This window comes from Bos taurus, chromosome 23 (assembly GCF_002263795.3).
Source record: "Bos taurus isolate L1 Dominette 01449 registration number 42190680 breed Hereford chromosome 23, ARS-UCD2.0, whole genome shotgun sequence".
In the NCBI taxonomy this organism is placed as follows: domain Eukaryota; kingdom Metazoa; phylum Chordata; class Mammalia; order Artiodactyla; family Bovidae; genus Bos; species Bos taurus.
In genome coordinates, this window is record NC_037350.1 from 22,927,333 (window position 1) to 22,999,421 (window position 72,089).

General features: G+C 38.4%; 1 non-coding gene across 1 annotated transcript; it reads right to left on the minus strand.

Annotated features, from left to right (window-relative positions):
- Nucleotides 1-26,331: 26,331 nt before the first annotated feature.
- On the minus strand, nt 26,332-26,404 carry TRNAG-UCC (transfer RNA glycine (anticodon UCC)). Its single transcript has one exon. It is a non-coding gene; the product is annotated as a tRNA-Gly (tRNA).
- Between the last annotated feature and the right edge of the window lie 45,685 nt (nt 26,405-72,089).

Here is a 72,089-nt window from a genome sequence, read left to right on the forward strand (position 1 = left end):
AAAAATCTTAACACTTTGTCATTTCCCAAAGTCTTTTCCTCAGGAAACCAGTAATGGCATTTAAGACCGACCTAAGCAAAAGAGCCTGTTCACTGACTATGCTAAAGCCTTTGACTGTGTAGATCACAACAAACTGTGGAAAATTCATAAAGAGAAGGAAGTACTAGACCACCTTACATGTCTCCTGAGAAGCCTGTACGCAGGTTAGGGAGCAATAATTAGGATCTTACATGGAACAACTGAATAGTTCAAAATTGGGAAAGGAGTACAACAAGGTGGTACATTATCACCCTGCTTATTTAACTTATACTCAGAGTACCTCATGTGAAATGTCAGGCCAGATGAATCACAAGAAGGAATCAAGATTGCTGGGAGAAATATCAACAACCTCAGATATCCAGATGACACCACTGTAATGGTAAAAAGTGAAAAGGAACTAAAGGGCCTCTTAATGAAGGTGAAAGAGAAGAGTGAAAGAGCTGGCTTAAAACTCAACATTCAAAAAGCTAAGTTCGTGGCATCTGGTCCCATCACTTCATGGCACATAGAAGGGGAAAAGATGGAAGTAGTGACAGATTTTACTTTCTTGGGCTCCAAAATCACTGTGAACAGTGACTGTAGCAATGAAATTAAAAGACACTTGTTCCTTGGAAGGAAAGGTATGAGAAACCTAGATGGCATATTAAAAAACAGAGACATCACTTTGTTGACAAAGGTCTGCATAGTCAAAGCTATGTTTTTGTACGATGTGAGAGTTGGGAGATAAAGAAAGCTAAGCCCCAAATAATTGATGCTTTTGAATTGTGGTGCTGGAGAAGACTCTTCAGAGTCCCTTTGACTGCAAGATCAAACCAGTCAATCCTAAAGGAGGTGAGTGCTCAGTCATGTCCAATTCTTTGCAATCCTATGGACTGTAGCCCACCAGGGTCCTCTGTCCATGGGATTGGACATAGCAAGAATACTGGAGTGGGTTACCACTTCCTCCTCCAGGGGACCTTCCTGACCCAGGGATCAAACCCATGTCTTCTGCATTACAGGTGGATTCTTTACTGCTAAGCCACCAGGGAAGACCCAATCCTAAAGGAAATCAATCCTGAATATTCACTGAAAGGATTGATGCTGTAGCTGAAGCTCCAATACTTTGGATATCTGATGTGAAGAACCGACTGATTGGAAAAGACACTGATGCCGGGAAAGATCGAAGGCCATAGGCACAGAAGAGGAGATGGTTAGATAGCATCATCGACTCAACAGACATGAATTTGAGCAAACTCTGGGAGAGGACGGAGGAGCCTCGTGTGCTACAGCTCATGGAATCGAAAGAGTTGGACACGACTTAGCAACTGAACAACAGCAACAAAAAGCAAAAGAGAGTTAATATGGTATTGAAAGATAACAGAAAAAATTATTCTTGCTTCATGAGTACCAAAGGTTTCATCCTGAGAAACCCAGCTGGTGACAGCATCCATTTAGGGAAGTAAAGAAGCCAAGAATTTGTATGGAGCTAAAGTAAAGCAATGGTAACCGGAAATGTAAGTTTCTTTGCAATATGTAATGGCCATTACATATCCATTAAAAGTCAAATATCTCCCCAGATCAAGTTTTGCTCAAATTGCAAGCATACATTGGGCATTTTTAAAATAACCCTCATTATGAGGTATTAGGAAATGATCAATAAACATCTATTGTTCTTCAGAGATCTGAATGTGTGTGTTGAAATGACTCAGTCTTAGCCCACAATTTGTGCAGATAAAAATGACTCCTTTTATAACAATATTCAACATTGTAACTGTCACTAGCGGAAAAAAGATAAAAGTTGACACATCATGTTGTAAAACTCCTCTCATGGTAATGCTCCCCTTGCAGGTACCTTCCCCAGAAACCAAGCTCTTTCATTTGGTATCGAAAAGTAGTTGATTTCTGGTCACATTCTTAGCCTCCTGATTTTTCATGCTGATTTTTAACATTTTTTGAAATTACAGTGACAAAATAATTTTGAAAGTTTTCAAGGTTTTCTTCTACCCTCAGGCTTCAGAAAATATTATTTTTTTTCAATTATCATAAAAAACAAAAAACTTAAAAATATAACAACGTAAAACGGAAAGAGTGCTTGATGTCATAAAGTACAGCTAGTCTTATCCTCAAATCCCATTCTTCTCACATCTGCTCATCCTTTTGCTATCTGGTTAGCAATCATTTTGGAGAACCTAGCTTCCCACTGAAGATAATTTCACCTTTAAAAAATTCTTGAAATAAAATTTGTTTTTCTGAAACTTTTCAACACTTTTTTTATCTTTGAAAGTATATATAAGATGAACTTACATATTTAATGTTAACAATCACATTTTCATTGCATCTTCATTTAGCCATTCCCTTCTCCAGGGGATCGAACCTGGGTCTCCTGCATTGCAGACAGATTCTTTACAATCTAAGTCACCAGGGAAGCCCACTCATTTATCCAAGCTAGATATCTGCAATTCTTTCAATTAATATATATTTTTAAGTCTTGTATGAATCTGGTCAATCTACTTATCATGGGCTGCATGTTTCGGTATTAATCTTAACGTTCAGCACTTAGAAACAAAGGCAAATTTTCTATATGTGGACTGGCCACCATTAATTGGAGAGAAATTCTTATTTTCTTAATTGAATTAACTTGCCTCAGTGTAGCCTGAGTTTGTAAGCTTTGTTGTTGTTCACTTGTTCAGTTGTGTCTGACTCTTTGCGACCCCATGGACTACAGTCTGCCAGTCTTTGAGACCCCATGGACTGTCCTTCACCATTTCCTGGAGCTTGCTCAAACTCATGTCCATTGAGTCAGAGATGCCATCCAACCATCTCATCCTCTGTTGTCCCCTTCTTCTCCTGCCTTCAATCTTTCCCAACATCAGGGAAATGAATGAATAGATTTTTAATGACTCAGCTCTTCACATCAGGTGGTCAAAGTATTGGAGCTTCAGCTTCAGTATCGATCCTTCTAATGAATATTCAGGATTGATTTCCTTTAGGATTGACTGATTTGATCTCCTTGTAGTCCAATGGACTCTTAAGAGTCTTCTCCAATACTGCAGCTCAAAGCCATCAGTTCTTTGGTGTTCAGCCTTCTTTATGGTCCAACTCTCACATCCATACATTTGATAACACAATATCAATTGTATAAATGAAGATAATTGCCTTCCAAAATGCCTAAGCCTGTCTTTAAAATATTCTTGTCCTCACCTGTTGAATGCTTTTTTTGTTGTTGCTTGCATAGATGTAGATGCTACCAGTAAATTTTCTATTGCTATGTAGCCAATACTCAAGTCTTTCAAAATATTTTTTTATTCACAATCTACCTTCCATTCATTCTGTCAACTATTCTCCCTAGTTTTATGTATTCCTAGGTGTGATGCAATGGCACCCCACTCCAGTACTCTTGCCTGGAAAATCCCATGGACGGAGGAGCCTGGTGGGCTGCAGTCCATAGGGTCACTAAGAGTCGGACATGACTGAGTGACTTCACTTTCACTTTTCACTTTCATGCATTGGAGAAGGAAATGGCAACCCACTCCAGTGTTCTTGCCTGGAGAATCCCAGGGACGGGGGAGCCTATGGGGTCGCACAGAATTGGACACAACTGAAGCGACTTAGCAGCAGCAGCAGGTGTGATGCATATCCCTTCTCTATCTGGGCATGACTGAAAGATTGAGTAGGAATTTAAATAGGCTTTCAGCAATGATCTTGAGAGAGTCAATTCCTAGGTAGGTTGATAAGAAGTCCAGGGTGCCCAAAGAGGATAGAGGGGTCTGGGGTTCTTGAGGAGGAGATACAGGTCTGGAATTCTCAAGGAGGAGAAAAGGACAAACTTTTTTTGTTGTTTTTGTTTTTCTCTACATTCCTTAGTCTTGGTCACATAAAACGGTTTTTTTTCTGAAGTCTAAAGCTGATGATTACACAACAAACAACTCAGTTTAAACTCTGTACTAGGGATTATGTAACAACAATGTATCCTGCTTGAGGACAGTTTCTTCTTCCTGAAAACCTTCTGACTAATCCTGGTATCTTAAAATGTAATTATGGGAGTGGGTCTAGTAGGATCTTTCTATTAAATTCTAATCTGGCTATGCTAAAATGTAAATTGTGGGAGTGGATCCAGTAAAAATTTTTACAACCTTGAGACATTCTTTTGATTTATTGTAATAACTAATTAAAAAGTACATAACTCCCTTGCTAACACTAGCGAGGGGGGCACTCTCTGTCCCTCTTCTGATGTCTGTGTCAGAAGCTTTCTCTGTCCCTTTTTATACTTTAATAAAACTCTGCTACAAAAGCTCCTGAGTGATCAAGCCTCGTCCCTGGTCCTTCACTCTAACCTATCAATCTCTGATCTTATATACTTCTCTGATAAACTAAGGCATTAATATTTTTGTTCATTTAATTTTTTCAACTATTTGTGTGAGATGAACATCATTATTTCAATTTTACAGAAGAGAAAATTCAGAGCAATGATACATTTGTTCAAGGCAGTAGTAATGTGATGAAGCCAATTCCTACCAAGTTGGGAGAGCCCACTGTCCACTCTTCTCTTCTACTCTACATTCAGGACATCCTGTTACTAACTTGAAACTGGACATGGTAGGACTATATACACCAAGGAAATCACACTTCAAGCTTTCTTTTCCCCTGTAAAGTCTGTTGTTAGACATTTAAATAGCAAACCACTGGTCCAAGGACACACAATCAGTAAGAGGCAGAATCACACCTTAAACTAAAGCCTTACATCATATTCCAGTTTTCAAAGTCTTTCTAACAGACTGTATTTCTGAAATCATATTTTCACAATGAGTGAAATACAGAGAATGAATTTTATGGGAAGTTGGATTTGTTGTAGTACTACTAAATGAGGAAACTTTTAAGTTATAGAGATACTGGGAGCCACTGAATAGATAAGTAAAAGTGTTAGTTGTTCAGTCATGTCTGACTTTTGCAACCCCATTGGGTGTAGCCTGCCAGGCTCCTTTGTCCATGGAATTATCCAGGCAAGAATACTGGAGTGGGCAGACATTCCCTCTTGCAATGCAGGGAGATTCTTTACTGGCCTTACTTATTTTGTATATTTTTCTTTTGTTCTATGAAACTACTATATTCATAGTCATTTTTCATTTTTTATCAGCTATTCATCCTGAAAGATGTTTCTCTGTATTTTATTTCTGTAATTTTTATTTTCTGTATTTTATTTTATTTCTCTGTATTTTATTGGTATGCCCTTAAACATATTACCAGGCACTTGTACCCACCAAATTTCCATTTATTTTGTAGAACCAATCCCCACTCCATATAGTTCTCTGTTTTGTTTTGGTGTTTTTTTTTTTTGTATATTTCAGAATTAAATTACATTTGTCATCCTCCAAAAAAGTAGCAAAGATTTGCCCAGTGGAAAATAAAATAGAAAGTTCCTAGAATCAATTGGCCTGGTAGGAAAAGCATTGATACTGACTCTTTTGGACAAGGTGTTCTCCATGGTATGTCTTACAGAAGCGAAATAGTGGCGTGAGACACTACAAAGAGGTGTTTTACATGCTGAGAAGAAATTCTGACAAGTAAAACTTTTTAAAGGTAATCATAGCTCTAATTTTCCAACTTGACAACAGAGCATCTAGGTTTTGTAAAGCCTGGGGGGAGAGGGACTGAAAAATAAAGTGCTTTCTTCTTGTTGTTTAAAAAAATGTGTATCTTCCAGGGAAAAAAGGTGGTTCTCACCTTTGAATGCCTATTTTTCTCCTGCTCCTGCTCTTCTCTCCTGTGCTGTGGAGCTGTTCTCCATTTGACAGACATCAGCCAGATGACAATACTGTTTTTTTATAGCAATATACAATCTCTGTTTCCAGTGGAAAGGCCCAGTAGGCACGATTTTGGACTTGTTATTAAAGGCAAACTAATGTCCCCCAAAGATTTTCAAAACACTTCATGCCAGAATGTGGTATTTTAAAGCATTCCCATTTCCCATAATTGAATGCATGTCGCATAGCAAGAGGAAGAACATTTCAGCAAATACAAGAATTAATCAGAGTACAAGAATTAATACAGTTTATTCTTGAGAGTCTCATAGGATATGTATGGATTTTATGCATAATTCTATAAAAGATAAGGTTGTACAAACTATTTAGAACTCAGCTTAAAGACCACTGACCCAAGAAAAAGAGTAAAATAGGGAAGGCATTTGAAAGGGAACAAAGCATCCTATTAATATTCATCTTGTATTTAAATTGAGTGCAATTTTCATCATTGGGAATATGTGCCCTATTGTTAGAGTTTCTTGGGATGCTTGATCAAGTCATTAGTAAAACTCTGTTGGATTTCTGCATAAAGTAGAAACAACTCTCTTTTCAAAATAAGTTCTCAAATATCGAATGCACATTGCAGATATACTATCAACAGTGCATGAGTTCTGTAAATGATTATAAGAATGATAATCTCATAAAAATATCAAGAGATAGGACCCGATTATATTATCATGCTAATTATACAGAAAGTCACTCCCTCTAGTCATTTAAGTTTGAATTTATCACAAAGCAACATTTTAGAGTTTTTTAAACTGAAAGGCAGTAAACATCCAACCGTGACATCAATATTAACATACAGATTCACATGACTGGACTTTGGATGGTCCAGTGGTTGACTCCATGCTTTAACTGCAAAGAGCACAGGTTTGATCCCTGGTCAGGGAAGTGCCACATGCCATGCCATACTTGCGGGGGGGCGGGGGGTGGGCAGGGATTCACATGACTCACTATTTAAAATAGGATTTATATTTAAAAGAATCTTTCTTTAAAATTGTCCTTCTCAACCCTCTGAATCAAAAGTGCTAGTTTCTGTGTCCTCAAAAACAGACTAAAATCAGTACTGGTCTTTATAGGAAGGTTTTGGGTTAATGTTTGTTCACACACCAACCACATGTCACAAAGCTAAGAATAAAGAAAACAATCATAGCATTTTAGAGCTGACAAAAAATTTTATGTGATGTGCAACTTTATATCAAAATAATGTTTGATTTGCTTTTTAAATCTCATTTCGTCTTTTCATATGAACATGCAACCTATTATGGTTATGAGAACTTCTTTAGGATTGAGGCTAGGAGACTATGAACCAAATTTTTCAACTTAGGGCTCTGCTAAAAAGAAATACTATGAACCACATGTTTCTGAGGGTGGTGGAATGTAGGTAAAAATGATACTAACAATTCTCTTTCTACCCTTTATACCAAGTAGCCTTTCCTCTCCTTGGTTGCAAAAGGAACCCGCTATATAGCACAAGAAACTCTCCTTAATGCTCTGTGATGACCTAAATGAGAAGGAAATGCAAAAAGAGGGGTTATGTGTATACGTAGGGCTGATTCATTTTGCTATACATCAGAAAATAACCCAATATTGTAAAGCAACTATAATGTAATAACATTTTTTAAAAAAGAAAAAAATATATGACAGAGGACTCTATATCAGTAGGTTGCTAAAGCCCTTACCAGTCCAAAATGGTTTTTCTTTGTGAGCAACACTTAAAAGTAAAAAAAGAGAGAACTGAATCCGGTTAATAATGTTTATTTTTAAAAACTGAGCTTCCCTGGTGGCCCAGATGGTAAAGCGTTTGCCGGCAGTGCGGGAGACCTGGGATCGATCCCTGGGTTGGGAAGATCTCCTGAAGAAGGAAATGGCAACCCACTCCAGTATTCTTGCCTGGAGAATCCCACGGACGGAGGAGCATAGTAGGCTACAGTCCATGGGGTTGCAAAGAGTCGGACACGACTGAGTGACTTCACTTTCACTTAAAAACTGAAACAAAACAAAAACACTGACCAGCAGGAAAGTTTAAAAATCTATAGGATCCCACAAGTTGTAAAACACACAAGTTTAAAAATCAAGTATTTTTAAAAAACAAAATCCTGTCCTTTAATCTTATTGCAGTTGTCCCCCCACCTCCCATCAAACTACCCCATCCTGTAGGTCTGCAGCGCTGCCTACTTCAGAGACTAAAGTGTCTTCAGTGAACCACTTCCTTAAAAAACCTGGAATTTATGACATGTGACATGACCTGGAGTCCTTCCTGGACTACCCTGCTTATTGTGAGATACTTTACTCTCAGTTACTTAGGTACATCTTGCAAATGTTATTTTGCTTCTGTACAAAATTTGAAACATTTCACATGTTCATTTTTCATTGTATGTTTTTCTTCCAGTTTTATTGAAATATAATTGACATACGGCACTGTGTAATTTAAGGTGGACAGAACCATCACTTACATACACCTGAATACCTTGCTTGCCCTTGACTCACCTTCATTGTTGTGCTACAATATTCATATGCTGAGGATCAGAACCCCAAGAAGAAGCAGTCCAAGGATAAAATTTATCTAGTCTTTAGGTAACAGTCATTCCAATTGATAATAGCAAATGTCTTAATGTAAAATGAATGATGAATTCATCATAGTGCAGAATTAAGAAATGCCAGTGGCTCAGATGGTAGAGAATCTGACTGCAATTCAGGAGACCCAGGTTCAATCCCTGGGTCAGGAAGATCCCCTGGAAAAGACAATGGCAACCCACTCCAGTATTCTTGCCTGGAAAATGCCATGGACAGAGGAATCTGGCAGGCTACAGTCTGTGGGGTTGCAAAGAGTAGGACACAGCTGAGAAATTAACACACTTTCCACATTGCATCTCTTGTAATAAGGTGTTTAAAAGAGGAGCACATGGGATACCAGCCATGGCAGATATTACTGGTATAAAAGGCAGTTTTCAAGCAAAGATCAAGAAACAGTTTCATGAACAAATATCCTAGTATAAAAAGCAGCTCATAGGCAAAAAATTAGAAGACATTTCAAAAAACAGGTAGGATTTCCTTTAACCTTCACTTGTAAAGTGGAAATAATAATATCCATGCCATACACTTGCTTTGAGTATGAAATGAGATAATGCATATAAATATTTAACCACAGTGTCTGGCACAAAGTAAGTCCCCAGTTAGTGTGGTAGCCATGAAAACGTCCCATCCAGATTTTGTCTTGCAGGATGTGTAATTGACTGACAGCCAAGCTATTAACTTCCGGATCCATTGAGTCTGCACCAATGTCCAGACATCCAGAAAGCTGCTCCAATGACTGAACACAGCAAGGATACTAACAAAAGCCATTCCCATGAAAAAGGCGGGGGTGGGGGGGGGTGCTTTGCTGGATGTATTTGACTTCAGTACTAACAGCCTAGCTGAAAATTCCCTGTAACTGTACTGCAGTCTGAGATTCCTGCTGTTTTTCCCTTTTCTCCCTCACAGGTCTGACCTGCATTGTGATCTGAAGGCTCTCATCTTTACTCCCTCCTCTTTACCTTCACAGGTATTTCTCCCAGTAAATAACTTGCACATTGCATCCTATCTTGACAACAGCTTCTCCCAGAAACTAACCTGGCTCTACTAGCTATTGTATTACTTTCCCTTTTCATCATATTTTGATTCTGCATGGTTTCATTTTGGAAAAGATGTTTTCTCTAAATCAACATGTTCGAATTTTTTTTTCTTCTTCCCCATATGAGTGAACATTAGGAAACCTTGGTTCCAGTGTCAGTTTTCCCATTAAATTGTTTGATCTTGAGAAAATCACTTACTCACTATAAGCTTCAGTTTCCTCAAGTGCCAAAGAAGATCATATGATTTCTAAAGTCTTTGCATGTACTAGTTGCTGAGACTATGTAAAGAAATGTCAAACGCTGCTCATAGGTCCCAAAAGCCCACCATCTATCAGGGGAGTTGTGTCTGACGTACATAAATAAGTAGAACATCTTTTTATTGTGGAACTTCAAATATGAGTGGTCCCCCAGAGCCATGGCTAGCTCTTCAGCTTATGCTGTTGCTTATTTTTTGCCCTTTTGAAAAGCATGGAGAAGATCTGTGGAAAATGGCAAATGTACTACTTCTCTAAGGGACAAATAGATAAACATTTGCTGTCACTATGGTTAGTCATTGGTCATTTTGTTGGAAAAATACAAGGTGTGTTGTCTGGGAGTGGATGAAAAATGAGAGAAGCTTCTTGCAACATTTTGGAGAAAAGGACTCTATTGTAACATAGGAAACTCTGAATGTGCAGTCACTTTCCTAAAGGATTTAATCTTCTGGGTAAGTTAATGACTCTCAGCTTCTGCCTGTGTAAATATAAGCAGGAGGGAGAAATCATGAGAAATTTGACTTCATATTTTTCAAATCAGCTGCTTCTATTAACTGCATCATGATTAAAAAAGTAAAAGAGACTAAAATGAAGTCTGGAAAACAAACATATAAAAAATAAAACCAGTTCAGTTCAGTCACTCAGTCATGTCCAACTCTTTGTGACTGCATGGACTGCAGCATGCCAGGCCTCCCTGTCCATCACCAACTCCCTGAGTCTACCTAAACTCGTGTCAATTGAGTCAGTGATGTCAATTAAGTCAATTAAGTCAATTAAGTCGGTAATGCCATCCAACCATCTCATCCTCTGTCGTCCCCTTCTCCTGCCTTCAATCTTTCCCAGCATCAGGGGCTTTTCAAATGAGTCAGCTCTTCGCGTGAGGAGGCCAAAGTATTAGAGGTTCAGCCTCAACATCAGTCCTTCCAATGAACACCCAGGACTGATCTCCTTTAGGATGGACTGGTTGAATCTCCTTGCAGTCCAAGGGACTCTCAAGAGTCTTCTCCAACACCACAGTTTAAAAGCATCAATTTTTCAGCACTCAGCTTTCTTTATAGTCCAACTGTCACATCCATACATGACTACTGGAAAAACCATAGCCTTGGCTAGATGGACCTTTGTTGGCAAAGTAACGTCTCTGCTTTTTAATATGCTGTCTAGGTTGGTCATAACTGTCCTTCCAAAGAGTAAGCGTCTTTTAATTTCATGGCTGCAATCACCATCTGCAGTGATTTTGGAGCCCCCCCCAAATGTTCCCTTAATCACAATGTCATCAAAATGTGTGTAATAGTTGCATAATATTATACTTTATGAGTATAGTATATGTGCCAATATCCCTGTTTGGGGATAAGTACATTATTTCCCATTTGGGCTTTTCCCAGCAATTACTGCATTTGGGATAGGAATAGGTTTTCCTCCAAGTACCAGGCAAACTCACAACCCATTCAATAGAAACAAAACTACGCGGCCCTCTCTGGAAATCAGGCCTGGTTGGAATAGTACTGGGCTTCCCAGGTGGTGCAGTGGTAAAGAATCCGCCTGCCAATGCAGGAGACACAAGAGATCCAAGTTCTGGGTCAGGAAGATCCCCTGGGGTAGGAAATGACATCCCACTCCAGTATTTTTGCCTGGGAAATCCCATGAACGGAGGAGTGTCCTCGTGAATGCAGATACCAAAATATCAAGAGAAAACAACAAGCAGTATCTAAGAGCAGCAGTCATGAGGCAGTGAGAAAATAAAGATTCAGACCAGAGTCAGAACCAGCATTAAACAGACAGAGCAACTTAACTAAAGTGAATTGGATGGGACAAGATGATGCTGTTAGAGGAATGTCAACATATCATGAAGGGCTCCCCTCCTCCTTCACTCTAAATCCTATACAGGTCACTCTCAGGTAGTCTGGCTAGGCAAGACTTTCTGTTTTCCTTGCTGACCCTTGTTAGTTTCCTTGCAACTCTTTCTGTTTTCCTTGCTAACCCTTGCAGCTTTACAACAAACCCATAAGACCTGGGGCTAACCCTGCATCTCTTTCTTCCTTATAAAGTAAAAGAGCTTACGTTCTATACACCATGAACATAAAACTTGAGTAATCCCTTTGCCACACCTGTGATTATATCCTTAGGATGATTATGTCCTTAGGATGATTCTGGAAATAGAAGCTGTTAGTCAAAGTACAAGAATATGCTTGAGGCTTTTGCATAATGCCAAATGGCTCTCCAGAAATTATTTACTCATGTGTACAGCCTCCAACAGTGTATGAAGAAAGGATTTCAGCCTCCTCCCATCATCATGACATATAATTTTTAAAATATTTGTCAATTTAAAAGTCTAAAATAGTGTATTGTAATATTAATATAAGTTCCTTTGATCATCAGAGAGGCTAAACCTTTTTCATGTTTATTGGCTATTTGCATTTCTTTGGCTGTGAAATATTATTTGCAATGGATCCAGACTCAATTATTACTTATTCTTAACTACTGATAAGATTCTTTCCCTGTGACAGAATCAACCAGATCATATTTGAAATTTAAAGTGTTTGTTCTTAAAGATTGTCATATATGTGATAGATTTGTTTTCCCCCTTTGCTTTCATCTATATAGTTTTGGGGATAGAGAAAAGCATGAATAAGTCTGTTATCATGGATTTGATCCCCAAGTGAACTAATTAGTGTCTTTATGTTCTATGGCCACTTAATGCACTTATTTTCAGGTCAGTTCATTATAACAGTACCAGGGGAGGGAGTGAGGATGGTTTAATGCAAATCCTCCTTCACAGATAAAAGAGAAGAAGCAAAGCATCGCTAGTTGGTGTAAAGGTGAGAGTCCTGGAGCCCTTCCTTCTTGGTCTCCACTTCTCTTCCTTCCTTATTTCACTCTATGGTATCTTTGAGCACAATATGAAAATCCAGATGGAATTACAAGATTTATAGAGAATATAGTTGTTTTATATATAGTGATATCTGAGGCTCAGAAATGTAAGGTTAGGTTGGAAAAACCTCTTCATTCCCACTATATTGTTGTTACTTTAACCAGATAGAATAATATGGAAGAAAGTTTTTTTGTAAACTAAACAGGAGAACCACATATACAAAGGATGCTTAGGTTGGAAAAAGTAATACTTTCAGTGATTCCCTTACTCTGGTACAGTTTGGGTAAGAAGAAGAAAGAAATGGTAACAACCATCATCTCAACAGCCTAATATATGAAACAGCCAACTTTCAGGTTTGACTGTGTTCACTCATTCTGTGCTCTTTTATATCATAGGAAATAAGATCAAGCATTCTCAAAAGACTACCAATTTTATGTCACTAAAACACAACTTTATTGACTAAGTAATTTATTTGGACTGATAGAATAGCTATCTATCTGTACCCAATAAGCAAAATGACTTCCATCCTTCAGAGATCATGGATTTTTGAATAGGATGTGATAAATGACTCTTTTTAGTAAGCAGGCCAGCCCTAGGCAAAATGACAAAATGTTGTCTATTCAACAACTCCCTATTCCCTTTTGTTTCTATCTGTCCTCTCTTCAAGCCCCTCCCCATTTTCTTCCTCTTAGGTTTTTGAGCCCCTGCTCTGTTATACAAATAGGCTCACATTCAAGGGGTAAGATGTCAATGTGCAGACCTCTCCTAACCTCCCACACGTCTAAAATAATTTTTTGTGTGACTCTTTCTCTTGGGAATATAGGAAATAAATGTAAAACTCATTATCTAATAAAGACCTTTATAAAAATCACTGTGTCATCTCATCAAGATATGCTTTTATTCATCCATTCAATGAACATTTATTGACTGTCTTTCATGTTCTGGTTGCTACTGAAGTGATGGTTATCAAGACAATATAGTCTCTGCCCAGCCCCACTCAGGCCTCCAGAACACGAAGTTGAATGGCGGATGCAGAGAAGTAAGCACATGGTTTAAATATGGAAGGACGAGTTTAATTTGGGGGAACAGTAGGTGTTATGGAAACATATTTAACAAAAGAGAATAACACAGAGTTTCAGTATTAACAAAATCATTCCAGAATAACTGATAACTGAGAAGTTATCATGCAGCATCAGGACTAAAGCCAGACCACTTGAGTTCAAATTAGACTTGCCACCTATTAGTTATGAAACCTCCAACAAGTGACTCAGCGTCTTTGATCTTCATTTCCTCTCTGTAAAATGAAGATAATGACAGTAGCACTAAAATCATAAAATTGTTTTGAAGATTAAATGAAACATTGCACAAATGCTAACAAGTAACTGGCATATAGATAGTTCTCAATAAATGTAAGCTATTATTATTAAATTAGACCATAAGAATTAGTGAGAGTTAGGTGAGCTAAGGAAAATGAGATGAGAGAAAGGAACAAAGAACAGTGTGTCTCGATCTTAGAAATAGGAAAAAAAGATTTGCTAACAAACTAAAGTAGTTCAGAGTGGTGACTTTTGCTTCCAGCCATAATGAAGTAATAAGGACTTTATGAAAGAGTAGAAAATACACAAAACAATAATTTTTAGTTCTTAGGAAATAAACAGCACTGAACAGTGACCCCAAGAGAAAGGAAACAAGTGAGATGGTGTCAGCCCTACGAGTGACCCAACTTGTCACTGCCTGGAGAGACTTGTCACATTACGCACCTAGTAGGGCAAGCCAAGTTGATCACATGAGTCTCCTTGAGTTGAGGAATCAAAATAGACTTCTGGAATATGCAGCTAGAAGTTGTGAAACAGAGTACTGCAGAGCAGGAAGTTGCACAGACAAACAGAATACTGGAGAACTTCTTTGGGTCCCCTGAGTATTTAATTGTACATATGAATGAGTAAGGGCTTCCCTGGTGGCTCAGATGGCAAAGAATCTGCCTGAAATGCAGAGGGTTCAATTCCTGGGTTGGGAAGATACCCTGGAGACGAGAATGGCTACCCACTCCAGTATTCTTGCCTAGAGAATCCCATGAACAGAGGGGTCTGGAAGGCTACAGTCCATGGGATCTCAAAGAGTCAGACACGACTGAGAAACCAAGCACACACACATGTATGAGCAAACTACTGAGACTAGAGACAGAATCACCAGACAGAAGTAAGTGATATAGTCACTGGAGTTCACACAGAGGAGGGAATTCATATATTCACCAGCAGAGTGATGAGACTTCCTCACACAGGGCATCATGTACAGTCCTCAGAAGGGGACTGCCTCAGCAGCAAGGTTAAAGAAACTCTTGACTACAGGCATTTTTGTCCTTCCTAGCAAACCCAACAAAAGGATCAAACTTAGTTACATCCGAGAACAAAGTCCTAGGCAATAAAGTTATTAAAAAAACACCACCCAACAATGTAAATTTCACAATGTCCTGGCAACCGATCAGAAATTAATAAGTATGCCAAAATTTATGACCCATAAACAGAGACAACCAGGTAATAGAAATACAAGAGAAATAACACAGATTATAAAATTAAACAAAGACTTTGAAAGAGCTATTATAAATGTGTACCATATGTTCTAGAAGGTGGTGGACAATCTAACTAGGATGAGGGGAGAAATAAAAGATTTTTTTTAAATGAATTCCTAGAGATGAAAAATACACTACTTAGATTAAAAAAAATAATCAGTGTATGAGAACAACCACAGATTAGACACTACAGAAAAAAAGGATGAACTTGAAGACCTAGCAATAGAAACTATCCAAAATGAAACACACAGAGAAAAAAGAGTAGTAGAAAGTAGTTTAGTGCAACTATAGCAGAGGCAGAAGTGGCAATAGAGGAGAGCTGAGGAAGGGGTAGAAACCAGTTCATATAGGAACAAATAAGCCCCATTTATGAATTTGCAGTTAATGCATTGTGCTAAAAGACATATTTCAGTAAGGAATGTCAGTCAGGATGAAGAGTTATGAGGAAAAGTATATTTGGGCAGCAGAGTTCCTTTATGGTTCCTCAAATATTAGCATTTCAAGAGTAAGTGAATTGTAGCACATGCACATAATGGAATACCGCAATATTAAGTGAAAAAAATCCACACCTACATGCAGCAAAATGGATGAACAGACCAACACAAAGATGAACAAAAGAAGCCAGGTACAAAAGAGCACAGAATATGTGATTCTATATTAAACCAAAAAGGCAGGATTAATCGATGGTGTTAAAACTGAGGCTAGGGGTACCCTTGGTGGTAGTGACAGGTAGAAGGTACAGGGAGAACGATGGAGTTCTGGTAAAGTCGTGTTGCTTGATCTGAATCACAGTTATAAGAGGAGAATTCAGTTCATGAACATTCATTGACCTACACTTCTATGGTATTTGACTCTTTTCTGTCTATATTACTTTGCAGCAACCCTGTTTTTGAAGTATACCACTAAGAAGGTTGATTATGAGTTGGGCCCAATTAGGAGCAGCCAGAAGAGGGACAGGAACACATTCAAAGATCACAGAGTGTTTAGAAAGACACGTCAGTGGTAGTAGTGGCGGCTATTTGTTTTTTTTTCCCCCCCCAATCAGAATCTATAGATTCCAGAAGCACAAGCTGTAGAAATTGCACTAGACCTTCTCAATCAGCCCCTAATGCCCCAGGTCAGGCAGTTCCCCGAGGCATGTTCTCCAGGGCTCCAGTGGGCTCTGTTTTCACTCACTCTGTTGATAAAATTCTCAGAGCCCAGGACACAAAGGAGCTTCAAGTGAATGATAACTTTAGCAAATGCTTCATCTCTTATTCCTTCTTTTCCCATTTTGCTTACAGCTGGGCATATCCTAAAGGTATGTGAACTCTCTTTTACAGAGCATTTACTGTGTGTCATAGAGCACAGTCCCTTGATATGAGGAAAGAATAACTAACTTATTTATTAGCATTTGAAGGAAACTTTTGACAGTTATTTGAAACCTGATTGTAAATGCCATTGAATTACGACTATTTTTCCTTCTCTTTTTAGCATCAAGCTTCATGCTACTGATACTTATTTTTTGTTGTTGTTAGGTAGTAGTAATGTAACAACTGAAATATCTCCTCTAACGACAAGGATACATGATTTTTTTTTTCTTGACATTCTGTCTCTTTGGTGTACTGTCCTCTCAGGATGCACTTATAATTTTTATAATCACCCACTATCACTAATAGCCAAAAGCATAACCATATATATAAATATTAGACATGGGTAAGAAGCTGATTGTTAAGTACTTAATAGATGATATAGATAAATAGATGATGATGATAGATACCTTTGATTTATTACCAGGTAAATGGGCACAGGCAGCAACTCTTTGGCAGAGAAAAGAATAGTAGATTTATTTTTCTTTAGAAGAAATATTCTAAAAGTCTTTTAAAATAAAACCCAAAACCAAATGCTTAATTAAAAAAAAAAAACTTGGTCACAAAATTATATAACATTTTATAGTATGTTAACACTACCTCACTTTTAGGCTTGTGTGTAAGTTAATCACTCAGTCATATCAGAATCTTTGAGATCCCATGTAGCCCGCCAGGCTCCTCTGTCCATGGAATTCTCCAGGCAAGAATACTGGAGTGGGTAGCCATTCCCTTCTCCAAGGGATCTTCCTGATCCAGTGATACAACCCAGGTCTCCTGCCTTGCAAGCAGATTCTAGTAATTTGGGCCTCTCCTTAATGTTCCCCATACTTTATCACATAATACTCCCTTTTCATTGGAAAAGTCCCGATGCTGGTAAAGACTGAGGGCAGAAGAAGAGGGCATCAGAGGATGAGATGGCTGGATGGCATTACTGATGCAATGGACATGAACTTGGGCAAACTTCAGGAGCTGGTGAGGGACAAAGAGGCCTGGCATGCTGCAGTCTATGGGATTGCAAAGAGTTGGACACGACTGGGTGACTGAACAACAACAACCCCCTTTTTAATAGCAAAGTTGCTATGAGAATCCTCCCTGCCACAACAGCTAAATATTTATTTGCATTGCCCAGAAATTGTCCTGCAAGGAAAGACAGCCAGTTGTTCCATAATCCTCAATTTTTTGGTTGACCAGTACACCATTTACATTAAAAAAAAAAAAAAAAAAGCTTAACAAGGTACTGTGAACTTTGTCTCCTTACTTGCAGTTTAGACTTTCAAGACAAGGGTATGTGGGAGACAGTAAAACAACATGCAACAGGATTCCAATTTCTTTCTTTCAAAAATCAAAACAATAGCAAGTTAAAAGGCTATTTTTCTAAAATTCAAATCTTCTAAAAGAGTGTGAGGTTAAAAAGAACACTCTCTCTTTGCCCCTGGGCAAGTGAAATGTGTGTTTGTTGGCACAGGGATACCTTCCAGACTCTTTACCCAGGACATTTGATAATCTGTGCATAGTCAGAGGCCGAGCATTCATTCCTGTCCCCAGGAAGAGGGAGGTTGAACTTCCAGCTGTATTTTGGGGAACTTCACAGGTCTAGAGGGACAAAATTGTACACTTAAGGGGCCTTGGCCATCCAGTTGGTTTATCTAGTAAGATATCTCCCAAATAGTAAAGTTGTGCATTGTATGATAATAAAGAATTAAGACAAAATTCTCTCAAAAGCAGGGAAAAAGTTCCAGAAGATCTCTGTTGAGAACCCTTGACAATACACCATATAAATCTGAATGAACCAGTAGCTAAATTTTACTAGCCTGTAATACAGCCTCAAGCCAGCCCAGTTTGATCTCACTGCCTAGTACAAGAAAGGAAAAACCATCTTGCTTGAAAAATAACATTATCTCAGTTCAGTTCAGTCGTTCAGTCGTGTCCGACTCTTTGCGACTCCATGAATCGCAGCACGCCAGGCCTCCCTGTCCATCACCAAGTCGTGGACTTCACTCAGACTCACGTGAGTCCATCGAGTCGGTGATGCCATCCAGCCATCTCATCCTCTGGCGTCCCCTTCTCCTCCTGCCCCCAATCCCTCCCAGCATCATAATCTTTTCCAATGAGTCAACTCTTCAAATGAGGTGGCCAAAGTGCTGGAGTTTCAGCTTTAGCATCATTCCTTCCAAAGAACACCCAGGACTGATGTCCTTTAGAATGGACTGGTTGGATCTCCTTGCAGTCCAAGGGACTCTCAAGAGTCTTCTCCAACACCACAGTTCAAAAGCATCAATTCTTCAGCACTCAGCTTTCTTCACTGTTCAACTCTCACATCCATACATGACCACTGGAAAAACCATAGCCTTGGCCAGACGGACCTTGTTGGCAAAGTAATGTCTCTGCTTTTGAATATGCTATCTAGGTAGGTCATAACTTTCCTTCCAAGGAGTAAGCGTCTTTTAATTTCATGGCTGCAATCACCATCTGCAGTGATCTTGGAGCCCCCCAAAATAAAAACTGACATTGTTTCCACCGTTTCCCCATCATTTCCCATGAAGTAATGGGACCGGATGCCATGATTGTCATTTTCTGAATGTTGAACTCTAAGCCAACCTTTTCACTCTCCTCTTTCACTTTCATCAAGAGGCTTTTTAGTTCCTCTTCACTTTCTGCCATAAGGGTGGTGTCATCTACATATCTGAGGTTACTGATATTTCTCCTGGCAATCCTGATTCCAGCTTGTGCTTCTTCCAGCCCAGCGTTTCTCATGATGTACCCTGCATATAAGTTAAATAAGCAGGGTGACAATATACAGCCTTGACGTACCTCTTTTCCTATTTGGAACCAGTCTGTTGTTCCATGTCCAGTTCTAACTGTTGCTTCCTGACCTGCATACAAATTTCTCAAGAGGCAGATCAGGTGGTCTGGTATTCCCATCTCTTTCAGAATTTTCCACAGTTTATTGTGATCCACACAGTTAAAGGCTTTGACATAGTCAATAAGCAGAAACAGAAGTTTTTCTGGAACTCTCTTGCTTTTTCCATGATCCAGCAGATGTTGGCAATTTGATCTCTGGTTCCTCTGCCTTTTCTAAAACCAGCTTGAACATCTGGAAGTTCACAGTTCACGTACTGCTGAAGCCTGGCTTGGAGAATTTTGAGCATTACTTTACTAGCGTGTGAGATGAGTGCAATTGTGTGGTAGTTTGAGCATCCTTTAGCATTGCCTTTCTTTGGGATTGGAATGAAAACTGACCTTTTCCAGTCCTGTGGCCACTGCTGAGTTTTCCAAATTTGCTGGCATATTGAGTGCAGCACTTTCACAGCATCATCTTTCAGGATTTGAAATAGCTCAACTGGAATTCCATCACCTCCACTAGCTTTGTTCGTAGTGATGCTTTCTAAGGCCCACTTGCCTTCACATTCCAGGATGTCTGGCTCTAGGTGAGTGATCACACCATCATGATTATCTGGGTCGTGAAGCTCTTTTTTGTACCATTCTTCTGTGTATTCTTGACACCTCTTCTTAATATCTTCTGCTTCTGTTAGGTCCATACCATTTCTGTCCTTTATCGAGCCCATCTTTGCATGAAATGTTCCCTTGGTATCTCTAATTTTCTTGAAGAGATCTCTAGTCTTTCCCATTCTGTTGTTTTCCTCTATTTCTTTGCACTGACCACTGAGGAAGGCTTCCTTTTCTCTCCTTGCTATTCTTTGGAATTCTGCATTCAGATCCTTATATCTTTCCTTTTCTCCTTTGCTTTTCACTTCTCTTCTTTTCACAGCTATTTGTAAGGCCTCCCCAGACAGCCATTTTGTTTTTTTGCATTTCTTTTCCATGGGGATGGTGTTGATCCCTGTCTCCTCTACAATGTCACAAACCTCAGTCCATTGTTCATCAGGCACTCTATCTATCAGATCTAGACCCTTAAATCTATTTCTCACTTCCACTGTATAAACATAAGGGATTTGATTTAGGTCATACCTGAATACTCTAGTGGTTTTCCCACTTTCTTCAATTTAAGTCTGAATTTGGCAATAAGGAGTTTATGATCTGAGCCACAGTCAGCTCCCAGTCTTGTTTTTGCTGACTGTATAGAACTTCTCCATCTTTGGCTGCAAAGAATATAATCAATCTGATTTTGGTGTTGACCACCTGGTGATGTCCATGTGTAGAGTCTTCTCTTGTGTTGTTCAAAGAGGGTGTTTGCTATGACCAGTACATTCCCTTAGCAAAACTCTATTAGCCTTTGCCCTGCTTCACTCTGTATTCCAAGGCCAAATTTGCCTGTTACTCCAGGTGTTTCTTGACTTCCTACTTTTGCATTCCAGTCCCCTATAATGAAAAGGACATCTTTTGGGGGTGTTAGTTCTAAAAGGCCTTGTAGGTCTTCATAGAACCGTTCAACTTCAGCTTCTCCAGTGTTACTGGTTGGGGCATAGACTTGGATTACCATGATATGGAATACTTTGCCTTGGAAACGAACAGAGATCATTCTGTCGTTTTTGAGATTGCATCCAAGTACTGCATTTCAGACTCTTTTGTTGACCATGATGGCTACTCCATTTCTTCTGAGGGATTCCTGCCCACAGTAGTAGATATAATGGTCATCTGAGTTAAATTCACTCATTCCAGTCCATTTTAGTTCGCTGATTCCTAGAATGCCTATGTTCAGTCTTGCCATCTCTTGTTTGACCACTTCCAATTTGCCTTGATTCATGGACCTGACATTCCAGGTTCCTATGCAATATTGCTCTTTACAGCATCAGACCTTGCTTCTATTACCAGTCACATCCACAGCTGGGTATTGTTTTTGCTTTGGTCCATCCCTTCATTTTTTCTGGAGTTATTTCTCCACTGATCTCCAGTAGCATATTGGGCACCTACTGACCCAGGGAGCTCCTCTTTCAGTATCCTATCATTTTGCCTTTTCATACTGCTCATGGGGTTCTCAAGGCAAGAATACTGAAGTGGTTTGCCATTCCCTTCTCCAGTGGACCACATTCGATGTCTGTATTCAATGAAACCTTTATTCTCTAGGCAAGAATACTGGTGTCGGTTGCCATGCCCTCCTCCGGGGACTGGGATCTTCCAACCCAGGGATTGAACCTGTGTCTCTTACACCTTCTACACTGTTTTTTTTTTACCACTAGTGCCACCTGGGAAGCCCATGTGGCAGATATCTCAGATAATAAAAATAAATAATAGATAATAAAAAACAGATCAATAAATTGATACCATTATTAAAATTAACAAAGAACTTTTAGAATGCAATATTGTAAAGTAAAAATAATAATAATAAAGAAATGATAAATGGTTAAAAAATACACGATTAATTTATTCACTAAAATAAAGAAAATTATGGAAAAAAGACAAAACAAAATTTTATATTAGAATTGTAACCTATAAAAAGAATCAAATGCTAAAGTCATAAAATACCTATCTGAAATGAAAAATCTATAACAGCAGATTGGACTCAACAAAATTAGCAAACTAAAGATCCCACATGCCACAGCTAAAGATCCTGCATGCTGCAACAAAGATTCCAGATGCCCCAACTAAGACCCAATGCAACCAAATAAATAAATAATTTTTTAAAGAAAGATTCATCAATATACTAAAACACAATAGAAAAATAAAAAAGAACACTTTTACTTGTAAATAATATTCTAAAATGAGATAGACATCAAGTATTTTAGAAAAGATGTAGAAAATGTAAAAGTTGGGTCCCTGGCTCCTAGCAGAGTATCTGGAATATACATGGGCAAGATGTAAACTCTAAAACTCCAGGGAAGCTAATGAGAAAAAATCAGAAAACCCAAAAAGAGGTAAATTAAGAGATGGGGGTTCAGGATGGGGAACATGTGTACAGCCATGGTGGATGCATGTTGATGTATGGCAAAACCAATACAATATTTTAAAATTTAAAAATAAAATAAAATAAAAACTAAAAAAAAAAAGAGAGAGAGGGATGCCAGACTCTCCATAGCATCAGTTGTTGTTTAGTCACTCAGTTGTCCTGACTCTTTGCAACCCCATGGACGGTAGCCCACCAGGCTCCTCTGTCCATGGGAATCTCCAGGCAAGAATACTAGAATGGGTTGCCATTTCCTTCTCCAGGGGCTCTTCCCGACCCAGAGATAAAACCCATGTCTCCTGTGTTGGCAGGCGGATTCTTTACCACTGAGCCACCTTAGCATTAGAGGGGGAACTATGAATATGGATGCTTCTTTTCCAAGGTGAGACAAATATGATCTGTATACAAATGATTCAGTTTTCATAAATGGTTCAACTCTGACCTGTGTGCCAGAGAAATTGATCCTCTGCCAGGGCACAAACAGACAATTTTTTAAATCTCTCACCTCCGGATTTTCCTTTCTACACTCTACTGCCTGGTGCTAGGGCTAAGGTTGTATAAACTACATTCCAGCTTTACCAGCTGGCTTTCGAATCTAGGACACTACATGGAGATTGTGAGGCTGGAGGAGGAAGAGGAGGATACTCTTTCTTTTTTGAAGCTATTTGGCTGTTACTGCCAGCAACAGGTCCCAGCTCCAGAACTGGCAATTTATTCCAGCTTCTTCCAGCTCTCCTAGGAGAAGCTTTATCGTACCCCGTCCTTAGAGGTCTCAGTGTCAGCTCACTTCTCTAAGCTTCTAAGTTCCAATAAGCCCAACCTCTTCACACAGACGAACTACAAACACAGATACAAATACACGCAACACTATCACTGTTTGCAAGCACCTTTGCTTTATTCGGAGAAGGAAATGGCAACCCACACCTGTACTCTTGCCTGGAAAATTCCGTGGACTGAGGAGCCTGGTAGGCTACAGTCCACGGGGTTGCAAAGAGTTGGACATGACTGAGCGACTTCACTTTCACTTTTCTTTTGCTTTATTCACAAAAGTATTTTTGTGACAATAATTTTTTCAAAGTGCCTATCTGGTCACAGTGAGGCAGAAGGATGCTTTGGTCATTATTTTGATAGCATGTGTTTTTAAAACAAACAAGATCTACCTACATATTTCTTTTTTACTGTGTAGTCATGAGTAAAAAAGGTCTGATGTCCCTGATACAGGCTTGCTCTGTGATTTGCTGTGGTCTGACCCAGAGAAGGATGTGCAAGGGTGGGGAGAAAATGATCGTGGTGCTTCCTTCACTTTTGGGGCTGATGTAATCAGTAAATTTCTGAATCCTCATGATTTAGACTTGATTTGTCGAGCTCATCAGGTATGAAATACAAAACTTTTGGATGTTTTGATATTTATTAACTTCATCCAGGTCTATGCTATTTTTTTTATTTTGAGAAAATTGAGATCTAAGAAAGCTAATTATTACAAGGAAAACAGAAGAGGTAAATCCTATACCTTGATTTCACAATTAATTACCTAATGATTAGTTAACTCTTTCTTACCCTCTAAGAGGAAAGATTTCAAAGGAATATATTTTTGTAGCTATTGCAATACTAACAAATTTTTCAATGCTTGTCTGCAACCTTCTATATCAGAAATATTTGATCCCATTTTAATATGATAGTTACATATTATAGATAACAATCAAATGCATTGTGTGGATTTTGATAAGAACATACCACACTCTAAAAATACATTTTTAAGATCATTGGGAAGATTTGATTATAGACTGTGTGTTTGATACCAAGGAGTCATTGTTAATTGTTTTAGCTGAGATGAATTGTATTGTTATGTAAGAATGATGTCCATAGTTTTCAAAAATGCATACTCAAGTATGTAGTGGTTAGATGTTTTGTTTTAAAATACATCAGAAAAAGGAGCAGGGAGATATATGAAATAAATATAGAAAAGTCTTGGTAATTATTGAATCAGGGTGGTAAGTAAATATCCAGTCCTGATGCTCTCTAGAACATAACTGATTTGAAATACACTGAAAAGCATTTTTTAAAAATCTTTTTTAGCTGCTCTTACATATTTTAAATTTGTAAATATTTAAAGATTCCTTGTTTATTAAGGTAAAATTTATTAAATTACTTATATGCTATATATACTTACATAGGTTTTTTCTGCAGCTTTGTGCCCCATAAACCTTGACTGCTTCTACCTCTTTATGTGATCCTATGTGATAACACAGATGACAGGCTTCTCATTTTCTGTACATGTTGTATATCACATGCCCTTTTTTCAGTTAAAATTTTCTAGTTCAATTGAATGAAGTCATATCCCCAAATTCTTTGCTTTTGGCAAAGTCATCTTTTAATCAGTGAGCATTGTGTTTATATAAGATTTCTTGTTGTGTTGTTCAGTCGTTGAGTTGTCTCCAACTCTGTGACCCCGTGGACTGCAGCACACCAGGCTTCTCTGTCCTCCACTATCTCCCAGAGTTTGTTCAGATTTATGTCCATTGAATTGGTGATGCTGTCTAACCATCTCATTCTTTGCTTCTCTCTTCTTTTGTCTTCAATCTTCCCAGCATAAGTCTTTTCCAGTGAGTTAGCTTCTTGCGTCAAGTGGCCAAAGAATTAGATGCTGAGCTTCCAAGGCTCAGACGGTAAAGCGTCTGTCTACAAAGCAGGAGACCTGGGTTTGAGCCCTGGGTTGGGAAGATCCCCTGGAGAAGGAAGTGGCAATCCGCCCCAGTACGATTGCCTGGAAAATCCCATGGACAGAGGAGCCTGGTAGGCTACAGTCTATGGGGTCGCAAAGAGTTGGACACAACTGAGCAACTTCACTTTCACTTTTCAAGGAATATTCAGGGTTGATTCCTTTAGGATTGACTGGTTTGATCTTCCAGTCAAGGGACTCTCAAGAGTCTTCTCTAGTACCACAATTCCAAAGCATCAATTCTGCAGTGCTCAGCCTTCTCTGGAGAAGGAAATGGCAACCCACTCCAGTATTCTTGCCTGGAGAATCCCAGGGATGGAGGAGCCTGATGGGCTGCTGTCTATGGGGCTGCACAGAGTTGGACACAACTGAAGCGACTTAGCAGCAGCAATATAAAGGCAAAGCAAATGTGAAAATATCTCTTTAGGAAAAAATGCAAGACACAAATATTAGTTGTTGGTCATCAACTTTGGAACGCAGAAATGTAGAAAACTTTCCTTTATGCATTCAAATTTTTTAAATGTTCCAATTATGAAACAAGGCCCAATTTAAATTATTTTAATTGAGATGTGACATCAATATTTGAACAGCTTTATAAGCCAATGGATTTCTTATCTATTAATAGACGCACTTACTATTTTCATTTCTTTTATCCTGATTTGTTTTCTAGGAAACAAATACAATTTGAGTTTTCAGACAGAACCCATATAAAAAGAACTGCATTTGCAACTGTGCACCTATATGCCCACACTGGTGATCTACAACCTGTGTTCATCTGCTTAGTTCAGTATTTTAAAAATATTTTAAAAAATATTTTTTAACTTTTTTTTTTTTTTTTTTGGCTATGCCTCTTCCAGTAGTCATGAATGGATGTGAGAGTTGGACCATAAAGAAGGCTGAGCACTGAGGAGTTGATGCTTTTGAACTGCAGTGTTAGAGAAGATTCTTGAGAGTCCCTTGGATTGTAAGGAGACCAAATCAGTCAATCCTAAAGGAAATCAACCCTGAATATTCATTGGAATGACTGATGCTGAAGCTGAAGCTCCAATACGTTGGCCACCTGAGGTGAAGAGCTGACGTGTTAGAAAAGACCCTGATGCTGGGAAAGATTGAAGGCAGGAGGAGAAGGGGACAACAGAGGACGAGATGATTGGATGGTATCAATGCCTCAATGGACATGAGTTTAAGCAAGCTCTGGGAGATACGAAGGACAGGGAAGCAAGGCGTGCTGCAGTCCATGAGGTCGCAAAGAGTTGGACATGACTGAGTGACTGAACAGCATGGCTTGAGGGTTCTTAGTTCCCCAACCAGGGATCGAACCTGGGCCCACTCCAGTGGAAGCACAGAGTCTTAACCACTGGACAACCAGGGAATTCCCTAGTTCAGTACTTTTACTGTTACTACTTATTCAGCAGTTTGAGCCTTTGTTCCCCTCATTTCCTTGATTGGTAAAAAGCACAAGTGATTGTCAGAAGCTTTCACCAAATTGCTATTAATATCTGATGTTAGGCTCTGCTAGTAAAATATCTTCATTAATTGTGACTATAAATTATTATCAGTAGTAACTATCATAATTTCTATTATCATCTTCCAAACATAGCATTAAACATATAAACACTTGGAGTAAGGAAATAGTGTCTCCAGGGAAAGAAAGTGTTGACTGCTTTGGTCATCAGCCTTTGTCCTTTCTCCTATGCCAATTTTTACCCACTTATCCCATCAAATTTGCTCTGAGAAAAAAATCTGATAGAATAAAACACAGCAAGACATTGCTCCTATCACCTAATTTTTTTTTCTCAAAGAAGTTTACAAATTTCCTTGCAATACATAACAGATTTTCTAGAAACTTTGAAATTTGCTTGCATATTGCTTCTATTGGCTTTTTATTGTATCCTATTTTTCAGAAGTCTGACACAAAAAAATTATGATTAAATAAAAGTGTTTAGGCATTATTCAGGGTTTTGAGTTTGTTTTTTTTTTCTTTTTCCAGCTTCACTGTCTTTTTCCACCATGGTTACCCTGATTCCTCTTCATGATGAGGTCCAGGTATAAGAAAAAGGAAACTCCTGACATCAGAGTTAAAGAGGTGGTTACCTCATGTGAATAAGTTCGTGACCTTTGAAGAATAACTGATCTCATTTCTGGACATCTCCCATTGTGGGTGATCATTTTTTGCAGATAATAAAGTTCATAATTTGGCCTCTCTCTGGGATTTGGTATTTGCCAGTGTTAAAAATTGCAACCTATCAACAAGATAGAACCTGTGTTCTACCCTGACTTCTCTCCTAAAATAGCCAACCCACCCTCTCTACTTGGGCATCTTCTCCCTATCACTGCAGCTTTCCTCATAGAAAATACCATTCATAAGCCACTCAAGAATTGGTAGAGACCTTGGAATTTCAAACTTGAACACTCCACCCTTGGCAATGCAATTACACACTCTTTACTGAGTGGGACTCTCCACTGTTGGTGCTAGACAACTCTAGAGTTATCTTCCGAGTCACAAAATGAGAGAAGGCTAGAGCCCTTCATATCATTATCTCCTAACACATCTTCTTATTCCAAATGGAAGCCAAGCACATGTTTGACCATTTTTATGTCTTCTTCTGCCTTTTCTCTTGATTGCTCAATCCTCTGTTTGCGGAGGTTAATGCTCTTTCTATTACTTCCTCTTTTTTTCCTAAACTCTGCCTCATGCACCATGAAAGAAAATCTCGTTTAGAATCCAAGCTGACTCTTGATGTGTTGAAGGGGATTTGAAACCAAATTCTATGCTAAATGTCAGAAAATTAAGACAAAATCTTTCTCTTTCCATTCCTGCTGTTATAGTCTGAATCTTACTCCTGAGACAGAAGGGTTGTCTTGACCTGACTATAGATGAGTTATGGAAAAATTACAAAAGAGAAAAACTCATTAATATTTTGTCAAAATATTAGTTCTTTCAGCACTTATATGTCCTTTTCTGGTGACTAGATAGCATAAGGGTGAGGGAGGTTCTTATTTGAAGGGGAAGGTGAAAATCATTTCCCATTTTTCCAACATCATCTTCCAAAATGAGAAGCATTTGCAAGGTATAGAAATATGACCAACATGTTATATTAAGTAATAATAAGTTATGTCTCCCATTTCCACATTTAATGGATTCTCAGGAAGACTGAAATATGCCAAGAATAGGAATAAATATTTTCCTTCTCTTATTCATCTATAATTGTGAAATCTTCAAATGGACATTTCCTGAAATTTTCCAACAAATCAAAGTTAAATTGAAAGATAATAATTGTATTATCTCATTGTCTGCTCCTAGAGTATAAGGATATGAATTATTCAATTGACTGGTCACTAAATAGATAGGCAATTTACTTGATTATTTGGCGAAATTACTGGTATAAATGTATGTTTATAAGGAGAAAGATTAGTGGAGCTAGCTATCTTTTTGCAGTTTTGACTGTCTACATCTATGGCTTCTCTTTCCTCATTCTGCCTGGTTCTTCCAGTCTTTGTTCTGTCTCCTGGGAGTTTTTCTCTCAGCTTTATAGCAACCCAATAAACTTGTGAAAATAAGAGAAAATTGTAACAAGCTTTAGCAATGCCAAAGAACTATACTGAGTAATTTCAGCAAAGACCTCTGAAACTGCAAGATGTGACACTTCGTATAATGAAGTCCCAGAAGCAAACAGAATGGTTAGCTATATATAAACACAGCCATAACCTCTCCTCTTACATGTAAATTACTTTTGGTGTTGAGGAACTCTAGGGTGAACTCATATGGAACACAGTGGGTTAGCCTTGAAGACATTAATGAATTCTCTGGTGGTAAAGAACACCTTCAAACTTGTGTGCACTCAACTGAAGGGCAAAGATGATCGCCTTTGTCCATCAACGACTTTCCAAGGTGGCTGCCCAAAGTGCTACTGAGGTATCCACTACCCATGAGCCTTTAAGGCAGTGGCAGTTCCAGACAGTACCAGTCCGAATGAGCTCTGGTACTTTAAACAAAACTCACACACACAAAAACGTAGCCTTAAAAATTATATCTTGGAAAAACACACAGGGCCTCAGTAGGGGAGATGTGAGAGCTGAAATGTGATGGATGCATAGTTTTGTAATAGGACATATTTCAACAGTACATGGGTCTGATATCTACAAGTTTATGTCCCTTGAAACAGAGCCAAATACACAACCAAGTCAAGCAAAACCCAACACTGAACTGGTAGCAAATATATAAGTTCTGTCTCATTCTCCTCATTTGGCTCATCCACGTGAATGTTTCTAAAACAATGCATTAAAATTCCCTCATGGTGTAACAAAGAAAGGATGAAAAAGGCAATCACTTTAGCTCTTCAAACAGCCCCTGTCTTATGTCCCTGGTTTACAGAGGATTCAATAAACTGCATGGGAGAAGACAGTAGCACATCAGGCAGATCTGAGTTTACAACTTTACTCATCAATTTACTAGACGAGGACCTCCAGCTTCAGTCTTCCTATCTTTAAAATGAGGAAATATATTATCTAATTTAAAAGGTTAATGTGAATCTGAAAGCATATATATACAAAGTGTCTGGCACATCACTGACTCTCAGTAAAAGAGATGTTATCATCTTAATTTATTTTCTCCTCTATGATTAAAAGATCAGCCATAAAATGTGATTTAAAATTAACTAATATTGTCTCACTCTTGATCCTGAGGGCACTCAACATAAAAACAAAGAAAATTTTTCAAAATATATAAAACAAATTAAAGTAATAAAATTGATCATATAAATAATAAAATTGATCATATTGTACATAAGATTGATTTCTGTTCTACATTTCAATAGCCCGCCCTCCCCACCCCATCCCTACCTCACCAAATTTAAATCAGACTTAAGGCCATGGCTATTCAGGGATGCTCTGTGTATATTTAGACTATATGGTTTTGCAGCCAAAGGGCTTTTGAACTGAATTCTAAGCCATATTCTACACAGTTAATCCCAGTGGGAAATGCAACTGCAAACTTTGCTCAGCTCAACTTAGAGTTAAAATGAGATCCGCGTGGGAGGCAGTGCAGCTTGGAACATTTACATACAATACAGGATGCATCTTTAATGCAAAAGAAGGGCTCATTGGGAGCATAAGGCATGAAAGCTTGAAATACCAGAACTGATGTTGGGAGCAAAGCTTCCCAGTGAAAGTGGAGCTGATTTACTTTTGCAGAAAGATACTGAGGGAAGAGTACATCCCAATTTGCCCTTGAATTGGAAAGTACGTTGATTGCTTATACACCACAGCCATCTCTTAAATTCATTACCAGTAAGATTTTGGATTACCTTCAGAAGACTCTCTGACAGGTTGTAGCAATTGGATCAATCGTTGTTGCATTAAACCAATATTAATTAAACGTTTTCACCTTTTAGTGGGACTTGTGAGATCCTGATTAGCCATGACAGATCATTATTTTTGGGAGAACATGGTCAAGATCTTGCAATGAGCACTGAGATGTAATCAGGCACCAATGTATGCGGGAATTAATAATTATACTAAATTGGCTGTAATGAATAATTTATGGTGTAAATTCTTATGCAATTTGCTATGGTAACACACAAGAAGATATGTGCTGTATTTTAACAAAGCACAAGTTTCCAGGAATAAAATAATGGCTAAAATAATAAGGAACCCACTTGAGAAAGAAAAGGCTTAGAGACTGATAAAGAGCAATAAGGTAAAAACACAGAATGCTATTATCATTGCCATCATTAATTAACATTCATTATTCATCCAGAGGTGCAAAGCCCTCAAACAAAACATTTACAGGTCGTAGAGAATTAATGCCTTGCCCTTCAACACTGACAGAGAAGACAGGCAGGCAAAGGCTGTTCTTTATTGCTTGGGTACTGCTGAGTATGTGGCTTGCTTTGGTTTGTTGATTGCTTTCTGGGCAAGTGAAAACATACTCAAACTTTTATTTACCCTAGTCTATCTTAACAATAAATATAAAATTAAAGAGATGCTTTAAAGAAAGAAAGTGTTGCTAGGCAGATTGTTGCCAAGGATGGGAATTTTGAGAAAGCTGAACTTGCACATTAATAAGTTCCCTGTTCTGATCACAATACCTGGCAGGTGTTGAGTGTTTCTCTGTGTGTAGCACCTTATGAATATGTTCTTATTAATCCTAAAGTCAATCTCATGAAAGTGGCAGATGAGGAAACTTATACCCTACACAGTCAGCATGTTCACTCAGCTTACAAAATTAGTAAAACCGTGATTCCAAAGTATTATAAGGTCTCCTGAGTTTGCAGAATATTCTATTGCCTTAATATGCTGGCAAAGAATGTGGAGTTTAATCAAAATAGCTACTGCTCAAATATGACTATAAATATATAGTCTTGGATTTTAAAAATATTATTAAAATCCAGCAATTTAACTTTTTAAAAAATTCTTGAATCGTGACTTGAGGTTTGATGTGATGTTATTTAATAAGAATCAAAGCACTGCACACTTTTTGCTGTCCACTTGTGATGATGTATGGATGTGAGAGTTGGACTGTGAAGAAAGCTGAATGCCGAAGAATTGATGCTTTTGAACTGTGGTGTTGGAGAAGACTCTTGAGAGTCCCTTGGACTGCAAGGAGATCCAACCAGTCCATCCTAAAGGAGATCAGTCCTGGGTGTTCATTGGAAAGACTGATGTTGAAGCTGAAACTCCAATACTTTGGCCACCTCATGCGAAGAGTTGACTCACTGGAAAAGACTCTGATGCTGGGAGGGATTGGGGGCAGGAGAAGAAGGGGACGCCAGAGGATGAGATGGCTGGATGGCATCACTGACTCGATGGACGTGAGTCTGAGTGAACTCCAGGAGTTGGTAATGGACAGGGAGGCCTGGCGTGCTGCAATTCGTGGGGTTGCAAAGAGTCGGACATGACTGAGTGACTGAACTGAACTGAACTGTGATGATGGCTGTTTAAAGAGCACATTCAACTAGCTTATTTGTAGATTATCTTTCATATTAATTTCTGTATATATTTATAGTTCATGCTTACTTTTGTCTTTGACCAATATATAAGACTAAACCAGGAAAAAAAAAAAAGAAGTAAATATTTAATCTTAGCGGGAAGAACTCAAATCAACGGAGTCTACAGATTCAATTAGTGGAATCATTCATTGCTATCTTTACACACAGGTGTTCTATCGATCACCTCATATAAATACTGAGTACTAGCTGAGTGCAACCCTGTGGTTATCATTTCACATGCTTTATGTTATCTAATCTGCATTGCTGCTGCTGCTGCTGCTAAGTCACTTCAGTCGTGTCTGACTCTATGCAACCCCATAGACAGCAGTCCACCAGGCTCCTCCATCTATGAGATTTTCCAGGCAAGAGTACTGGAGTGGGTTACCATTGCCTTCTCCACTAATCTGCATTACAGCCCTGAAAATGTATACACTACTTTTATCTCTAGTTGCATGGAAGTTAGCTCTTAGAAAGATTGAGAAATTTGCCCAATGTGAGTTCATACAGCAAGTGAGTGATGAGAATAAATTTAAATTCAGGTCAACCAGTCTTCAGAATTCACGTTACTAATTATGGTAACACTTCCAAACTATAGTCAGAGGCTTCACCTGATCTTTGCTGACTTTCTTCACACAAGCCAAGCCTTCTTCCATGTGATGACTAATGTCCTCAATTTAGAACTACAGTTGGTACCTAAATAACACAGACTTAAACTGCATGGGGTCCACTTTTATAATAAATACGTACTACAGTACAACACAATCCAAGTTTGGTTGAATCCAAAGATGAGAAATCGTGAATATGGAGGATCAACTGTAAGTTTTACTCGAATTCTTGACTGCTTGGGGTTCAGTTCCCTCACCTCCCCCTCTGTGCAAGGGTCAGTTGTATAGTATTTGACAGAGACTTTATACCTGATTGACAGCAATGACCTCTTGGAGATGTTATCACTCATTTTCACCTTAGTACGTATGGGGAGCTGAAGGCAACATTTGGTAGAGTGAAGGAGTTGAGTACAAAGAAAACGAAAAAGAAAGAAATTTTTCTGATGCCCTGGGATAGAGAATGTGTTATAGGCTTGAAATAATAGTAAAGTTTCCTACTCACTTTTTCCCATGACCCAGTCATCACCTTGGGGTCAATCTGGAAAGCAGCTGAGTGTGCAAACTCTAAGTACCTTTGCCTGGAAGACCCTTACCTTCCTCTCAACTGACCTTTGTACTCTCTGAGTTTCCATGCAATGGTTCAGCCCACTGCTTATTGGTATACAATCAACGGCAAGTTCTCCTACTTTACTAATACTCTGTGGAAGGACTGGAAAAGAAGGTAGGAGTTGGGTAGGAACCCTCTCCGAAGAACTCTTCTTCAAGGGAAGAGTTAGACTGTATTTGTGTTTAGGGTCTCTGTTTTCAAATGTTCGTCTTTTTTCTTAAATGCTCTACACATAATGACCGTTCAGTAAGGCTACCTGATGATGACGTAAGGACAATGATGGATGGTGATGCAGTCCTTAGGATACAATTGCCCTAAGAAGATTAAAGTAGCAGGGGCAGACCTCATCAGAGTAACAAAATTCTAAAGAAGATGCTGCTCTTATTTTTTACCCAACTACGTACATATGTGCTCTCTTTCCACAGAAAATGTTTTCTCAAGCAGTCATAGGAAAATTCATGGAAACAAACAACAGAAAATGAAACGGTTTTTCCACTCTTCAAACATGTTTGACTTCGCAGCACTTCGACTTTCCAAGAAGATTAGTATTACCGATAAATCACTGTACTCACAGATGCAGAGCAAGACAGAACACAGGGCTGCCGAGGCATACATTACGACAATAGATGCCTTAGCAACAGTTTTAACTGTTCTGCAACAGATTGTGCCCTAAAGCAGTAAATACCCTGCATACAGGAGGTTATTTAGCTTTTGCTTTTTCTAAGTGAATAAGTAGGGAGACAGACAGACTGATAGACACACAGAGATGTATCTCATCATTTTATATTGTTTTTAGGTTTGAAAAACAGTCTGAAGAGGTTAGGTAACAGGAAGCTCTTAAGACTGATATGAATCCAGAAGCTGTCATGTACACCTAGCCGTTTAAGAGAGAGTTTACCAAACAAAAGGCATTCTTACCAAAGCTCAAAGGTGGGGCTGTGAACATCACCATCAGCCCTGGTTCAGTCTGCAGAGATCTGGGAATCTGGATGCGTGTTTTTTTTTCCTTGAACTTAATCTTCCATCTGTCTTATGTTCTGACATTCTGACATTAGATGAATTTTATCCAGCAGACATGCTTCTAACAATTATACCCAGAATTGTAAGTGAATTGAAACACTACACAGCTCCAGGTGGAACCACTTCAAACTGAAATAAAAAGCCAAGACCATAAAGTTCCCTTAGTAGGTGAGGGACCATGTCTTTACAGCATCCTAAGAATATGTTCTTCCTACATGGTTTTCACTGCATCCCTGGATGCTAAGGGTGAGAAGTCTGCTTTACTTCCTCCTTCCTAGTTTTCCAGGGGTGACCTGTCTGAGTTAGGGAAAAGCTAGGGAAAAGCTAGGGAAAACTTTCCTTGCCACTCTAAGAACACCCTGTGTGCCTGCCTCACTGAATACCAAAAGATAACATGGATAATATAAATCTGTTAAATTTTCCTGAGACAGGCTTGTGAGGTTCCAGAGTCTGGCTTTGGTGGGGTTCCTTCTTCCTTAATTACCACCTGCATTCCCCAACATAAGAATAATCTCTCCTCTCTCTCTCTCACTATAAGACAAGTTAAAATCTATGTGCCTCAACTTTTCAATGGCAATGATAATGGGAGCTACATTATAGTTTCTCTGTGAGAATTAAGTGGCATAACTTTGAAACAGAGAGACAGACGATGTGTTTGCATCACCTCTCATCCTCTTCCTTGGGATACTTTTCCTGAGAAAAGATGGTACACTATTCCTTCTGAAATGCCAAGAAACCCAGCAAGGCACCAAGAGGCAACTCCCTTGCATTGCTTCTCCTGCTCCTGCCTTTGCTTCTCCTGGACTAGCCCTTTACGTCATAATTGAAGTAATTTCTGAAATTGCAATCTGAGCGTAAGTAAAAATAAAATAAGTCATCCTTTGTCTGTTGTGCTTCAGACCGTAGGCTTTTTTCTGACCCAGGTACAGGGACTGTTCCACAGGAACAGACTGGCTCAAGAGAGGACTATTTCAAGATTCCAGTCTAACTGTTCAGTTTTCTAACGTTTTCTTCTCTGTATAGTTCCCTCAGGAATCTCAATCGGGTGACATGTGGTTGATCTAGGGGGAAAGTTCATGTTCAGGTGACCCTGCATCCCAGCCATTGGTCTACAAGCCCATCTTTCTGTGCTTAATATCTATTATTATTTTGGCAGGCTGAAGATGTATGCAGCAAGGGCTGGCTGTGGAGCAGGACATCAGGGAATAAAGTCCCACATAAAGAAATGAGAGCTCTGAGGTTGGGAGAGATTGAGAAAGAGCCTCAGTGTTCAGAATTCAGACCCAGAGTATCAAAGGGAATAGAATTTACTAAGCAGGGTAGACAGGCTTGTGTGGGGGAGCCAACTCATAGACAATACAACCTGCCTTTGTCTTCAGGGGAGAAGGCCTGTCTGTCTCAAATAAATCAGAAGATGACAGAGAGCCTGTGACAGTTGTCAGAAACAAGAAAGAGAGAGAATGTGAGACTAGGGACTCCCTTGGTGGTCCAGTGGTTAAGACTTCGCCTCCCAATGCAGTGGGTATGGGTTCCATCCCTGGTCAGGGAGCTGGGATCTCCCATGCCTTGGAGCCAAAAAAACGAAACAGAAAAGAGAAGCAATACTGTAACAAAAATTCAATAAATAGTTACTAATTAACAACAACAAAAGAATGTGAGACCAAAAAGGAAGGATCCTGGAGCTGGGAAGGCAGAGGTAGTGTCTGGTCACATATTAGGGAACTCTGGCATGTTTCAGAATCAGGTCTTCCACGGTGGGGTTCCCAAAGGACGTTGGGGATTTGAGACACCCTAGGAACTGGTATCATTTTAGTTCAACCTTGATTAGGCTCAAGTGGTCTCAGGGATCCTTGGACTTCCCCCTCAGGGTCATAGACTCTGACCACACTCCTTAAAACCCAGGACTTGCTGCTTTTAACTCATTTTGACACACAAATGAGCATATTGCAGCCTAGAGGTTATTTACTATTAACATAAGGGATTAGAGACCTTTAAGAAAAAGAAAAGCTAACATCTAACTCTATCCAATGACTAGATAATACTGTAAGTTTATTAAAATTGGAAAACCAGCAAGCTGGAGGAAGAACTTGCAAAATATTCATAGTAAAAATCACTGCCTTCAATTTGCAGTGAATTTTAATAATTGAGACTCATTATGTTTGACCCATAAAGGATAACCTTGATGGTTATTTGTTATGTATTCAGTTTTGTCTGCCTTAACGTAAGCTTAAATATTAATGGAAAAAAAAGAAAACCTACAAAATCCCTCAAGCTGCACTGTAGGAGTCCAGTGCTTTTTAGCTGGTGGCAATGAATATAATCATCATTTTAGTGCTAATTTTTAAAGACAGCAACAAACATTGAAGCAAATAATTTAAAGCATGCTGGCTAAAATACTGGACAATTTGCATATGCAAAACACACAGCTTAGATTCTAGGAATCTTTTTTCTTGGATAAACATATTGAAGAATGTGGGAGATGATAATCTATAAAATATGGGGAGAGATTTCTTGGTTGGGTTAGGGGAAGAAAAGGTGCAGTGTTAATGGTAACTGGCTACAAAGCTATTTAGAGTGTTCCTTACTTGGGTTACTACAGCCTGGTTTACTTTAGTAATAATATAACACAGTGGTTAAGAGTAGTCTTCATCAACAGATTTTCTAAGCTTAGATCTTAGCTCCACCAATCACTAACTGTGTATGTGACTTTGAGCAAGTTAAATTCTATGTGCCTTTCACTACTATTCAATGGGGATAAACATGGTAACCACATTGTGGGTTTGTTGAGAGAATTCAGTGATATACACCATGACCAAGTGCTTGGATGACAATAAATGTTCATTCTCTGTTAGCTATTGTTATTTGGTCATAACAGGGATAGCTAAAGGACATCTCATTAGACATTGCTGCTGCTGCTGCTGCTGCTAAGTCGCTTCAGTCGTGTCCGACTCTGTGCGACCCCAGAGACGGCAGCCCACCAGGCTCCCCTGTCCCTGGGATTCTCCAGGCAAGAGTACTGGAGTGGGGTGCCATTGCCTTCTCAGAGACATTGCTAAACTTATGAAAAGATTAATTTTAAAACAGCAAAACCTTTTTAAAATTCAAAAGTTACTCCAAACATTTAATGAATGTTGATTAAGCAGATCACTTGAGATTATCACAGGGAATCTGTGATATTAGTAATACCAAGGCTCCCTCAAAGCATTTGAGGGTAGATAATTAATTCGCCAAACATTAATTGAGTACCAATTAATGACAAGCAGATACAGTTGATTTTTGGATATGTTTTGTTTACCTTTGTTTCTTCTTGACCCTGAAACTAAGTTTCTTCAAGCAGGTCATAAATTTAGTAAATGAGTGATCTAATAAAGAACTGCAATATGATATGATTAATACAATAATAGGGCTCTATAGAAAGCTCTGTGGTGATACAAAGTGAGGAGTAATGATTTATTTCATCTTATTGGATTAGGTAAGGCAAAAAAGCAGAATTTTTGACAAACTCAAGAAACAACCAGATTAAGAAGCGATACATACAAAGACCTATGGTAAAAACATCATGGTGTGATGGTATCCTGGGATGGTAGAAAAATAGGATCAGTGGAGGGAGGGGATGCCAAAAAAAACAAAAGGCTGGAGGATCTTTTATAGTCAATATATATCACAGAGTCTGCTTGGGCTTTAGTGCAGCATATAATCCCCAAACTGAATTTTAGAAAGATTACAAAGAGAACCAGATGCACTAATTCAAATTCCAGAATTCGAAAAAACATTGTATTAATTTACAGAATTTCAAAAACAAAAGTGTGCCTAAAGTGACCCACTGAAGGTCACAGGCAAAAAAGGAGCGGGAGCAGGCAGTTCAGCTATTGATAGAACCAGGACTTGATCAGCAAAGTAGAAAAGACTGCTGAAACCAAGAAGTAATTTAGTGCAGGAACTCTGACATAGTATGACTAAAACAATCATTGTATTTCTCATCCTTTACTTCTCTTCTTATGTGCTTCTCTTCTTATGTCCTGTTCTCTTTTGTGCTAGTTTTCTAATCTGGCTTATATTTTGCCTGAAGAGCAGAGGTTATTTACAGCAATGAATATCCTATGTATTGATGATTTATTACATGCAACAGTATAGTTTCTGCATATCTCATTTAACACCCATAACAAACCTCATGTACCTTTGTTGTCTTGATTTAATGTAGGACACTGAAGCTTATAAAGGGCTGAGTGATTTGTCCAAGTCACACAGTTAATGAGTGACATAATTTGGATGAGAGTTCAAGTCTTCCTGATTCCAGCAGAGTTCATGAACTACATGTTGTACACTCTCATCGGAAGATGCTTTTTGGTTAAGACCTCTGATCTTGGAAAGTCCATGAAGCCTTTGCAGAGAGTGAGCCTTATGGGTAGGTGAAAACCTCTCTAATCAAATTGGACAAATGAAAAAGTTGAGTGAACAAAGGACAAAATTGTACCTCTCGTTAGTTATTCATGTGTCTCCTAACCTCTAAGTCATGCCAACTGACCCATGATTCCTTGGGTCCAGAGATGCCTGAAAAAGGATTGGAAACAGCAGAAACAAGGTATTTGTGATGGAAAGTTAGTCAGAGGCAATGAAAGAAGCTGCTGAAAATATGGCCGTACCACTGTCTAAATGTTTTGCAGGGCTGTTCCATTTGTTTTGATTTTCCTCATGCTCACTACCTCTTTTAGCAAGTCAAATCACAAAGATTTAATCATTCTTCTAAGGACACAGGGCTTCTAAATACTAAGGAAAAAAAAAAGATCTTGCATGGATTTTACCAATTTCAGTAATATTATAAATAAATATAATTTCAAAAACAGGTATTTCTCTAATTTTTAAAGAATATTTCTCCAGCTTTAACCTATCTTCAAGGAAAACTTACTCCAGATTTGAGACCATAGTAGAATGTCAGCTAATAAATTACCTATAGAGAAATACTTTCAATTTTTCCTCCAGAAAAACTCAATTTTTCCTCTACAAGGAAAAATTTCTTCCAGATGTATTGAACACTTTGATTTTTATTTATATGTACAACAATTATGCACACAAAATAAAATAGACAAATATTGAATTAAATTAACATATTTTGGTGGATAATGACTGAACTGGGGCATCAGGACTAATTAGTTCAAACTCCTTCAAATTCTAATTCTATTCTATACAATAAATGCCAGGTAACCTCTGTCTGATGGCTTCATAGTCACATCTTGGTCCAAACTAAAGTCATTAAGTACCCCTTTACAAATTATGTATTTTCCTGACTTGGGACTTGATTACTTTTATTAAGGGTACCACCATTCTCACAGTAACCCAAGCTCACAAACTTCAGAATCTTTGTGGACACTTTTCCCCCACTCTGGGTAGCTGTCATATTTCCTCTATAAACTTTATTATCCATCTCTGTTTCAAACAAAAGACATGAAGCATCCATAAATCTATTTTAGGGGAAAGGGAGGCTAGAAAGAATAAGGAAAAAAAAAAAAAACCATAATGCTTCATTAACAGCCTGATACACTATAAACACTCAAAATATTTTTGGAAAAAGATGATTAATCAAAATTTTATTTATTTACTTTCATATAAATATATTTAAGGAAAGTAATATTTACATGGAAATATTTCCCTTGCCTTTGCATTCCATCCAAGAATTTCAAGTCCTAGTGGATAGCTCTGTATGAATGTATGTATTTGCTGGCAATATTCTAGAAACATCTGAAACATCTCTTATAATAGATACAAAGGCATTTTTGTCCATAAAATTATATAAACCATTTCCTCTTTTAGCCCTCTTCATTTATGTAGTATAAATCTGAACCCTAAATTCTTCCTTTTACGTAGGCACGGGATCAAATTTTGCATTCATTCCTACTCTAAATATCCAGTTTCCTCTCATTAACCCTCATTGGTCAAAAGCTCTTTGTCCTTGGACTGACATTCAAAAAGCCTGGATCTGAAAATAGATTATTTATTTTTTTATAATTTATAATCTTTCTGTCACAGACAAATATTCAGTTATTAAAAGAATTTATTGCAATTTTCAAGTCATTTTATGATCATGTTAGGCATTTGGGTGACCTGGTTTGGGTTACATTTTACACATAAACCAACGAAAGAGATACATAAATGTTTAACTACAAAAGGAAAACTAATAGCAGATTGTAGCTACAGGAAGGTTTGTAAAGATGGGGAAAAAAACCTTCTCTCAGAGGTAGACAAAACTGACATTTCATGTAAGAAAGGAAATGGAATGTGAAGCTCATTGTATTTTATTATGACGGCAAAAAGCTTCAATGACCCCCAGAAACAACCCTGACTCTGTGAAGAGCTCTTAGTTAAGGGGAATTCTACTTAAGGCTTCACCACTGCTTCTCTGGGGGATCTTGCTTAAGTCACTCAATTTTTCCACGTTAATTTTGTTACCCAAAGAGAAAAACTGATAAAGTTCTTCCTTAGTTACCTCAGAGGAAGCATTAAAGTATGAAGTAGATGATTTCTTTAAATAGTTTCTTGCTCCTAGAGAAGAGCTCCCATAAAGACAAGGACTTGAAGTGCTGAGTATAGATATCACGTATCATATTTGCTGCAGCATTTGAAACCACCCTATCAATAATAAAAAAGCAATGCCATCTACATAATGGGTCAACAGCATTTGAGAAACACACTCCCACCACCCCCCCCCCCACCAAAAAAAGAAAGAGAGATGTTTTTTAATTCAATTATGTTGAAAAGTTGACTTATTTCTTCCTGTCTGTCACAGGACAAAAAATGTGAAAGGCTGAGAATTACATGCAAAACTGAGAAGAACTGAATCTGAGATGTCTGATTTTGATTTGGCTAGCCCATGCTGCTGTACAAAAATAGCCCTGGGCATTAATCTGTCAGGTCCATTATTATGCCTATTTCTGAAATTTATACATCGGTTTATGGTAGCAATAGACATTTATTGAGTGCTGATCACCTGCCAAGCTCAGGACTGCACACCTTAGTAGCGATGGTCCCAACCCAGTGGGTTTTCAATCTAATAAGACAGGCAAGGCAATTAAGACACAGACTCAGAGGAAGAAAAAATGACTAATGCATGCAGCGGAGACAGGACAGCTTTCCTTTCCTTTGCTACACCTTGTGTAGATCGCTGTGGTGTCTTTGTTCAAGGAAGCTAAAGAAGTATTTTATAGACCAAGAGGGTGTGAGGATGGCTGTCAGCAGCATGCTCAGATCACCTGTTCTCTTCCTATTTTTTGACATTGATGAGAGGAGTAGAATTTCAGATGTTTTACTGGTCCAATTCAATTCTTGTGTGAGTTATTTTCTTCTCCTCTTTGTCTCCTCATATCTCGTTTTCCCCTGCATATGTAGCATCATGGCCACTTTTCTCCACCATAATTATGTAATGTCTCCCTTTAAAATGTCCTAACAGTCCCCTTCCCTCATTCTGGATGATGTAGTATCTTCTTTTTCATCCAAAGCATGTATGAAGGCTCTTCATGCACTTGATAATGAAACTGGTGAGTTAAGCATGTATGGGCCCTGATTTCAACTCACATAGAATTTAAGGCAAAAGATACTGAACCATTCTTAGAATGTTTGCATAGCCTTAACAACTGTTATTGAACAAATGCATTCATTAAATGTGATATGCTAATAAAGGCTTAAGAAAATTCAAAAAACTGAAAATAGGGATATGGAAATTATGTATTTTATAGGGTTGAAGTGATGGCAGTGAGATCATATTTCCCTCATTATTAGGACATGCCACATTATTCTGCTTCATTGGTACATGAGCATATAAATTCAGGCTGTTTAGTACTGTAAGTTCAGTCTGAAAACTTTCTTCACTGGCTGAAGACTATTACTAATATTTTCAAACCAGGCAGACATCACTTTTAATTCAAAAAAAGAAAGCTTTTTATGAATGTATTTCAGTAATCATCTTTTTTAGAGTGATTATAACCATTGGCCTATAAAGAGGACTGCTAAGTCGCTTCAGTCATGTCCGACTCTGTGCGACCCCATAGACGGCAGCCCATCAGGCTCTCCTGTCCCTGGGATTCTACAGGCAAGAACACTGGAGTGGGTTGCCACTGATACTTAAAAACAAATCTGTTGGCAGGAAGTGTAGGAAAACAGAGATTCTGATAAGAGCAATTGCATAGTCCAGAAAATTACAAATTAATGGGTGAATTTCCAAGGATTTCTAGACACTCAGATCCTCTGCAATATTCCAAACATAAAGCACTGCAATGGACACTACTAAAGAACTGTAAAGAGAAAGCTCCTGTCCTCAAGGAATTTACAGTCAAACTGGGGAGGGGATAACCTAATAAACAAGTGAAAAGATAACCTGAAACCTAAATAAATGGTAAATCAATGAGACCAACCTATAAGTACAATACTGTTAGTCGCTCAGTTGTGTCCGCCTCTTTGTGATCCCATGAATTGTGGCCCGCTAGGCTCCTCTGTCCATGGAGTTCTCCAGGCAAGAATACTGGAGTGGGCTGCCATTTCCTTCTCCAATAAATACAATAATAGTGTATTAAAGGTTGTAGTTTTGGTACCCTCCAAAGAAATCCAAACTTTAGTCTCTCCTGTTTTAAATTTAATGTTTGACCTCAGATACATAGACTAGGATTGGTCTTGAAATCCACTCACCATTGATCCATGCACAACTTGCTTCTATTTAATAGGCTGAGAAATTAAAGTGATGGAAAAAACCGAAGGTCTTCTGCAAACTAGTCAAAGAGAGATTTAGGAGCAAAGGTGATCCAGGGCCAATCAAAACATCCTGGGGGCTCAGAAGGTAAAGAATCTGTCTGCAATGCAGGAGACCTGGGTTCAATCCCTGGGTCAGGAAGATATTCTGGAAGGGGAATGGCTACCCACTCCAGTATTCTTGCCTGGAGAACTCCATAGAGGGGCCTGGCAGGCTATAATCCGTGGGGTCGCAAGAAGTCAGATACGACAGAGCAACTAACAATTTCACTTACTGCATGTCACCTTAAACTATCTTTGTTCCTGCTGGCTACTATTAGACCATATTACTCCCAAATATCCATGGCAAATTTCACAAAAAGGCAAGATGAAGAATCTTATTTACATGAGAAAGGCAGAGACAGACAGACGGACACACACATTCAACTGCATGCAGAATAAATTCTGGGTAATTGTGTGTAGCTAATGACAGCCCTACAGAATGGCATCTCTTCTTTGGTGCGTTGTCCTTAAATTTTATTCTTCTTCAGGTAAAAGTCATCCTGCTTCAGCTTAATACTCAGACAGAAAGTGGTGTGGTTTTTTTAGCATGTAAGCATTCACTCAAGGAGAAAGCATTCTATTGTGAGAGGTTAGCAACTCAGGAGCTAATGTGAGGTGCACGTTTTGCTGATACTAGTTCAGGGCTGGGATGGCCTCAGGAGGCCTGTCCCACGTGGTGATAATTAACTTTTAATGTAAGCCTGGAGGGCAAAACACTTAAAGAGTTAGCTAGTTTTCTCCAACAGAATGAATAGGTAAATGCTAACATATGTTTATCAATAGCTGATATACTTAGCTATTATTATAAAAAAAACTCCTGCTTTTCCAGCATGTTTGTTCTATTTCTCTCAATCCAGCTTTACAAAGAATTTATTGGCCTATCTTTAGAAACAAGTAGTGAAGGCATACAATTTTAAAGATTAGATGAGGAACAGCAAGCATAAGTCATGCCTGCTGCCACTCCTGTTTCTATGTCTATTTTTGACTGGTATTGCTACTTTATCACAGAATTTTTTCCCCTGACTCTGGACTCTGTTTTAGAAGCCTTCTAAATACAGCATTTGAAGTAGAATCTTGCACTTGATGCAACTTATTTATGCCAATATTAGACCATACATTCACTGAGTCCTGTAAATGAGCATGGGCTTCCCTGACTCATTTTTCGGTTTATCTACAATTCACACTCATTGTAATGAAAGTTCTCAGTAATACTTGTTGAACAACTAAGATTCAACAGATCTAAAGAATCATTTTGCCTAAATTGGTAAGTAGATAGATGCATATATATTACAATTCAAGAAACTAACCTTCATGTATTAAATAATATTCCCAACAAGTAGCTCAACTGGTAAAGAATCCGCCTGCAATGCAGGAGACCCCAGTTCAATTCGTGGGTCATGAAGATCCCCTGGAGAAGGGATAGGCTATCCACTACAGTATTCTTGGGCTTCCCTGCTGGCTCAGCTAGTAAAGAATCCGCCTGCAATGTGGGAGACCTGGGTTCTATTCCTGTGTTGGGAACATCCCTGGAGAAGGGAACGGCTACCCACTCCAGTATTCTTGCCTGGAGAATTCCATGGACTGTATAGTCCAAGGGATCGCAAAAAGTCAGACATGGCTGAGCAACTTTCACTCACTAGAGGTAATTGAGGAATTCAGTCCTCTACTCCATTGAAAAGAATTCTTTCTAGGACACTCCTTATCTCAAGTTAAATGTAAGTGCAAATTTCATAAAACTAAGAATATTTCTACTTCATTTATTGGTGAGACAGAATTATCTGAAAACTGTGCTTTATTTTCTACTGTGGATGCTAAGTCGCTTCAGTCGTATCTGACTTTTTTGCGACACTTTGGTCTGTAGCCCACCAGGTTCCTCCGTCCATGGGATTCTCTAGTAAAGAATACTGGAGTGGGTTGCCATACCCTCCTCCAGGGGATCTTCCCAACTCAAAGATCAAACCCACATCTCTTATGTCTCCTGCGCTAGCAGGATGGTTCTTTACCACTAGTGCCACCTGGGAAGCCAGTCATTAATATGATAATTATATGTATGTATAGAGATGCACATATATATTACATAGTGATTAAAATCTTTAAACTTTCCAATATCCATGATCAAACAATCTATTAGGAAGTTCCAGGCATCTAATATATGACCCACTTGAGATATTTGGCCAAATATTATTTCATGTAAAATTGCTAGCGTGCAAGAAGCAATCAGTTAAAATGAGCCCATTTTTAAGCACCTTCCACTAGATAGTGCCTAGGGGTCAGGGAAAAACAAAATGAGTGACTGAACTTCCTGTCCAATTCAACTCCTACTATGTACCAAGTCAGCGCTCCATGAATGGGAAGTCTAGATACCTAAGTGACTATGCAATGACACTGCAATTCTGGCGGACATTTCAGAGTGCTCAACTGTAATAGCATTTGCCATACTCATTGCCACTTCTCACATGTTCCTGAAGGGTCTTTGCTTACTCCCACAGGTATATATATCCATTCTTTGCTGGAAGCCAATTACTTTCACTCACAGGCAAGAAATTTGGTTGAAAGAACACAGATGTAGATTTATTCCCCTGGGCTTCCCAGGTGGTGCTAGTGGTAAAGAACCTGCCTGCCAATGCAGGAGACACAAGAGATGCAAGTTCGATACCTGAGTCAGGAAGATCCCCAGAAGGAAGGCATGGCAACCCACTCCAGTATTCTTGCCTGAAGAATCTCATGGAGAGGGGAGCCTCTCTCTGTGGGCTACAGTCCATAGGGTTGCAAAAAGTCAGACACTACTTAAGAGACTTAGCGTGTAGAGAAGAGAAATACTAAAAATATTGTTACATAAATGGTATTTTCCAGCTAATATCTCCATTCATTTAACTACTCATTCTTGCAAAATGAATGTTTCCAGTATGCACCATAAAGTAGGCACTGCAGTAGATGAGGGTAGGTGGTGTTCATAACCATTGCCATGATGCAGTGAAATAATAACCACAGATTGGACTCACTAAGTTCTTACTATATATAGATACCATGCTCAATGCTTTGTCAGTGTTATATAGGCAAGATGACTTGCAGTAATGCTTTAGAGGAAGGTACTATCATCCCAATTTTACAGATATGGAAACTGAAACATGAAGGGGTGAATTACTTTGTGTGTTGTCACATAACTATTAAAACAGATGCTGTATTTCATCACTGGATGGTTTCAGGTTCACACATTCAGTTCAGTTCAGTCACTCAGTCGTGTCTGACTTTTTGCGACCCCATGGACTGCAGCACACCAGGCTTCCCTGTCCATCACCAACTCCCGGAGCTTGCTCAAACTCATGTCCATTGAGTCGATGATTCCATCTAACCATCTCATCCTCTGCTGCCCCCTTCTCCTCCCGCCTTCAATCTTTCCCAGAATCAGGGTCTTTTCAAATGAGTCAGTTCTTCACATCAGGTGGACAAAGTATTGGAGTTTTAGCTTCAGCATTAGTCATTCCAATGAATATTCAGGACTGATTTCCTTTAGGATGGACTGGTTCACACACTAAAGGACTAAATTTTGCTGCTTTGCCTAAGACATGAACTCTGTAAAGCAACAATCACAGATGATTCTTCTAAACTACAGGACTTATCATCATTATTCAAGAGTCCTGATGTTCAGTAGATCTAAAACATGAACAAGTAATAATAATACACCACTATATGAAAAAAGAGAGTTCCAGAAAAACATCTATTTCTGCTTTATTGACTATGCCAAAGCCTTTGACTGTGTGGATCACAATAAACTGTGGAAAATTCTGAAAGAGATGGGCATACCAGACCACCTGATCTGCCTCTTGAGAAATTTGTACGCAGGTCAGGAAGCAACAATTAGAACTGGACATGGAACAACAGACTGGTTCCAAATAGGAAAAGGAGTACGTCAAGGCTGTATATTGTCACCCTGTTTATTTAACTTATATGCAGAGTACATCATGAGAAATGCTGGACTGGAAGAAACACAAGATGGAATCAAGATTGCTGGGAGAAATATCAATCACCTCAGATATGCAGATGACACCACCCTTATGGCAGAAAGTGAAGAGGAACTACAAAGCCTCTTGATGAAAGTGAAAGTGGAGAGTGAAAAAGTTGGCTTAAAGCTCAACATTCAGAAAACGAAGATCATGGCATCTGGTCCCATCACTTCATGGGAAATAGATGGGGAAACAGTGGAAACAGTGTCAGACTTTATTTTGGGGGGCTCCAAAATCACTGCAGATGGTGACTGCAGCCATGAAATTAAAAGACACTTACTCCTTGGAAGGAAAGTTATGACCAACCTAGATAGCATATTCAAAAGCAGAGACATTACTTTGCCAACAAAGGTCTGGCTAGTCAAGGCTATGGTTTTTCCTGTGGTCATGTATGGATGTGAGAGTTGGACTGTGAAGAAGGCTGAGTGCTGCAGAATTGATGCTTTTGAACTGTGGTGTTGGAAAAGACTCTTGAGAGTCCCTTGGACTGCAAGGAGATCCAACCAGTCCATTCTGAAGGAGATCAGCCCTGGGATTTCTTTGGGAGGAATGATGCTAAAGCTGAAACTCCAGTACTTTGGCCACCTCATGCGAAGAGTTGACTCATTGGAAAAGACCCTGATGCTGGGAGGGATTGGGGGCAGGAGGAGAAGGGGACGCCAGAGGATGAGATGGCTGGATGGCATCACTGACTTGATGGACGTGAGTCTGAGTGAACTCCGGGAGTTGGTGATGGATAGGGAGGCCTGGCGTGCTGCGATTCATGGGGTCGCAAAGAGTAGGACATGACTGAGCGACTGATCTGATCTGATCTGATCTGATATGAAAAAAGTATAGGTACTACAAAATGTAATGAAAATGAGAGGATAAACCTTAAAGATAAAATGTATTGAGTTTCTACTCAGTTTATTTTGTGCCAGATACACATGTACAACATCTTTCCTCCAAATTAGAAATCCAAAAAGCTCCAAGAATAATACATTTTGCATAATGAGCAATGAAAACTGATCTGAAATGATACAAGGCTATTTATGAAAATGAAAGTGTTAGCCATTCTTTTCTTTCTTCTTTAAAGTTGCTCAGTTGTGTTGGACTGTTTGTGATCCCATGGACTACACAATCCATGGACTTCTCCAGGCCAGAATACTGGAGTGGGTAGCCTTTCCCTTTTCCAGAGGATCTCCCCAACCCAGGGATTGAACCTGCATCTCCTGCATTGCAGGCAGATTCTTTACCATCTGAGACACCAGGGAATCCCTTCTCCCACTTAAATTCCAGTGCAGAAATATGACTGTGTCTGAATTAGAGATGTCATCCTAGATCCCACTATGAAAGTGAAAGTGAAGTCGCTCAGTCATGTCCGACTCTTTGCGACCCCATGGACTGTAGCCTATCAGGCTCCTCCATCCATGGGATTTTCCAGGCAAGAGTGCTGGAGTGGATTGCCATTTCCTTCTCCAGGGGATCTTCCCGACCCAGGAATTGAACCCGGGTCTCCCGCATTGCAGGCAGACGTTTTACCGTCTGAGCCACCTTGTTAAATATTACACAGTGTATGCACCATACTGTCTTTCTAAAAGGAAAACTGATCTAAATTCTAAAACTGGCTCGGAGTTTTTCAGATGATGAACTCTGGACCTGTAGCCTTTCTGCCTCAGAAGAGCACATGGATCAGTCAGGGTTCAGGTAGGGAGGCAGAGTCACTGTCAATGCAAAGGAATAAGGGAACTATTTATATAATACTAGTGAATGAGTAAATCCTGTCTGTACTTGGACAGTGCTTTTGGCAGGAGCCTTGTAGTCAGGTGTGGCAAATTCAAATCCAGCGTACGATGTGTTCGTGTAAGATCAAAGCACTGACCCTTCCTCATCTACGTAGTCCAAAGTAGTCAATCCCTGCATTCAGGTGGCTAGCTATCCCCTCCCTCTCCTCCCCACACCCAATAATTCTGCATCTATTATTGTTTCTGATGGCAAAGACTTTCAAAGGGCAATGGCTGCTGCTTCACTTTCCGCTCTAAAACTTTACTAATTCTTTTGGCCAACTTTAACCTGGAACTCCACAGGGAAGGGCATCATGGAAAAAAACATAGACTCATCTTGACCAACTCAACAACAGAACAAGCTAGCACATCAGGGAAGGTTCTTTGGACAACCTTAATTTAGGACAGTCAGGACTTACAAAGTAAGGATGAAAAGACACCATTTCATGAAAGAATCTTCATATTGGCAAAGATACAGAAACTATAAAACATAGGTAGTCTGGGAAACGCAAGTGTTCCCCTTTCAGTTCAGTCACTCAGTTGTGTCTGACTCTTTGCAACCCCATGAATCGCAGCACTCCAGGCCTCCCTGTCCATCACCAACTCCCGGAGTTCACCCAAATCCATGTCCATAGAGTCGGTGATGATATGCAGCCATCTCATCCTCTGTCGTCCCGTTTCCCTCCTGCCCTCAATCTTTCCCAGCATCAGGGTCTTTTCAAACGAGTCAGCTCTTCACATCAGGTGGCCAAAGTACCAACCAGAGTTTCAGCTTCAGCATCAGTCCTTCCAATGAACACCCAGGACTGATCTCCTTAAGGATGGACTGGTTGTATCTCCTTGCAGTCCAAGGGACTCTCAAGAGTCTTCTCCAACACCACAGTTCAAAAGCATCAATTCTTCAGCACTCAGCTTTCTTTATAGTCCAAATCTCATATCCATACATGACCACTGGAAAAACCATAGCCTTGATTAGACAGACCTTTGTTGGCAAAGTAATGTCTCTGCTTTTTAATATGCTATCTAGGTTGGTCATAATTTTCCTTCCAAGGAGTAAGCATCTTTTAATTTCATGGCTGCAATCACTATCTGCAGTGATTTTGGAGCCCAGAAAAATAAATTCAGCCACTGTTTCCCCATCTATTTGTCATGAAGTGATGGGACCAGATGCCATGATCTTAGTTTTCTGAATGTTGAGCTTTTAAGCCAACTTTTGGTCGTAGGTGTGTGTGCTCAGCCACTCAATCATGTCTAACTCTTTGTGACCCCAGGAACCATAGCCCAACAGGCTCCTCTGTCCATGGAATTTTCCAGGCAAGAATACTGGAGTGGGTAGCCATTCCCTTCTCCAGTGGATCTTCCAGACCCAGATACAGAACTCACATCTCTTGTGTCTCCTTTATTGTCAGGCAAATTCTTTACCACTGGGCCACCTCAGAGCAATAGTTTAAACGGTGATTGTTGCTTGGTCACATGCATAGAGAATCCTGAATTTTAGGCTAAGGTGACTGGATTTTATGTAGCAGCTAAAAGGGTGGCAGAAAGATATTTGAGCAGACTGATAAAACAATAAAAGTAGTGTTTCAAGAAGAATTCCAAAGTGATATTTTTGAGAGTATAGCATGAATTGACGATGGATAACATCTTAACAACTTAGGCAGGGCATTGCCTCTGTTTCTTTGAAGTTTCTTAAACCACGAAACCTTTGGGATTTTAATGAGAGCTAAAGGTTTGTCTTTAGAGAAAGACTGCTTACACTGAAATATAAAATATTGCAAATAACTAATGAATCACACCTATACTTAATCCTATACGTGAATCTTTAAATACTATGATCTTGAATATTTAGAAATACTCAAAAAAAAAAAAAAGAAAGCCATTCTTTGGCCTTTAAGCATCCCGTGCAAACAGGGACATTTTTTGAGAAAAAAGTTTTCAAGTGCCCCTGGATTTATAACTACTTAGCCACCAATATTCATTTTGCCTATGAGAAATTCCACAGAATGCGGATGTAACCAGCATAAGGAAAATAAGAGCTTCCTGCTTCCTCCCTTCTTTGTCTGCAGATTGACAACTTGCAATTTTTTAAGAAGTCTGTTGCCACTACCATAAAAAAAGAATGCATGCATAGGAATAAAAATGAAGATAAATTTACTCTTCTTTCCCACTCAAGAATTAATTCCAGGCAAACCACATGGCAGGGTAGGAGTGAAGAATGAGAAAGAAAGGGAAATGCTGCCTCTTTGGGAGGGGGCCCAATAAGACCACCTGCTGTCCTTTACCACATATGAGCATAGTGCCAGGGACTCAGTACTAAGCACCCGCAAAAATCACTCTGTGAGTTCTTCTCTGCAGTTGCGGAAGCAAGTGATGATTCCAGTACCTCTTTCGACCTCAAGTGGTTTTATCCCTCTATATAGACATGAGTCACTGTGAAGCACGGTTCCATTATTTTATTTTAAATGCTATAAAATATCTGATCATTTAGGCAACAGGATATAGAGTTATAAGATCTTTATTACTGAATTACTTTTATAGCTACCAACACAGACAACTGAAAAGGTGAAAATATAGGCCTATAATTCAGCCCACTGCCAGTCTTAATTGCAATAATCAATTTTGAAATTTAAGTTTAAACTTTAGAATTTAAAGAACTCTACCTACTGAAATAAATGTTCAAATAAAATTCATGACCTATGCTAGAATAGATTTACGTACATCTGTGTACGTATATAGAATACGTACCTTACGTAAAGTGTTGTATAATCACTTTTTATCAGTGCCTCTTAATAAAAGTTCTATATAATAGGTCAGTGATGTGTTCATAATTTTGCAAGTGTAGATGATAAGGGACCTGCCTAGGGTTAGAGTGAACTCTGGTAGCAACTTATAGATCTGGGTTTTCAGGCCCTGACATTCTTTTCTCCCACACCAGCCCACACTGCCTCACTCTGCTGTAAATTATTGATTTGAAACCACTCTGCTACCTTAATGAGCAAGCAGAGTGTTATAAAACTTTATGGATTTACTGATTCTGACCTAGTTTATATTAATAATGCCTTATTTTTTATAACACTTTATCATGTCTAAAGCCATTTTATATAATTTGCTCATTTGAGCCTGACACCCACGCAAGACAGGGACCAGAATCCCTGGTGAGAAGTTCTGCCCAAGATAACTAGTGGCAGAGGTAAGACAAAAGTCTGTTTTGTTTTCATGATTCACTCTCACCATCTCGCCATTGCTGCTGCTGCTGCTAAGTCACTTCAGTTGTGTCCGACTCTGTGCAACCCCATAGACGGCAGCCCACCAGGCTTCCCCGTCCCTGGGATTCTCCAGGCAAGAACACTGGAGTGTGTTGCCATTTCCTTCTCCAATGCAGGAAAGTGAAAAGTGAAAGTGAAGTCGCTCAGTCATGTCTGACTCTTAGCGACCCCATGGACTGCAGCCCACCAGGCTCCTCCGTCCATAGGATTTTCCAGGCGAGAGTACTGGAGTGGGGCACCATTGCCTTCTCCATCACCATTGCTGGTTTACTCCAAAAACACAGTATGTTGAGTTTATATATATATATATATATATATATATATAATCCAATGTCATGTCTAAAGGAAAATAGTGTTACTATTTCAAATGTATTACATCACTTACCAATTGGGTGCGCTTGTTGCTAAAATAAACTATAGTAACGCCCACCTCACAGCACTGTTGGGAGTACCAATATGGTAATGTGTGACAGGTAATGTGTTGGTACCATGTACCATCACAGTAATGTGTGACAGACTGTTCCTCTGTTGGGTAGAACAGTACCCAACACATAGTAAAATCTCCATAAATTGAAGCAATTATCACCAAAGATAAGAGATTGATTTGATGGGGAAGAAGTACCAAGTTCTACTACATTTAGAAAAGCTAAATAACACACAGCATTCGCATTTGTGTTGAGTTGGATTCCCAAACCAGACCTGATGACATGACAAGCGTATGTGATTAGTCGTGTCTGACTTTGTGTGATCCCATGGACTACAGCCTGCCAGGCTCCTCTGTCCGTGGAATCTTCCAGGCAAGAATACTAAAGAGGGTTGTCATTTCCTCCTCCAGAGGATCTTCCTGATCCAGGGATCAAACCTGTGTCTCTTGCATCTCCTGCAATGGCAGGTGGATTCTTTACCACTGTGCCACCTGGGAAACCCACACCAGACCCTATCATCCTATAATTTATGTTATTTAGCACATCTGTGTGTTCAGTTTCCTCATCTGTGAAATGAGAATAACTACTTCATATGGTTTATATGAGAATAAACATTGAATTAGATAATATATATAAAGCAGATGCACCACGCATGCTGTATAGTACTTATTAAATACCCTGCTTTTCTTGTTCTTGTGAGTTATGGGGAAAGACACTTTGACAGACATCTTGGGTGAACCAGAAATCAGACACTGCATCTGCCAGCAACTTTATTTATGACTTCCAAGCCTTCAGAAATGTGAGAAATAAATATCCTATTATTTATAAGCCACCTAGCCTATGGTATCTTGTTATAGCAGCCCAAATAGACTATTTGGAAGTTCTATTCAGAAATGCATATATGTTGAAATTATAATGTTTTCAAGATGAATCAATTCTTTTGTTCTTGTAAAATTTCCCTCTTTATTGCTAGTAACATTTTTTGTTAATTTTTTCTGATACTATTATAAGCATTTTAAAGGAAATCAATCCTAAATATTCATTGGAAGGATTGATGCTGAAGCTCCAATACTCTGGCCACCTGATGGGAAGAACCACCTCATTGGAAAAGACCATGCTGCTGGGCAAGATTGAAGGCAGGAGGAGAAGGGGGCAGCAGAGGATGAGATGTTTAGATAGCACCACCAACTCAGTGGACAAGAATTTGAGAAAATTCCTAGAGGCAACGGAGGGCAGAGGAGCTTATCGTGCTGCAGTCCATGGGGTCACAAACAGTCAGACACAACTAAGCCACTGAACAACAACAACAAACTTTTGTGGCTGCTTGCATGGTATATTTTTGTGTGTTCTTTTATTCTCATCCTATTTGTGTGTTTGAATCTAAAATTTGTCTCTTCTAGACAGAATTATAGTTGGATCTTGGTTTTTTTAATCAGTGTTACAGTGTTTTTTAATCAGATTGTTTAATCCACTTACAGTTAATATTATTTATATGTTAATATATACCACTACCATTTTCCTTTTATTCCTATATATCAGATTATAAAAAGACATCAAAATGTTCCTCTGATCCTCTTTTATGGTTTCGTTTTGCATTATGTGAATATTTGCTAATGTAAAATTATATTTACTTAACTGGCTTTAAACTATATTTATTTTTGAGTTATTTTCTTATTGGTTGCTCTAAGGCTTAAAATGTTCATTCGCTTATCACAGTACTTCATATTTATACTAATTTAATTCCAGAGAGACTTAGAAATTTTACTCAAATATTAACAATAAAGCTTCTCCTTTTAAAAATGCTATTATTATTATACATATTGCATCTATATTTGTTTAGAATTCAAAAACAAACTCTTATTATTACTTTATATAATTGTACACCTTAAAATAGCAGAAAGAAGAAAGCACAGTAATTATACTTATAGAGCTCATTACACTAATTTTCTTATTTTCTTATTTACCTTTTCTAGTTCTATGCATTACCTCTTGTGGATACTTTTTAGTATCATTTCTTTATAATAGACCCTTAAAGCTTTGTTGCCACATTCTTACTTTATGGTTTTATTTTTATCTGTTTTTGGGTTTTTTGAGTTATTTTTTTTTATTTTTTAAATTATGAAAATATGATAACACCATTATAGGAGACTTGGAAAATATAGAAAAATGTTACATATAGCTTCACTACATATTAAAGTTGTTTAAGTAGATAAATTAACAGTTTCAGTTAAAGTTTCAATATTAAAATATCAGAAATTAATTGAATGAATGTACAGAGAAGTAGAAGATTATAGTAGACCTTAAAAGCATTATGAACCAATTCAACATAATTAAGACTTATATAATTTTCACACAACAAAAGAATACATATTCTATTCAAGTTCTCATTGACTATAAACTAGGAGACACTGGAGCATATCCAGAGACATAAGACCAGGTGCAGAAATTTCATGGTTTCAAGGTACTTAAATAATACAGTCTCTTTTCTTATCACTGTGGAATTGGGTTACAGATCAATATCAAAAGATATTTGAAAATAACCCATATATTTTCAAACACAGTATGACATTTACCATGGGAGATCTTTGACTAAGGCATTGAAAGCCTCAATAAAGTTAGAAGACTGGAAAAACATAGAGAGTGACTGCAGAGAAGAACGCATTTAAATGAGAAATTAATATCAAAGATACCTTTAAAAATCCCATGTAGTTGGAAATTAAGTGTCTGCTTTTAAATGAGGGGTATATCTAAGAAGCCATAACAAGGAAAATTAGAAAATATTAATAATATAATCAAAGTGCAAAGAGAATTTACCAAAATTTGTTCCATGCAACTGGAGCTGCTCAATGCAATTAAATACAATGTGGAATCTTGAATAAGGTATGAAAACAAATAATGGACACTAGCATAAAATTTTGTAAGATTTGAACAAAACCTGTGCTTTAGTTAGTAATACTGTATCACATGTCAATTTCCTGCTTTATTTTACAACATAATATTTCTTTCCATTCTCAGAATTGAATTAGAAGTTTCAAGCCTCATTCAAATTTTTTAATCATTAAGATAACAAACTTTCTTGACTTTCAGCAGTAATTGTGCTTAATTGTCGCTCAGTTGTGTTCAACTCTTTGTGACCTCATGGACTGTAGCCCGCCAGACTCTTCTGTCCATGGAATAGAAGGCAAGAGTACTGGAGTGGGTTGCCATGCCTCCTCCAGGGGATGTTCCTGTCCCAGGGATCAAACCTGCGTCTTCTGCACTGCACGCAGATGGTAACTGTAGTCATGAAATTAAGAGACACTTGCTTCTTGGAAAGAAAGATATGACAAACCTAGAAAGCATATTAAAAAGCAGAGATGTCACTTTGCCAACAAAGGTCCCTATAAGCCAAGGCTATGATTTTTCCAGTTGTCATGTATTGATATGAGAGTTGGATCATAAAGAAGGCTGAGCACAGAAGAATTGATACTTTAGTATTGTGGTGCTGGAGAAGACTCTTGAGAGTCCCCTTGGACTGCAAGATCAAACCAGTCAATCCTAAAGGAAATCAACCCTGAATATTCATTGGAAGGTTTGATGCTGAAGCTCCAATACTTTAGCCACCTGATACGAAGAGCTGACTCATTGGAAAAGACCCTGATGCTGGGAAAGATTGAAGGCAAAAAGAGAAGTGGGCAGCAGAGAATGAGATGGTTAGATAGCATCCCTGACTCAATGGATGTGAAATTTGAGCAAACTCTGGGAGATAGTGCAAGACAGAGGAGCCTGGTGTGCAGCAGTCCATGGGGTCCCAAAGAGTTTTAGCAATGATTTAACAACTAAACAACAAAAGTTAATGAAGATAGTAATGACACTACTTCTAAGAACATATAAATTCAGTGACCTTTAACTCCTTGACACTAGTCAAATTGGAAACCTCTATGGAACTGAGTGCGCACACACATTTAATCTAGCAATGTTCCACTATTCTAATATTTGTGAATAATCCAACCTCAAGAATTGTTTTTATTCCTACTTGGCTCAGATGGTAAAGAATCTGTCTGCAATGCAGGAGGCGCAGATTCAATCCCTGGATCTGGAAGATCCCCTGGAAAAGGGAATGGCTACCCATTCCAGTATCCTTGCCTGGAGAATTCCATGGACAAAGGAGCCTGGTGGACTACAGTCCCTGGAATCATGAAGAGTTGGACATGACTGAGTAACTAACAATTCCACACACATTCCTATGGATACCTATGACATATAATACAGTTCCTGGCATACAATAAGTCTGTCAAGAACTGTCAAATTACCAAGTGAATAAAGGAACATTTTTGGCTTATCTTTCTTGAGTTATAGCTCTAACAAATGTGTTTAATGATGGCAAATGTCCATTTTTTGATGGCAGTTTTCCCTTTTTGAACAACAAAAATTGTAAGCCAACAACTGTAAGCCAACTTTGGTGCACACAATTAGTAATCAAACTGATAAAAGCAACTTTTGACCATAAGAAGAAATAGTAGAATAAAAAGACTGATTTTTATGCCAATTCTAAAATCTGTTTTAATTAGAATTGCCAGGTACAGTATTTCTTTAGTCATAATTTATAATAATTCTACTAAAAGCATATTTAGAAACAGTGTCTCTGTTGCCTGTTTTGTGTGTTGTTGATTTTTCTATTTCAACAACACAGTAAAAACTTAGTCTTTTGTCTTTTAAAGTCATCTGTCAATATCTGAATCAAATTAAGAAATGAGGCAAGTGTATTTGAATCACAGTACATTTCAAGTTGGAATTGGACTGTGGTTAATTAGGATCTGAATCCATGGGTCCGGCAACTGGGCAGTGTGTGTATATGATTCAATGGAAATTGAGATAAGCACCTCTATTTTTAAAGCTTTGTGTACAATTGGGAAGCCCATTATGACAAACTGAACATCCATTTTAATATGAACTATTAGTCAATTTTGAACACATATCTTTCTTTCCTACTCTTCACCAAACAAAACATTGGACAAATTTAGAGATCCACCTGTAAGAGAAGCTGAATTCTAGACTACCTAAAGAAAAAAGCTCAATCCATTGAGTTTCACAAACAATAAATATTTGGGATGGTTTACAGATAGTGCTGTCTGCAAGAAGGATGACAGATAAGTATTCTCTCAAACTGATAAGTATAAGATTTTTCCCTTTCAATTATTTTATAGTTATGTTATTCTAAAAATAATAAGAATCAATAAAACCAGAATATAACCTGGAGAATATTAGTTTTACTCCAAAAGTACTCAATGTTTCACAATATCATCAAATCATTAGCTCTATATAGCAGAAAGCATATCTTGTTATTTTCTTTGATTATATGCCACAATTTTGATATAATTATTTACATGTAGTTGGTACCTAATTAATATTTGCTGAAATGAACATATTAACTTAAAATACTGGGGTGATGGGATGAATTTTAATTTGGCAACACTAAGATAATATATGATGGGATTTCAATGCTGCTTCTCCTTACAGTCCAGCATTTCTCTACAGTGGTCCATAGAACACTTTACCCTCCTTCCTCAGAAAAAGTTTCCACATTCAAACAAACTATGAAATGTATGTATCTTTTTTAGCTATTTATAGGTTTGACCCCAAATTCCTGAAACATCCTAAAGTGAAAAATCACTTTAACTGATCAAGCGAAGCTTTTCCAAAATATTATTTTGATAATGGGGAAACTCTATGTAAGAATTCTTACTGACATTTCACATACATTCTGCAGCATCTCATTTGAGAAAGGCTGTTTAACCACCCATTTCAGAAATACAGGGCTGTGCTATTTAACCTAGCCTTGTGCCATTTAAAAAATCTAGAAACGTACAAAATTTTTTCTGGCTCATGATTTGCAGAGCATAATCTGGTGTTGTCAAAGCATTCTCCTTCAAAGACTTAAAGCAATGGAATATTCTTGGTTTGGCTGCCCGATGGTAGAAATCACACCACAGATTGCTATGCTGTATTAAGGCAATTCTGTCTTTCTTCTTCTACTATAGCTAAGGAGACTTGTTGGCTTTTTTCCACATTCTGCTCCCACTCACAGATGAGCATTAGAGAGAATTTGGAAATGGAAGGCCTTTATGTCTGCCATGAACAGGGTCAATTCAGTGTGGCAGCTGTGAGCTGGTGACATAGACTTATATTGACACAACCCACTTTTTTGCTGCAGAATCACAAAGTGAAAGCACCCGGGGCTTTTCTGCCGTTTTCAATAAGATACGAATTTTTCTCTTCCTTGTATTAAGCAGAGATCTGTCATCTTGACTTGTACACTAAATGGTCCATTCTGACTGCCTTGTTTGTGTCCAATCCCAGCCAGAATCCAGAAACATGTGTTAACATTCGGCATGTTTGGGGGCTAGTTGGAAGGGCCTGAGGCAAGACTCCCTGATGCCTGCTGGAGGCTAGTCAATAATCATTAGCCCTTCAAGTGGTAGATGCCCAACATAAACTGTATTTATTTATTTAAAAAAATCTTTAAGCCACAGGGAAAGGCATTTTAGAGAATGCAGTTTCCCAGCAGTTACACGACTGTAATAAGCAGTAATGAGGGGGGATGTGAGGCTGACAGAGGGGGCGCTGTTCTCAATGGAAAGAATGGGAAGTCATTGGAGTAAATTAATTAGGCTATGTACAGCAGTATCACTTAGAATCTTCGCAGTTATTTTCTCTTTTTCCAGAGGCAACCTTCAAAAGTCCATCACACAGGCCAAATAAAGATTTCTTTGCAAAAGGGAATTACCAGTATTCAAAATAATGCATCAATCTTTTCTATGTACAAAGCACTGAATTGGTTAAATTATAAATTAAATTCAATCACCGACTCTTATGCTTTTACTCTGAGGATACAAACTGAGAACACTGTAATTAATAAAACTATACACAAAAACAGAGTACTGACTATATTGTAAGGTATCTTATATATATATATATATATATATATATATATATATATATACAATCACAAGATTTTTTTTATTTCAGTAGTGGAAAGTGAATGCTTATTGCAAACATAGTTTATTAGATAAAAAGTGACATATTTAACTGATTTTTAAATCCTTTTAAAGTATCTCTCCAATTTTGATGCTCAAATTGATGCTACACCATTTACAAAACAGGGAAGCCCATTAAATGAATTCTGGAGCATCTGTGCACTCATTCACTCTTCAATTAAACAAAAACTCTGTGATTCTCTACCAGAAACCCAGCTGTGTGGCAGGAACATATCTCTTAATATAGAGACCACTGTGCTGTGCTGTGCTAAGTCACTTTAGTCATCTCCAACTCTTTGCAACCCTATGGACTGTAGCCCGCCAGGCTCCTCTCTCCATGGGATTCTCCAGGCAAGAATACTGGAGTGGGTTGCAATGCCTTCCTCCAGGGGATCTTCCCAACCCAGGGATCGAACCCTCATCTCTTATGTCTCCTGCATTGGCACGTGGGTTCTTTACCAGTAGTACCACCTGAGTAGCCCTAGAGACCACTACATCCAACCAATAAAGACAGTTAACAATGCAACTCTTGGAGTAATTTTCTCAAAGAGTAGATAAATAGTAGGAACCTTAAATTGAAGCCCATTAATTTATGGAATTTATTAAATTATTCATTTATATAATTTATGCATAATATTGCATCAATTTTAAAACCAAGAATGTCAGTTAGTATGCATTTCTTCTGGTCTGTTTTTTAGGTCCTTACTCAGATGACATTTCCACTTGATGTTCTGCCTAAAAAGCATTCCCTATGGAACTGAGTTTCTCCTTAAGCCTGAGTTGAGAAGAAGCCAACTAAAGGGAAATAAGACAAAAGTGAAGTTAAAAGATTCAGGAAGGCAGGTTACAAGTACTTGTACAAGGATATGGGCAGAGCTAGTCAGGATGGCCATTGGGCTGTATAGCCAAGTACCCCACAACATAAAGAGCCTTGAGAAGAGCCATCATCTTTCTAACCAGAGTCCACCAAAGGCATCAACCCTAAAGGTAGAAAACTGGAAGAGACTTACAAAGTAAGATCAAAACAGGGGTTACCTGAACAAGGGAATGGGACCTGAAGGGAAGGGAGTGAGCAGACCTCACATGGACTCATTGAGACATTGATGTGAAACTCACTTCCTTCTGGTGATGGCACTAGATTACTAAGACTGCTGAGCTGACAAAAATAAGGAAGGCTAAGTAAGAAATGGAGGTCAATTCTAGGCAAAGGAAGCACAAAACTTGGACTTGAATATTACTTCTAATTTCTACTAAATATTATGTATGCTACTTTAGGCAAATTGCCTAACTTCTCTTAGAGTTCTAGGTTTCCTTATCTGGAAAATGACGATAATCCACCTTACCTCACTGCCTGTTGTTGTTCAGTCACTCAGTCATGTCTGACTCTTTTTAATCTCATGGACTGCAGCACGCCAGGCTTCCCTGTTCATCACCATCTCCTAGAGCTTGCTCAAACTCATGTTCATTGAGTTCGTGATACCATCCAACTATCTCATCCTGTCATCCCCTTCTCCTCTTACCTTCAATCTTTACCAGCATCAGGGTCTTTTCCAATGAGTCAGCTCTTTGTATCATGTGGCCAAAGTACTGGAGCTTCAGCTTCAACATCAGTCCCTCCAATGAATATTCAGGGTTGATTTCCTTTTGAATTGACTGGTTGGATCTCCTTGCAGTCCAAGGGACTCTCAAGAGTCTTCTCCAACACCACAGTTCAAAAGCATCAATTCTTCAGTGCTCAGCATTCTTTATGGTCCAACTCTCACATCCATACGTGACCACTGGAAAAACCATAGCTTTGACTATACGGACCTTTGTTGGCAAAGTAATGCCTCTGCTTTTTAATATGCTTTCTAGGTTTGTCATAGCTTTTCTTCCAAGGAGCAAGCATCTTTTAATTTCACCTCACTGCCTATGCAGTATTAAATAAAATGACATATGTTAACGTGCAAAACACAGGGATTAGGATATGTAAGTATGCAGTAAATGGTTACCTCGTATTATTAATTTGATACTAGTAGTATTACAGAAGATTTCCTACAGACAGCTGTGGCAAAGTGAGAAAAAAATAACTATTTTAAAGCCCACAGTCAATTGAGAGCTAAGGATAGCTAAGGATTTCATTCTTTTGCATCTTCTTTTCTCTCCTGGGTTGTGAAAATATGTAATGACGGAGCCAGTGCAGTATGGAGACACGTGTGTGGAAAAGCACAGTAGGAGCCACCAGACAGCACAGTGGGTGCTGTATCAGGGAGAGGGGGAGACCTCCCCAAGGTCATGATAATAAACTACCAAACTATTCAGAATCTCCAAGACCATAATATTTAGGGGTCATTTCAATGCAGCTCCATTGTATTTAAATGACTGATGTTGAACACTTATACCTAAACCTAACGCATAAAGGAAAAATGATTGAGAGAGAGATTAAAACCCTCTGTCCTCTATTTGATTCACCTCAACTCTACTTCTTTGGGCAGAAATTCTGCTTTTTCTTGATGGACATTACAGATCTGATGGTCCAGCTTTCTCATTTTCTTTACCCATGTGTGTTTTAAAAGGTATGATAATCAGTCAGGGATTAGTTATTGGACTTTCTTCCTCTAGCCGAGAGGTTCACATAGATAAAGTGCTCAGTCAATTTTGACTGAATGAATTAATGAAATGAATAAATGAACAGGGGAGTTTGTAGATGGTTGAAGCCATCTCATTCTTTTTTATATCATCCTCTATAAGGCAATGGCACCTCACTCCAGTACTCTTGCCTGGAAGGTCCATGGATGGAGGAGCCTGGTGGGCTGCAGTCCATAGGGTCGCTAAGGGTCGGACATGACTGGGGGACTTTACTTTCACTTTTTACTTTCACGCCTTGGAGAAGGAAATGGCAACCCACTCCAGTGTTCTTGCCTGGAGAATCCCAGGGACAGCGGAGCCTGGTGGGCTGCCGTCTGTGGGGTCACACAGAGTCGGACACTACTGAAGCAACTTAGCAGCTATATGGAATCTGACATAAAAATGTGAAAATACTAATTTGAATTACATGATGATTGAATTGCTGTTCATTTTATATTCTGGCACTGATAACATGATTTGATTTCAAGATTCCATAATAAGTTTTCATATTTTTACCACTAAGCTTGAGTTCCTCCCCCAAACATATTTGGATCTATTATGGTCTTTCCTGTTTTGGTGACAGATTCCAAGTATATCGGGACAGTATAATTAGAAACTCCTTCTTTTATAAATGATTACATAATTTTTAAACCAATCAGTGTGTCTAAATTTGAATGAACAGCTCTTCTGCAACCCTAAAAAGTGACTTTTTCCCTTTAACTCTTTAAAACACCACAAGCACACACACACACATGCACACACACACACAGACATGTACACACACCATACTACCTGAAATATGGAGCAAGAAGCCATAACCTCAAATCAATGTAGGGCAGTTAAGAGTGCTGATGATACAGATGTAGTTCGCTGATATGCTCTCTCATGGAGTATTTTAGGAAAAATAAATTGCAGCACATTAATAATTCAGCATTATTTTCTCAGATTAGAATTTCTTGCCCCATATGTCAGAAAGAGATTTCTAACTGAATAGATTAAAGCAATCAAACCTTTTCTCACGGACACCATACACAAGTCCTGCTGGGAACAAATGAAAGCTACAGCATCAGTTTAGGGGGAAAGAAAACCCTTCCCCAAACTGTTTTCAGAAGTTGGGGTGTGGAAAGGGAGAAAACTAACAATTAAGAATATTTTGCAATCACATCAAAACATACAACCATGGGTGGATTTAGGAGAATGAGGAGCTTTCTTATTTTACAGTCAAAGTTCCAAAACCCATTATGCTAAATAAAACAGAGTTTGTCGGGGAGCAATAAAAGTAGAGGCACAAAGGGAAGGTTAATGTTTAAGTAGCACCCAGATGCCCTTTAGAGTGAGGGTGAGGAGAGAGGCTGAGGGAAAGAGCCAGTGACTGCCTTCATGGTAACGCGGATCATCTGTCTCATGGAAAAGGATTGGTGCTAGAATTTTTGTTCAAGCCATAAGGGTCTAGGAGACTTCTGCAGGGCTTTCAATATCCACAGGTGGAAAAGAACAACTCTCCAACTTTCATAGTTTCCAGCTATGTTCACATTTTCTGACCTTTCCCTTGGGAATTCGCATTCTACTGTTTCTTCCTGACGTGGATTCCTTTTCTTGTTCTGCCACTTCTTGCCTCTTCAGTGCTACACCCAAGTAGTTTTTCTCCCTGTGATCCAGACATTCTGTACCAGGTATACCTCTTGCTGAACTGCAACCTCCACCCTCCACAGCTCACCTCTCTACTCCTCTCTTTTCCACACAGAACTAGATTGCTGCATTGAAGAAATTAAACAATGAAGCAGAAAAGAACTTCTCATCGGAATGTTCCATCCCACTGCTTAGACCCAATCTTTACATTTTAGCTTTCTCATCTTAAAGTCATTTATGGAAACCGCCTGTGTGTGGATAGGTTCCTACTTGCCTTTGATGTGGGTCAGAATCTCACATTAAACAGGTAAATATTCCAAATACTCCCTCTTCTAACCATGTTTACAGAACCGAATCAGGTAATTGTGCAAATCAGAATGAACACAAGCTAAGATGATAATGCTTTATCCTTATTTGAAGTTATCCAGTCAGTATATAATCTTTTATCTCTCACTAGTTTTGCTGTCCTAGTTTCTTCCTCTTAGCAATGCAAAAGGACTTTCCTTTCTGACCCTTGAGAGGAAGCCAGAATATTAAAATTGCAGCTCACATTTGTAAACCAGACTTAATCAACCAGATGCACCCACCTTGCACTTTGAATCTGGATTCTGTTGAAATCAGCCAGAACAAGTCTTCAGTCCAGTTCAGTTGCTCAGTCATGTCCAACTTTTTGCAACCCCATGGACTGCAGCATGCCAGGCTTCCCTGTCCATCACGAACTCAGGTCCATCGAGTCAGTGATGCCATCCAACTATTTCATCCTCTGTCATCCCCTTCTCCTCTTGCCTTCAATCTTTCCCAGCATCAGGGTCCTTTCCAATAAACAAGTCTTAGGTGCTTGCAACTAAGGATGTTGAATTGATAAGTGTTTCTCTTCACATTCTCACCAATAGATGTAATAGCTTTTAAAGTTTTATCAATGGGATAGGCAAAAAAAAATACAGCTCATTACTGGGATAAGTTTTAGCTACCAGACTCCTAGATTAATTGAATGCTTTTCTTTATTAATTGCTAACCATTTAAATTTCTTAGGACTGCATTTATTTATTGTCTTTATCTAATAAATTTTACCATAGTCTTTAATATCAGATTTTTTTCCTTACCTATTTTCAGGATATTCTCTATAATGTGGATAATACTATATTTAATGTTTTTTGGAATTGGTTTTTGATGCCCGTATGAAGAGATACTCCAAATCGCTTTTTAAGAATTACTAAATAATTAATTGTCTCAATAACATTCTAAGATTTATTTCTCCTTTTTTCATATCTTTGTAAGGCTGGACAACTTTTTAAAACAATTCTAGGCCTCAAAATGCTTATCTGTGAGAATATTTACTTAGTATACAGTTCTAAAATTCTATAATTATATTTATTTTGACTCAATATGATCTTATACACAAAGCAGAACTATTGAGAAAATAAAAAAAAATGAGAGAGTTGCTAATGTTTTATAGTAATAAGAGTCTGCATTTTGGAACTGAATACATCATATTTATTATTTCTGCTGATAAAGCACAAAGTCTGGATGACAAAAAGTTAACTATACTAGTACCTGGTCAATGAAAGAATCTAGAAATACAAGAGAAACAAGAGCCTGAAAATGTACATTAACTGCGTAGTAGGATAAAAGTCTTATAGACCTGAGTTCCTTGTCTGGTAACTGGAGAGAATTATCTAAAGTTTCTCATATGAAATAAATGGACAAAATTCACTCACTGATATGTGAAGTTTTAAGTACTACCAAACAATGAAACTATCAAAAATTAAGAAAACATGAAATCCAATATACATATATACAAGCCACTGGCTCTGAGACTATGGGGCCCAATATGAATAACATGAAAAATGTTGGCCTAGTGAAAATTCTGGAAACATCCTGGGAACTGATTCCCAGAGTAGGTACAGGTATGTGACAGGTATGCCAGGACACTGCAAACAGACACTGGCAGGAAGTTGGAAGCAGTTCAGGTAACTTTGCACACTGTTGACAAATTTTATCTTAGGAGTCCCTGTGACTTCATGATATTGGGGTCTACAGAATCCTACCAGAAAGGCCTCATATGTAAAGAAGCAGTTCAGTAAACTTCTACCCAACTGTGACTCTTCAGTTGTAAAATGTAATCTTGAATGTCAGTGATTTATTTTCCTAACTCTTGAAATGTAAACAAAGTTAATGAAAAATGAACTCTAACCAACACAGAAAATTTCCTTTCCTTTTTATATTGTAGCATATATTTAGGGATTATGCGTCTCAGTTTAGGAACATGTTACATGGGAAAGTATTTCCTCTCTAGTTGTATTTCATGATGGGCTGGGGTAGGTGCTTAAACGATATACTAACTGAGCATGGTTTAGTATTGACAGGTTATATCTCAAACTCAGATGACTTCAATGGTGCTAATAGTGACCTAAATAGAAGGACACACTGAAGCGAAGGGTTACCCCCAAAACAATGGAAAGGTAAACTGTTTTCTTAACTCAGTGCTAAAAGATAAAGAATATACATGGAATTATAATTTTAAGTTGTTGGTGGAAATATGGTTTTTACATAATATTCATACTAAGAAATAAGCTTATCACATGATGAATGGTGACTGGCTCAAGAAACAAGTAGTATCTCCGAAGGCAATTCAACAATCTGCTTAAATAAATAAAATTAAAATATATATTCAAGAGAAAAATAATAAACAAAAGACAACTTTGCACAACTTTTAATTACATCAGGATGAAACTTGGCAGCTTCATCTGGGATACTTCAGTGCCCTAGGATGAACTCAGTCCCTGATTGACAGGTCAGAGAGTGTTTTTACTTAATTAAACCAATGGAGGGAAGTCCTCTTTGGGTTTATGTGAGAGATATTGAGATGAGAAATACAAGTATATGAATGCCTTTTCCTTACTGTGCTTGTGTAAAAGGCTGCTGCAGATTAGTTGTGTGCAGGGCATCTTCACTTCCACACCACCAGGCACATACTCCCACTGGGGGCCAGATCTGGAGAGAATCTGGCAGAAGGCATTGCTTGCGTCTGTTTCTGTTACCCTGATAATTTGTTTTTTTGAAATACTTGCAAAGCATCAGTTTTTCCTTTGGAAACACACAGCCCACCCACTGAGGCAAAGTGTTCTTTTCTTGACTAAGCATATGCCTGATTCTTGGAGAGAATGTCAGAAGAGGTTAAAAAGAATCTGTGCTTGGGAAAATAAAAGATCTTTAATGTTGAAAGACAAAATGTAGGCTTCTGAAAACTAAAAGTCAAAACTTATACCTACATTACACCCAAAGATGGATGCTACATATGGTTATTTCACATGTCCACTGATTCTGCCCATTCAGTTATTTATACATGCATTCAATTAATTTTACTGCTTACCAACTAAATCCTAAGCAGGCAATGATCTTTGGCAATTAAGCAGTGAAGAGAGACAAAGCTCTTGATCTCATGGATCTTATATTTGTAGAAGGCCTGCCACTGAAAAACTGTGTTTCATTTAAGCCTTCAGTTCAGTTCAGTTTAGTTCAGTTAAGTTGCTCAGTCGTGTCTGACTCTTTGCGACCCCATGAACCACAGCACACCAGGCCTCCCTGTCTATCACCAACTCCCGGAGTCCACCCAAACCCATGTCCATCGAGTCAGTGATGCCATCCAACCATCTCATCCTCTGTCGTCCCCTTCTCCTCCTGACCTCAATCTTTCCCAGCATCAGGGTCTTTTTCAAATGAGTCAGCTCTTCGCATCAGGTGGCCAAAGTATTGGAGTTTCAGCTTCAACATCAGTCCTTCCAATGAACACCCAGGGCTGACCTCCTTTAGGATGGACTGGTTGTATCTCCTTGCAGTCCAAGGGACTCTCTAGAGTCTTCTCCAACACCACAGTTCAAAAGCATCAATTCTTTGGCGCTCAGCTTTCTTTATAGTCCAACTCTCACATCCATACATGACCACTGGAAAAACCATAGCCTTGACTTTGGTCCATAGATGGACCTTTGTTGGCAAAGTAATGTCTCTGCTTTTTAATATGCTGTCTAGGTTGGTCATAATTTTCCTTCCAAGAAGTAAGCATCTTTTAATTTCATGGCTGCAGTCACCATCTACAGTGATTTTGGAGCCTAGAAAAATAAAGTCAGCCACTGTTTCCCCATCTATTTCCCATGAAGTGATGGGACCAGATGCCATGATCTTCGTTTTCTGAATGTTGAGCTTTAAGCCAACTTTTTCACTCTCTTCTTTCACTTTCATCAAGAGGCTCTTTAGTTCTTCCCTTTCTGCCATAAGGGTGGTGTCATCTGCATATCTGAGGTTATTGATATTTCTCTCGGCAATCTTGATTCCAGCTTGTTTTTCTTCCAGCCCAGCGTTTCTCATGATGTACTCTGCATATAAGTTTAAATAATCAGGGTGACAATATACAACCTCGACGTACTCCTTTTCCTATTTGGAACCAGTCTGTTGTTCCATGTCCAGTTCTAACTGTTGCTTCCTGACCTGCATATAGGTTTCTCAAGAGGCAGGTCAGGTGGTCTGGTATTCCCATCTCTTTCAGAATTTTCCACAGTTTATTGTGATCCACACAGTCAAAGGCTTTGGCATAGTCAATAAAGCAGAAAAGGATGTTTTTCTGGAACTCTCTTGCTTTTTCCACGATCCAGAGGATGTTGGCAATCTGATCTCTGGTTCCTCTGCCTTTTCTAAAACCAGCTTGAACATCTGAAAGTTCACGGTTCACGTATTGCTGAAGCCTGGCTTGGAGAATTTTAAGCATTACTTTACTAGCGTGTGAGATGAGTGCAATTGTGCAATAGTTTGAGCATTCTTTGGCATTGCCTTTCTTAGAATATTTTAGGTCCTATATTAAAATATCTTATATCTTCTATATAAGATACTATATATATGTAGATATTATATCTATATCTATATAAGATATTATATAGAATATTTTAGGTCCTTATAGAAGGATATAAGATATAAGATAAGATATAAGATATCTATAAAGATTATATATATCTAGATATTATATCTATATCTATATAAGATATTATATAGAATATCTTAGGTCCTTATAGAAGGATATACGATATAAAATAGGATATAAGATATCTATATAAGATATTGGATATGTATCTAGATATTATATCTATATCTATATAAGATATTATATAGAATATCTTAGGTCCTTAATGAATATCCTTAGGACACTCAATGTTTGGAATCCCATCATTTGGATCCATTTGATGGGAGAGAATTATTGATGATGAGGTCCTCTGGGTTGTCAGAATTAAAAGACAGTCATCCTCTGACCTGTGAAACTTACCTACAGGCTGTAGGGAGGGTAAAACAGGCACTGAGTAGCCATGTCTGCATTATCATCTGATTTTATCCTTTGCCCTTCAATTTTAGATCAAATCCACTACCCATGATTCTGAAACATACAGCGTTGCTAAGACTATTCTTCCAAACCTCACATTCCTGCTGAGTCACTTGTACTGGAGTGCTTGGATGCTGATAGCATCTAATTGAGAAGATGAGTAGAGAACAAAAGACAAATAAAATGGAAAGATAACCACAGACCCTTAACAGTGTCAAAAGAACACAAATAGGTTAATGATAGGGAGAGCAAAGACAGGGAATTAGTTTAGGTGGAGTAAACAGAATGGTCTCTCACAAAAAGTGACAGTAAAACTATCAAGAATGATAGTGAACTTGACATGAGTACAGTTGGTGAGAAGATTATTCCATTTAGAGGAAAGAGCTAGTGAAAAGTACCTAAAGCAGTAAAGAGTTCACTGGTCCTAGGAATCGAGAGTAGGCTAGGGTAGCAGGGAGTAGAGAGCTAAAAGAAGGCAGTATAAGAAGATGTTGAAACATTAAGCAAAGACCAGATCAGGCAAAGCCTTGTAGGCTGTGATGACAGAAACCATATGATCCTTTAAGTTAATATGCCAGGTTCTCGTTTATGACTATTCAGATGGGGAACCATAACTAAAGTTGTGGAGGATAAAATGAAGAAAGCCAAACAATGCAAATTAGACTTAGCAAAAATTAAGATGTGCATTACACATGCAAATAGAAGCCAGGCCACTGATAATTACTCTCCTGAGATCTGCCCTCATTATAACACAGATGTGAGAAAGGTTAGTGAATCCTATGAGGCCTTTTATTGAGAAAAAAACACAGGTTCATGTTAAAGATTTAACAACTCAATTATAAATGAGTATAATTCATGGTTTCCTATAAAATTTATTATTTTTTATGGAACATGATAGAAACTTAGATAAGAAGTAAAGTAACTGTGTTTCCAACATGAGTAGTGGTGTATAACATTATACTATATTTGGCTTCTGGATGTTTTTCACTCTTCAGGGAATCATCCTTAATATGGAATCTATAGGTAGAAGATGGTATTCCCTCTGAAAATCAGCTATCAAACTTGAACATTTTCCTGATAGACTATTATAACAAAAAGAAGACTGGAGTGACATACAGGAGTTAGCATTAAAATGTGCCTCACAGGTAATGGTTGTCACAGAAAAGCTTGTGACATAATTAAGAGATGATTTAATACTAAAATTGTGGTGCCAACATTCAGGGCCTGAATTAAAGTGAAAAGGAGGGAAGATTCTCAACTAGTAAGAACAGGGATATGGTTTAGCTTGGGTTCTTTATTGGGAAATAAGCAATAAGCACACTTGAGGCGTATCTGGGAATCTTTCTATTATTCTGTGAGAAGAACCTGAGTTTTACAGGCTCTCAGATAGCACTTATATGGTTGACTTATTACATTTGTATTTGTGGATGTCACCTTCTAGATGATCTGCCACCAGTCCTTCAGCAGCCTTATGCTCTTCTTGCTCATTCTCCTGCAGTTCTTTCACTGATGGTCAGGGAATGATGATTAATTTTAATATCTGCCTTAGGCAAACAATTCAGAAGGCATATCTCCTGTTAAGACACTAAGTATCCCTAAACCAATTATGAAATATAAATGATTTCTGGATTATCTCAGACCAAAATTGGTTACAGATTTTTACTTACTACAGGATCTTCTCATCTTAAACTAATTTCTCAAAAGGAGTTTGTTTTATTTTTAATTGTATTGGATCAAATATCTTTGAGATGCAACTGATCTATTTATGATTAGAACAACATGTAGAGTTTTATTTATATCCCCTCATCAGTACTCAATGAAACATTGTTACCAAATTTTTTTCTAGCTCTATTTAAATCCCGAATGATTCTGTTTTGCTTTTTTCTTTTTTTCCAGGGCTTAGATGCACTAACATAGACAAAACTGACTGAAGATTTGTTGGATACTATTGCTTATATACCAAAGTATCAGTAGTTGGACCCAGGAAAAAAAAAAATCCCATTGGTTTATTTACACAAGACAATCATATTAAGACAAACATCAAAGGATAAAAGTCTCTTAACATTCCAAACAAAACTATATTTTTCAAATAGAAAGTCTATTAAATCCAGGTCAACTTCTTGTGTTGGTGGGAATGCAAACTAGTACAGCCACTATGGAGAACAGTGTGGAGATTCCTTAAAAAACTGGAAATAGAACTGCCTTATGATCCAGCAATCCCACTGCTGGGCATACACACTGAGGAAACCAGAAGGGAAAGAGACACGTGTACCCCAGTGTTCATCGCAGCACTGTTTATAATAGCCAGGACATGGAAGCAACCTAGATGTCCATCAGCAGATGAATGGATAAGAAGCTGCGGTACATATACACAATGGAGTATTACTCAGCCATTAAAAAGAATACATTCGGATCAGTTCTAATGAGGTGGACGAAACTGAAGCCTATTATACAGAGTGAAGTAAGCCAGAAAGAAAAACACCAATACAGTATACTAACGCATATATATGGAATTTAGAAAGATGGTAACAATAACCCTGTGTACGAGACAGCAAAAGAGACAATAGGTCAGTCTTATGGACTCTGTGGGAGAGGGAGAGGGTGGGAAGATTTGGGAGAATGGCATTGAAACATGTATAATATCATGTATGAAACGAGTCGCCAGTCCAGGTTCAATGCACGATACTGGATGCTTGGGGCTGGTGCACTGGGACGACTCAGAGGGAGGGTAGGGGAGGGAGGAGGGAGGAGGGTTCAGGATGGGGAACACATGTATACCTGTGGTGGATTCATTTTGATATTTGGCAAAACTAATACAATATTGTAAAGTTTAAAAATAAAATAAAATTAAAAAAAAAAAATCCAGGTCAACTTAGAAAGTTAACTTTAGGTCATGTAGGAATTATCTAATATTATATTTGCTATTATGATCCCAAGTGAGACTCTGCTGTTCTGGGTCACTCTAATTATTTTGTAAAACAGTCCT